The sequence below is a fragment of the Sciurus carolinensis genome, chromosome 11 (assembly GCF_902686445.1).
Source record: "Sciurus carolinensis chromosome 11, mSciCar1.2, whole genome shotgun sequence".
Taxonomy (NCBI): domain Eukaryota; kingdom Metazoa; phylum Chordata; class Mammalia; order Rodentia; family Sciuridae; genus Sciurus; species Sciurus carolinensis.
In genome coordinates, this window is record NC_062223.1 from 74,999,780 (window position 1) to 75,069,015 (window position 69,236).

Below are 69,236 nucleotides of genomic sequence, written 5' to 3' on the forward strand. Positions count from 1 at the left end.
GGTGCATGAAAGCAAATTTTTCATGTAATCTAACAGCTATCTGGGAAATGCAATATGATTGTAGTATAAAAGAGGCCTTGAAGCAGGTGAAGTGGCACACACCTGTAATCCCAGCGATTTGGGAGGCTGAGACAGAGGGATCATGAGTCCAAAGTCAGCCTCAGTTATTTAATGAGGCCCTAAGCAACTTAGTGAGACTCTGTCTCAAAATAAAATATTTCTTAAAAATTGCTGGGGATGTGACTCAGTGGTTAAGCACCCCTGGGTTCAATCCCCAGTACCAAAAAAAAAAAGAGTTCTTGATCATTTTTTTTTGTTTGTCCGTTTATTTATTTTTGGGACAGGGTTTTCCATGCTGGGCAGGCTGGTCTCAAATTCCTAGGTTCAAGTGCTCCTCTCACCTCTGAGTAGTTGAGACTTGAGTCATGTATCACCAAAACTCAGCATGAATTCAGAACTTGATTTGGGAGGACAACAGAAAAAAGTTTTATAAGAGAATGGCCTTAGTCTTGACTGTGTTATTAATAAGAAAAGCATATTTTTACCACAACCTTTTTGTTTGGTTTAGATATGAGGTATCCCCCAAAAACTCATGTGAGAGATAATGCAAGAAAGTTTAAAGGTGAAATGATCAGGTTATGAAAGCCTTAACCTAATAAGTGCCTTAATTTACTTGAATGGTTTAACTGGGTGGTAACTGTAGGCAGATAGAGTATGGCTAGAGGAGGTAGGTAGCTAGGGGTATGTATGCCTTTGGGGTATATAATTGTCATGTCCTGAGCTGCTTTCCTCCTGCATGACCTTCGGCCTTGATGTTCTGCCTCCTCTCAGGCCAAGAGCAATGGAATTGGTTGTCTATGGCCTGAGACCTCAGAAACTGTGAGACTCAAATAAACTTTTCTTTCTCTAAAATTGTTTGTCAGATCTTTGGTCATAATGGCAAAAAAGCTTACTAAAACACTTGTCATTAAGAGTTACAACTTCTCTAAAAGTGAGAAATCTTATTTTTGTAGGTTTGGTGGCTTTTTTTGTTGTTGTTTGGTTTTTTGTGTGTGTGTGTGCTGGGGATGAATCTCAAGCATGCTAAGCATGCTCTAGCCCTCAGCTACATTTCCCGGTGCTAGGGCTTAAACCCAGGGTCTTGTGTATGCTAGGCAAGCACTCTACCACTGAACTACATCCCCAGTCTGGACTGGATGCCTATGGTTTTATGTTAAATAATAATGATCCAAGAGTTTGATGTGAGTCAGCATAAAAGAAAAAAGAGAGAGGAAAAAAAGTAAAAAATAACATGTTTTTTGAGAAGTGAAAGTTCATTTTCAGATTGGGTAAGGAACACTGCTGTCAGGGGAAGAAAACACAGGAAACAAAAAATAACTTTTATTTCTTCATGTTAAGAATAGACTTTAGGGCTGGGGCTGTAGCTCAGTGGCAGAGCCTTGCCTAGCACATGTGAGGTACTGGGTTTGATCCTTAGCACCACATAAAAATAAACAAAATGAAGGCATTCTGTCCATGTACAACTACAAAACAAATAAAAAAGAAAAAAAGAATAGATTTTAGAGTTGGGCATGGTGGTAATGCCTGCAATCCCAGTGACTCAGGAGGCTAAGGCAGGAGGACCATGAGTTTGAGGTCAACCTAGACATTTAGCAAGACCCTTTAATGAAATAAAATTTAAAAGGGGGCTAGGAGCATGGTTCAGTGGTAGAGAGACCCTCTGGGTTTGATCCTGGGTGCCACAAAAAAAAAAAAAATAGACTTTATACTATGAGTGACCAATATTATTTAAAGATTTATACTTCTTAAAATAGAAGTAATCTGAAGCAGCACTTTTAGAAGGACAGAGTAAGGATATCTAAAAATTCATTCCTCCATAAAAGCAACAAAAACACTGACAAAAATGATGAAAATCAACTTTCCCAGAGCTCTTGAAATTAACTGAAGTTTTCAAGAATCTAAAGAATTCAAGAAAAATGAGTGAATCTCAGTAGAAATAGTGAGTTTTGTGGCATTTTTACTTGCTTTTTTTTTTTTTTTTTTTTCATTAACTTCTCTCCAGTTCCACAGTAACCTTGGAAATCAAGTGCCACAACCACAGGAGCTATGAAAATCAGCAGCCCAGCAGCCACTAGAGGGGGCAGAATGGGTTTGGCATGTCCCCAAAAGCCAATCCCTAGAGAATTGTCACTATTGGACCTATCTGGCAGCTCCCTTTAGGAATCTCATTCTGGGCACCGTGGCATGAACCTGTAGTCCCACCTATTCAGTAGGCTGAGGCAGGAGGATCACTTGAGCCCAGGAGTTCAGACCAGCCTCAGCAACATAGTGAGACTTTGCCTCAAAAAAAAAAAAAAAAAAAAAAAAAAGGTCCATTCTCTGGTCTAGTTTTTATTTGGCCTGTCTCAGACCTCACTCAGTGAAAAATGCTCTATAGTATATTTGTCTAAACCATCAGCAGATCAGCAGAAAAAATTGTTTGACATCCCAGATGCTGGAGGTAGGAATATATCATGCCTTGTTGAGGCAAACAAGAGGCTGACCAGAAAAACATAAAATGATTATCAGAAAATGAGATGTCTATAGAGGTCTTGGAAAAGCTCTGACATACTCCTGGGAATCCAGAAATCCATCCACGTTTGCTGAACTGTGCGCATGTCCAGGAAAGATGAGAAGTCTCTACTCTCAACTCTGGTGCCTTTGAGGGCAGAGGAAACTGCCAGAGGATTGAGGACTCGCACACACTAATGTACAGAGCCCCTTGGTGAAGGGTGAGAGACTTTTTATTTTCATTTTTATTTTTTATTTTTGGTACTGGGGATTGAACCACAGGCACTTTACCACTGAGCTATATTCCTAGCCCTTTTTATTTTATTTTATGTTTAAATTTTGAGACAGGGTCTCACTAAGTTGCCCAGGCTAGATTCCAACTTGCAATCCTCCTACTTCTGCCTCCTGAGTCACTGGGATTACAGGTGAACATCAACATGTCCAGCAAAGAGTGAGTTCAAGGAATGTAAGGAAATCTCAATCCAATCATTCACTGATCACTATGCACCAGGCAGAAACTTCAGTGACCATACACATACACACAAAAAAAATAGACTTTGCAGAATTAGTCCATGAAAATTACAAAACAGTCACAACAAAAACTTGATTGACTTGGGGAAATGTCTAATTTATAGAGTTGCCACATTATATCATTTTAAATACCCAGTTTTCAACAGAAAATCATGAGATATGCAAAGAAATAGGGAAAAAAGTTGTTAATAGAAACTATTCCCTGAAGAAGCTCAGATATTGCACTTATTAGACAAAATCTTTAAATCAGTTATTATAATAAGATCTAGAGAAAAATCATGCTTAAAAGATCATGTCTCATCAAAGAGAGGATGTTAATAAAGAGAAAGAAATTACTTTCGAAAACACCAATTAGGGGCTGGGGTTGTGGCTCAGTGGTAGAGCACTTGCCTGGCATGCTTGAGGCACTGAGTTCAATCCTCAGCACCACATAAAGATAAATAAATTAAATAAAGGTATTGTGTCCATCTACAACTAAAAAAATTTTTTTTAAACCCACCAAATTAAAATTCTGGAGTGAGACAGTATAATAATGAAAATTAAGAATGAGACTATAGGGGCTGAGGAGATAGCTCAGTTGGTAGAGTGCTTGCCTCGTAAGCACAAGGCCTTGGGTTCGATCCCCAGGACCCAAAAAAAAAAAAAAAAAAAAAGAATGAGACTATGTCCTTATCTCTCACCCTGAACAAAAGTCAACCAAAAATGGATCAAAAACCTGGGAATTAGACCAGAACCATGGAACTCTTACAAGAAAAGCAGGCCAACACTCCAACATGTATGTACAGGCAATAACTTCCTCAATAGGACCCCTAAACCTCAAGAAATAATACCAAGATTTAATAAATGGGATGGCATCAAATTAAAAAAACTTCTGCACAGCAAAGGAAAAAATTAAGAATGTGAAGAACCAACATAATGAGGGAAAAATATTTGCTAGCTATTTTTCTGATGGAGAATTAATATCCAGAATATACAAAGAAATTTAAAAACTGAACACACACACACACATACACACACACACACACACAAAACCTATAATCCCCCTCAAAACAAATAACCTAATTGATAAATGAAGCTAAACAGACGCTTCTCAAAAGAAGCAATACAAATGACCAAAAATATATGAAAAATGCTTGACATCGCTAGCAATTAGGAAAATGAAAATCAAAATTAGCCTAGGCTGGATGTGGCGGGCCCATACCTGTAATCCCAGTGGCTAGGGAGGCTGAGGCACGGGGATTCCAAATTCAAGGCCAGTCTCAGCAATTTAGCGAGGCCCTAAGTAATTTAGTGAGACCCTGTCTCGAAATAAAGTGTTGATGATGTGGCAGTTTTACACTGTTGGTGGGATTATAAATTAGTACAACCACTGTGGAAATCAGTATGGAGGTTTCTTGAAAGACTAGAAATGAAACCACCACACGACTCAGCTATACCACTCTTCGGTATTTATCCTGAAGAATTAAAGTCAATATATTATAGAGATATATGCATACTCATGTTTATAGCAGCACAATCCACAATAACCAAACTATGGAACCAGTGTAGGTATCCATCAGTGGATGACTGAATAAAGAAAATGTGGTATATGTGCACAATGGAGTTTTATTCAGCCATAAAGAAACATGCAATTATGTCATTTGCAGGAAAATGAATGGAACTTGAGAACATTATGGTAAGTGAAATAACACAAAGCTGAAGGCCAAAGATCATATATTTCTCTCATATGTGGAAGCTAGAAAAGAGAAAGGAAAAGAAAGGAAGGGGAAGGACCTTGTGAAAATTGAAGGAAAGGGATCAGTGGAGGGAGGAGGGAAGAAAAAGGAGAAACACTTGGAAATGATATTGGTCAAATTATATTGTTATGTTGGTGGGGCGCTGTGGTGCACACCTGTAATCCCAGCGACTGGGGAGGCTGAGGAGGAGGAGGTTCTCAAATTCAAAGCCAGCCTCAGTAAAAGCGAGGCACTAAGTAACTCAGTGAGACCCTGTCTCTAAATAAAATACAAAATAGGGGTGGGGATGTGGCTCAATGTTGAGTGCCCCTGAATTTAATCCTAGTACCAAAAAAAATAAAAAATTGTTATATTGTGTGCATGTTCAAATACGTACAACAAATCCCACCATTATGTAAAACTATAACGCATCAATTTAAAACATGGAAAAAATTTAAATGGTTGGAGCTGTGGCATAATTCAATAGTAGAATACTTGCCTAGCATGTGGTAGGCCCCTATCTCCAGTACTGCAAAATAATAACAATAATAATAATAATAAACTAGAAAGGTTCAGTAGCAGATTTGAAGAACCTGATAACTTCTTTTTAAAATACTTTTTAAAGTTGTAGATGGACACAATATCTTTATTATATTTATTTATTTTTATGTGGTGGTGAGGATTGACCCCAGTGCCTCACACGTGCTAGGCAAGTGCTCTAGCACTGAGCTATAACCCCAGCTCCAACACCCTGATAACTTGATAGAAAATAGAAAACTATTTATTTCTGAGGCCCCCTGTAGTGGCACATGCCTGTAATTCCAGGGACTTGGGAGGCTGAGGTGGGAGGATCACAAATTCAAGACCAACCTCAGTAATTTAGGAAGACCCCATCTCAAAATAAAAATAAAAAGAACTGAGGATGTAGCTTAGTGGTAAAGCACCCCTTGGTTCAATCCCTAGTTAAAAAAAAAAAAAGAAAGAAAAGAAGAAGTAAGAAAGAAAGTATCTATTCTAAAGAATAAAAAGAATGACCGGGTGCAGTGGCACATGCCTGTAATCATAGCAACTTGGGAAGCTGAGGCAGAAGGACTGCAGTTTGAGACCAGCCTCAGCAACTTAACAAGGTCCTGAGCAACTTAGTGAGACTCTGTCTCAAAATTAAAATAAATAAATAAATAAATAAATAAATAAATAAATAACAGGTTGGGGATGTAGCTCAGTGGTAAAGTTCCTGTGGGTTCAATCCCCAGTGCCAAAAATAAATGAATAAAAAATAAAAAATAAATAAAAACAATGAAGAAAATCTGAGAGACCTAGGGGAGTACAATCAAGTATACCAAAATGCACATAATTATGAGTACCACAAGGAATGGAGAGAGAGAACCAAGCACTTAAATAATAATGGCTAAAACCTCCCAATTTTATAAAAACCATTAATCTTCACAACCAAGAAAGTCAATGAACTCCAAGTAAGATAAAGAAATTCGTACCTAAACACATCAAACTACTGAAAGACAAAGAACGAATCTTGAAAAGCACCTATAGAAAAATGACTCATCAGTCATAAGGAATTGTCAATAAGATCAAAAGCTCGCGTCTCATCAGAAACTATGCAAGCCCAAAGGCAGTGGGAGGACATATTCAAAATGCTAAAAGAAAAAGACTATTAGCCAGGACTTTTATAGCCAGTAAAACCATCCTTCAGAAAAGAAGAAGAAATTAAGTCATTCACAAGTTAAAATGACAAAATAAAAGAAACTGAACTTGTCACCAGCAGACCTGCCCTATAAGAAATATAATAGTTGTCCTTCAGGTTGGAATGAAAGGATACTAGGCAGTAACTTGAATCCATATGAAGAAATAAAATAGCCCTGGTAAAAGTTACTACAAATATAAATATAAAATATAGCATAAATATATTCATATTGTTGCTTTTTCTATCTAATTGAAAAAGACAATTGCATAACTCATAAGTTGTATTGATGGGTTTAATAACACTGACGTAATTTGCATGACAATAATAGCACAAAGGAGTAGGAAAGGAAGGGAAGCTATACTGGAGCAAAGTTTTGAATACTATTGAAACTTAATTGATATTAATTTGAAATAGTTAAAAATTAAGATGTCAAAATTTAATATTAGCCTAAAACAGTTGTGTTCTAGATAAGCAGAGTGGCTGCTGACCTGTATATAGCACAGACAGGAAGCAATCCTACTTGTGACCCACCCTATGACCAGATACAATCTGTGACCCTCTTGAGTACTCCAAGGTGTGGTTGTGGGAGACCATTGCCTAAGCTGCCAACAGCAGTCCCCACGGCAGCCCTGGACCCTTGTCCCTGGAGCTGCTACAGAAGGACATGGCTGACCTTGGCTCAAAATGCCCCGAGGTCCTTAGAAGCAAACCAGCAGCAGGCACGTACACAGAACCTCAACACGACAAGGTGGTGCTACAGATGGCTTGAGCTGGCATTGCCTCAAGAGGCCCAGCGGATGTATTCTCTTTCCAGACTCAGAAACCTGAGAAATTGCAAGGCGCAGGAAGTCAGAGCATTCTCACAGTGCTGTGCTTCCCCCTGGTTATATGACATAGAAAAGGATGCCCAGAGTGGAGGGGCTATTGGCAGGTCGTCTTTTTCATCTTGTCTTTTTGTTTTCTTTATACAGATGTTTTCCACAATTCAAGATGACTCACTAGCTACCAAATAGGCTACTCCATTTAAATCAGGTTCTTTGGGTTTTTTTTTTCCTTTTCTTTTTGATTAAAACAATTTAATTATAGTTAACAATTAGGCATTTGGGGGTAGTTGTGATATTTTGATTCATGTGTACAATTTATAATAACAAAATCAGAGTAGTTAGCATTTGCTTCAAGTTTATTATTTCTAAGTGTTGGGAACATGTAAAATACATAATGTTAAGTGGAATAAGCCAGAGGTGGAAGAAGAAATAATATTCTCATATATGACATGTTGTCACTCCTATATGAAAGTCAAAAATATTGATCTTATTGAGGAAGAGAGAGTAGGGATTAAAAGAAGCTGGTAAGAGGAGGGAGAGGAGGGGTAGAGCGAAATTGGATAACAGGTACCAAAATACAGGTAAATAACAACAACAGCCAAGGTCAAATGCTGGTGAGGATGCAGAGAAAAGGAACTCCTGTACACTATCGATGGGAGTGCAAATTAGTATTGCTGTTATGGGGAATGGTGTAGAGGATCCTCGAAAAAATTAAATCTACTATAAAATCCAACTATCCCACTTCTGGGTATATATCAAAAGGAAATTATATCAGTATATCCAAGAGACACTGCGTGCCCATGTTCACTGCTGCACTATTTACAATAGCTATATCATGTAATCAGCCTAGGTGCCCATCAATGGATGAATGAGTAATGAAACAATAGAATATTATTCATCCACAAAAAAAGATAGTGCTCTATACTAAACAGCAAAATGGATGGAACTGAAGGACATTGTGTTAAATAAAATAAATCAAGTGCAGAAAGATAAGTATTTCTCATATGTGGATGCTTTTAAGAAAAGTCAATCTGAATATGGAATCATGATTATTAGAGATTGGAAAGGAGATGGGGGAGGGGGACAGAGAAAGGTTGGATAATGGATACCCAAACACAGTTATATAAAAGAAAGAAGTTCTAGTGTTCTATAGGACAGTGAGATGACTACATTTTACAATAACCTATTGTATATTTTGTGAATAATTAGAAAAGAGAAGCTTGAAGTTTCCAAAAACAAAGTAATGATAAGGAGTTGGAAATGTTACTTTGACTTACTCATTATACATTGTATATCAAATTATCATGCTGTATCCCATTAATATGTACAATTACAATAATAATTAGAACTTTATAAATACAGGTAAATAGAAAGAATATTTTCTAGTGTTCTATAGCACAGTAAGGTGGCTGTAATTTACAATAATTTATTATATATTTCAAACAGCAAAAAAAAAATTAATATTAGCAAGGCTGTAAGCAATCTAGTGAGACCGTGTCTCAAAATAAAAAAAATAAAAAGAGCTGGGGATGTGGCTTAGTGGCTAAGCACCCCTTGGTTCAATCCCTGATTAAAATGCTGCTGCTGCTACTACTACTACTACTACTACTATTATTAAAGAAACAACAAGGAGGTTAAAATGATGTACAAGATAATATCTTTAAACACAAAAGAAGGCAGTAATGACTGGATGTGGTGATGCGCACCTGTAATCCAGCTATTTGGGAGTCTGAGGCAGGAGGACAGCAAATTCCAGGCCAGCAGGGTGTCTTAGCAAGACCCTGTCTCAAAATAAAAAATCAAAAGGCTGAGGATAAAGCTTATCAGTAGAGCACCCTTGGGTTTTATCCCCACACTGAGAGGAGAAGGAGGAGGAGGAGGAGGAGGAGATGATGATGACAAAAGTAAGGGAGAAATAGAGCAACAAAAAACATGAAAGATTTATATAAGGTAAATAAAATTGCAGATGTAATTCCTATATCATTAATAATTACAATAAATAAAATTAAATATTAAATATTCCAATATCAATGCAGGAATTGAAAGGTTACAAAACCATTATCAACTATATATTATCTACAATGAATCACACTTTACATTCATAGACACACAAAGGTTGAAATTAAAAGGATGAAGAACATATGAATAATAACCAAATGAGAAATGGAGTGATTATACCATATTAAATTAAGAGAATTTAAGGCCAAAATTGTTAAGAGGTAAGGAAAGATATTTCATAATGATAAAAAAGTCAATTCATTAGCATGATACAATTATAGACATAAATGCACCTAACAACAGAGTCTCTAAAAACTGATCAAATTGAATACACAATTCAACAATAACAGTTGGAGATTCCAATATCCCACTAAACCAGGAGTATATAGAATAACGAGACAGAAGATCAATATGGAATAAACAACACTGTACACCAACTATACCTACCGTATATCTCAGAGCATTCCAACAAACAACTGCAAAATAAACATTTTTCTCAGGTGCATATGGAACACCATATATTAAGCCATTAAAAGCATTAAAAATTTGTAATAATTGAAATAATACCTAGTATGTTCTCCAGTCAGAGTGAAATGAAATTAAATATCAATAAAAGGAGGAAATTTACAAATACATGGAAATTAAATACACTCTTAAAAATCCAGTGAGTCAAGGAATAAATCATAAAGTAAATGGTTTTGCTCCCTGGGCTCAATCCCTGGTTAAAAAAAAAAAAAAAGAAAAAAGGAAGAAAAAAGAAGGAAAGAATAAGAAGTCTCTTCAATTAATAACCTAAACTACCACCTTTAAAAAACATACACACACAGAAAGAAGAGCAAAATATAACTAAAAGTTAGCAGAAATGATAATTAGAGCAAGGAAAACAATGAAAATCAATGAATCAAAAGTTGATTCTTTCATGATTAAACAAACAAAATACTGAATAAATTGGGAATAGAAGAGAAATTCCTCAACCCAAAACCTGACATCTATGAAAAACCCACATAACATCACATTCAACAGTGAAAATCACTGGGTATGGTGGTACAGGCCTGTCACCCCAGCTATTTGGGAGGTTGAGGCAGGAGGATTGCCATTAGAGGTCAGCTTCAGTAACTTAGTGAAAACCTGTCTCAAAATAAAAGAAAAGATAGGGCTGGGGATGCATTTCAGTGGTATAGTCCTAATGTGTGAGACACTGGGTTTAACCCCCAGAACAACCACAACAAAAAACAAAACCAGAAAATAAGTGTTGGTGATGCTGTGAGGAAATGCTTGTGCACTGTTGATAGAAATGTGAAACGGTATAGCCACTGTGGAACACAGCATGGCAGTTCCTCAGAAGTTAAATATAGAGGGCTGGGGATGTAGCTCCGTGGTAGGCATTTGTTAGCATGTGCAAGACCCTGGGTACCATGCCCAGCACCACAAAAATACATAAATAAATATAGAGTTACCATATAATTCAACAGTTCCACTCTGGGTATATATACAAAAGGATTGAAATCAGTCTCAAAATATTTCCACACACATGTTCATAGCAGTATTCTTCACAGTAGTCAACAGATGGAAGTAATGAGAACAGACATCTCTCCAAAGATATACAAATGGCAAACAAGGAAAGAAAAAGATGCTCAACATTACTAATCATTAGGGAAATGCAAATCAATGCCACAATGAGATGACACCTCACACTCATTATGATGGGTACTATGAAAGTAAAAATATGAACAAAGCAAAACAAAAGAAGTGTTGGTGAAGATGTGGAGAAATTCTCTTCACAGGAGAATAAGATAATCACAGTGTGGCATATACATACAAGACAACATTATTCGGCCTTAAAAGGGAAGGAAATTGTGACACATTCTACAACATGGATGAATCTTGAAGGCATTATACTAAGTGAAATCGACCAGTCACAATAAGACAAATACTATGTGATCCCACTTATACAAGGTACCAGAGCAATCAAATTCATTAGAAAATAGAGAATAAGAATGCTGGTTGTTGGAGGATAGGGAAAAGGGAAATTGGGAATTATTTAATGGATTCAGAGACTGAATTTTACCATGAAAAAACTCTGAAGTTTGTTGCAACAGTGTGAATATATTTAATACTACTGAACTGTACATTTAGAAATGGCTTAAGATGATAAATTTTATGTAATATGTACTTTTGCCCCATCTTCAAAAAAGCTGTAAAAATTATTTATTATGTTTTCAATGTGCTAGTTGACGAGATATCGTCATTTATCAGATTTGAGACAATTTTTATTTTTCTGCATCCCAGAGTAAATCCCTTGACTTCCGCACCTTAGCTTCTACCTGTGTCTATCTGGCTGCTCACAAATTAACTTGATAGATATCATTTAATCCTACACAGTGTGTGTCAGGCTTTTCCATATATAATTCTCAAAAGTGTTCTGGTGAACACATTAAAGCTCAGCAAGGTCCAGTGACTTTTCCAAAGCCGTACAAGGAATGGATCTCTCCCTGGGTCCCATTGGCATGACCTTAAAGTCTGGGTTCTTATTTACCAAGTTTATCTCCATCCAGCTATCAGTTCTTATCCTGAGAACCATTTGGGACTCCTAAAAACTTCAGATCTTCCTTGGAGATGAGCAATTGTTTCAGTATTGGTGAATATTGAGTGTGTGGATTCTGAAATAAACAGATTAGCAAGTGAAGAGAGAAATGAAAATAGGAATGACTAAATGGACAGACTTCATGGAGTCGTGGAGAGGGAGGGGTCTGGAAGAAAAGGAAGAACAAAAGAGCTGAATGGGGATATTTCACTCTGTGCTCAGCAGAGCTCTTATCTTCTACCCTGCTGTGGACAGAGTTGTTGAGGACAGCCCAGGGCCTGGGTCCATTGCCAGCCTCGGGAGAGGCCAACTCTGACACACCTGTGTGTACTACCAACACCAAAGGAGGTTCAGGTAAGATCTCCCAAGGAGGGGAGGGTGACAAGAGCAAAGTGGGGAGTTGGCAGGTTTGTGTGAAGGGAAAGGGACTTATCTATTGTTAGCAAGACCATTCTGGTTTGTGTGGGTAAGCCACAGAAAGGGGAAGGAATTGAAGGGAAGAACTGGCCTCAAATCATGACAAGTGAGTTTCAGAAAGGATTTGGAGGGACCCTTGCCAGGGTTTGATGATTAACTGCTTGTGGAAACTGAAGGAAAAGAAGGGGTCTCCATTATTGGCTCTTATGTACTTTAGTGGCAGAGCCCAGAGGAACAAACAAACCGTAGTGGGTCGGGGTGGGTTGAGGGTAGGAATGAACAGAGAGGGGGACTGTCACTTTTTCCAATTGCCTTCCATGACTCCAAGTGCTTATTTGTCGGGCTACTCCAACATGAGGGATTTGTTTGTTGTTCTTCAGGTTTGAGGGTCTTTGCATTTTTATTTTGAGAGGTGGACAGGGGTCTGTTAACATTTGCTCCAAGATAGTTGAGGCCAGGTCAGAATGGGTGGAGCCAGGAATGGCTTTCAGAGAATAGGGAAGGAAAAACCTGAGGAAGCAATGTCCAAAACCACTACTCTTTCCATTTCTGTGTCGTTTAACCAAACACCACCCCGTAAATTAAGTCACTTGATCCTCGTGCCAGTCTGGAGAACTCAGCAGACTGGTGGGGTTGCCACATCCTCAGCGCTAACAGTGTTTATAGACTAGCATGGGAACCCAGGTGACTCACAGTCTAATGCAGAGCACTTGCTGACACTGGGTGAGGACATTGTGTGTACTTGGCCCTTTTCAAAGGAGCAAGGAATGGACTTGAACTATTCAATTACTTGTCCTACATATAAATTTAGAGAAAAGGTGAGGGCACAAGGCGTCTATCTCCTCCAACTTGGGAAGCCTCCCCCACTCCCCACCCACTAGTCCCAGCTCCCCCCACCTCTGAGCCCAGTAAGCCTGGGGTGAGGGAGCCCCCTTGCCAACCTTCTCTGCTCCAGTCTCTGGACTCAGCACTGAAGGAACATGGTCTGACCTCATCTTTCACTGTATTACAAGAACGGGGAGACTGAGGCAGGGGGAGAGGACACCCTGGATGGACCTCTTTCCCCACAGGCCTTGGTCTCTCTAACCATAGCTCCCTCTGTAGGGACAGAAAGACATGGCCTGGAAATTGATGCCACTTCTGCTTTTGGCCTGGATAGCCACCACATGCAGTGCCCGGGACAGAACTGACCTGCTCAATGTCTGTATGGATGCCAAGCACCACAAGACAAAGCCAGGTCCTGAGGACGAGCTGCATAACCAGGTCTGTCTGGAGTGTGGTTCCAGTTGGGGATGGGGCTGGTTCTGACAGGGAGGAGGAAGTCAGGGTGGTGGGGGAATGGGTTGAGAGGTCATATCCCCACACCCTGAGTTATTGCTGCAGCAGAAGATGAAAGTGGAGTAGGGAGAGTGGTTGAGGTGAATTTGGGGTGTCCTCCCCAGGAGAAGGTATCATGTAGGCATTGACTGGGCAATTCTGAGCTCTTATTAGGTTTCACATGCTTTCTGTATATGATTTCCTGTTCCCAGTGGTTCTTTGACATAGGTAGGTGATATTCACGTTACATGAAATAAGGGAAATGAAGGTCCAAAGAAAGACATGGATTCACATAGGAGTTGGGCATGATCAGCCTTTGTGGTGGGGGTAGGGGTAGGGCTGTGATTCGGAGGGCAAGAGACTATGGGAAACATGGTTCTTCTTAACCTCATGGCATGCTAATTGTGTGGAGTGGCAAAGGTAGAAGAAAGGAAGGTCCCTTGTGACAGTGATGCAGGGCATGGTGGCTGTACATTCACACAGTTTATAAAAATTTATGCCAGAGGTTTGCAACCATATTAGACTCAATGTCTACTTTTTATGGCAAATAATTTTGGACCCTCTTTTCTTTTCTGGAATAAAACTCAGGCTAATAGAATTTATTTGTATAAAATTTTATAAGCAAAATAAGCCAAACCCAAAAACCCAAAGGCCAAATGTTTTCTCAGATAATGCGGATGCTAATTCATAATTGGAGGGCGGCACTAGGGAGGAAAGAGTTACTTTATATTAGGTAGAGGGGAGTCAAGGGAGGGGAAGGAGTATGGGGGTAGGAAGGATAGTAGAGTGAAACAGGCATTATTACCTTATGTACATGTATGACTGCATGATTGATGTGATCCTACAACATGTACAATCAGAAAAATGTGAAATTACATTCCATTTATGTATGATCTATCAAAATGTATAAATGCATTCTACTGTTATGTACGACTAATTAGAACAAATAAAAAATTAATAAAAATATCAATATAATGCTCTATCTGTGATACAAAGGAATTGCAAACAGAAAGTAGAGGTGCTCCTTGACTTCCACAGGGTTATGTCCTAATAAGCCCATCATAAGTTAATATGCCTAACCTACTGAACACCACAGCTTAGCAACCCAGTACATTGCAGACCATGTGCTGTTGCTCCTTGTGATCACATGACTGGAAGCTGTGGCTTGCTGCCCCTGCATTATACTATACACCACTAGCCCATGAAATTAAAAATTGAAATATAATTTCTTTTTAAAAATTATTTATTTATTTTTTTATTTATTTTTTTTGTGGTACTGGGGACGGAATCCAGGGCCTCACAAATGCTAGGCAAACACTCTACCCCTGAGCTATATCCCCAACCCTCAAAGTATAGTTTCTACTGAATGCATATCACTTTCACACTATTGTAAAGTAAAAAAAGAAAAATCCAAAGTCAAACCATTGTAAGCTGACAACCATCTGTAATTAAGAATAAAATATTTTCTAACCCTGTCTATTCTCTACTACATTAGAAGACATCAGAAAATAGCACAGGCTTGCTTTCATTTACAAAATCACTATGAATGGGGCAGCACACATGAAGATTGATATATTCATGTTCCATTGGCAACATAAATGCTATAAGATGCTCTAAGCAGGGTTTCCATTAATGACATAATTTCTAAGTCATTACTAGCACTGGAGCTACTCCAGTACAAAAAAACAGATGGGACCACGTTCCATTTTACAACACTTTCAATCCTGGAAAACCCAGTCTATATTAGAAGCATGTGAAAATATGATGTATCCATGTGTAAGATGAAATTAGGTTTAGATTTGGAAATCATGACAGGTCTTTCACTTTTTTCAGCAAATATGTTTATGAGCTTACTATGTGTCTGGCACTGGATTAACCATTGGAGACAGATCTTAATACTTACCAAGAAGAATTAATTTAAGTACATCACTGCATGACTTTGCCTCTTTACTCAAAATGTCACCTTCCAATGAGGCTTTTCCCAACCATGCTATTTAAAATTTTAACAATATCACATACTCCATATTTCCATTCCCTGCTCTAATTTTTTTCCCATATCATTTATCATATCCTGACTTATCTCATTTTTTTCTTTTCATTTCTTACTTATTGTCTGTCTCCCCTACTAAAGTGTAAGGTCCATAGACGCATATATCTATCTCTTTTGTTTTCCGCTGTGTTCCCAGCAATACAACTCTGACTGGCACACAGTAGGTGATCAATACTTAAATTTAAAAATAAACAAATGAGTTGGGTGCAGTGGCACATGACTGCAAACCCAGTGACTCTGGAGGCTGAGGCAGGAGGATTGAAAGCCAGCGTCAGCAATTTAGTGAGATGCTAAGAAACTTAGTGAGACCCTGTCTCAAAATAAAAAATAAAAAAGGGTTGGGGATATAAACCCCCCCTGGGTTTGATCCCCAATACCAAACCAAACCAAACCAAACAAACAAACAAAAAACCAAATAAAAAGACTTTAAATAGAACTGGGGTTGTAGCTCAGTGGTAGAGTTTTTGCCTAGCATGTGTGAGGCACTGGGTTTGATTCTCAGCACTGCATATAAATAAGTAAAATAAAGGTCCATAAACAACTTTAAAAAAAAAAGACTTTATATAGGTGATAGCTATTATCCCCATGATAAGGTTACCCAGGGTTTCCACAGACCCTTGATCACACTGCTGTAATTGTTTCCCCCTTGAGATGGGGGATCCTGAAGGTCAAAGACAGAGAGGTCTTTGCAGTGAGTGTTCCTGAAGAACCTGCCTGGGACAGGGGACAAGAACCAAATGGGGTGAGGATGGAAGTGGCAGGATGGGTGTGGGGTTGAGGGACTCAGTCCAGTGTCTTCCCCACCTAGTGTAGTCCCTGGAGGAGGAATGCCTGCTGTTCTGTCAACACGAGCCAGGAGCTGCACAAGGACACCTCTAGCCTGTACAACTTTAATTGGGATCACTGTGGTAAGATGGAGCCTGCCTGCAAGAGACACTTCATCCAGGACAACTGTCTATATGAGTGCTCACCCAATCTGGGGCCCTGGATCCAAAAGGTACAAATTTATATCACCCGACTCTAGCAGGCTGCCCTCTGGCTCAGTTCCTTCAAGGCTATGGCTATGGCTAACTCCCTGGCTAAGAGGAGCCCTCCTTTCCCACTCAGGTGAACACCAGCTGGCGCAAAGAGAGGTTCCTGGATGTGCCCTTGTGCAAGGAGGACTGTCAGAGCTGGTGGGATGACTGTCGAACTTCCTTCACCTGCAAGAGCAACTGGCACAGGGGCTGGGACTGGTCCTCAGGTGAGGGCCTGTGGGTGGGGAGATGGAGGTAGGGTTTGGAAAAGGATACATTGAGGATTGGGGGTTGGGTAAGGATTTCTGGGATGACAGAAATGAGATTTGGGTCCAGGGTTGGCTGATGGTGTTCACCATGTCTCTGACTGCAGGAGTTAATAAGTGCCCACTTGGGGCTGTCTGCCGTACATTTGAGAGCTACTTTCCCACACCAGCTGCTCTTTGTGAAGGTCTCTGGAGTCACTCATACAAGGTCAGCAACTATAGCCGAGGGAGCGGCCGCTGCATCCAGATGTGGTTTGACCCAGAGCAAGGCAACCCCAATGAGGAGGTGGCTAGGTTCTATGCTGTAGCCATGAATGCTGAAGCCATGCCCCATGGAATGGGTCTTCACCTGCTTGGCCTGGTCCCGATACTGCCGCTCTGGCTCCTCAACTGAGTCCAGTCTTTGCCACACCACCATCAGTCTGCTCCCAGCTTGGATGACCAGGCTGGGCTCTGATCAGCTCCCACAAAAGGGATCCTTCAACCTGCTTCCATCTGCACCCACCCTTCTGCCACTCAGTTCCTCCTACATGGTAGGACTTTGGGTTCTTCCTATAGTCAGTTCTAATAAATCAGTGTTTGTGATGTATTATTTTGGTTGTGAGTTTGTGGGTAGTGGGTGAGGGGCAGATCCCATAGCTTTGGGATTCCTTCAGATTTGGACAACTAGACTATTGGCATCAGATCTGCTATTTTGCTGCCACCATTATTCTGCCTCCCCGACACTACTTTGCAACCCAGACTATTAGTCCAGGAACCTCCTAGTCACTCATTGGTCTAGATTGTTAGCTAGAGAACTTCCTAGTCAGTCATTGGTCCGTTTTTATTAGACAGCGAAATTCCACTACTTAAGAATAGCTCTCCTGCCATTTTTTCTCTCTCTCTCTCTCCTTTGCTCTCTCTCTCTCTCACTCTCTCATTTTCTCTTTCTCACCCTGTGGGCAGACACTGCCTGTCTGCTTAATAAAATCTCTTGTGTGAGTTCTCACATCGGGAGTGGCTTCTGGGTGCTTTCATAGACCTGTATTTGACTTCCAGCTCTGCCATTCACTATGTGAAAGTGAGATGTTTGAAAACCTGTTTCCTCAATGAAATGGGGATAATATTCCATCCCTCAGGCTTGTGAAATGTAAAGGAGTTGTTGCCCAGAAAGCATGCAATCCCAGTGCATGCAATTAATAGCCTTCAGGGATTCTATTGCTCCTGTGGCCCGGAATGAGAGTCAGGTCCAGCCAGGTCTTCTTATTTATACTGGTTCCCAAACATTCCCCTTCCCAGTCCTTGTCTACCTGACTCTGCTCAGCTCTGCAATAGGAAAACTGGGAAAAGTTCACACTAACATGATAAGCACTAACAGTCAGCTGGAGTTTGGGATCCTCAGAGGAGGAAGAAGTGATTGGGAAAGACAGACTGGGAGAAATATTCAAGAGATTGGAACTGGCCCTGTGTTGTGTCCTGGCTTTGGGTCTAGAAGAGGATTAGAAACTCTGAGGGTCTTCCCAGAGGCAGGAGCTAGGCCTCTTCTTAGGTGCTTTGTCCCCTCCCAGGATCGGTAGATATGCTGGGTCTGGAGGGATGTTCCGTCTTTGCACAGCACTCAGGAGCTGGGCGCGAGTTCATTTCTGGGTCTTTCGCCTTTCTGTTCCCCTTGAGAAAGTCTTAATCTACATACCCCTAGCACATTTGTCTCCAAAGAGGTCACAGGTAGCTGTCTGAGAATGCTTGCACGTGGGTGTCCCAATTGGTACTAGAATTCTATTCCAGGTCTCTCTTCCCCTCATTTTCAGACTCACCTTCCCTCCTAAGAAAAGAGGTATGCCTGATTGGGAACTTGGGCATAAATCAGATGAGTTATTGGAGGCCTGGTAGGAGCTGAACCTGGGTAGGTGGGTGGGGGATCACTTAGTTATTGTATTAAGTAGTCTTAAAGTCCTCATAGAGCCACCCCTGCCCCTCATCCAAGGCTTTGTTCAAGTGGGGTTAAGCCAATGCGTATTTGAAATAGAGAAAGTTCCTTAGGACTCACTCCGGATCTGTCAACAGGTTCAATTTAGCAAAGTGAAAGTTCTCTCCCAGGTTAAAGTGATGCTCCGACAGACGTCCAGGAGTTGGCGGCAGAGGACACTGGGCTGGAGGCCTGCGCCTTTAAGGAGCCAGGGGGCCGAGGGGCGGGGCAGGAAGAGGACTCCCGGGAGACGCCGCCACCGGCTAGGTCTTTTTTTGGGAAGGGGCGGTCCAGACCCCAGTATGGGCTCCACCCCCTTTCCGGCGGCTGCGTCTCCCTTCCGCCCGGGGTTGCGGGGGTGTGCGGGTGCTGGGGAGGCCCGAGGGTACCCGGTTTGCGGAGCTCCCTGCTCGGCGTCTTGCCCGCAGAGGCACAAGTTTGTTGACTTGGAGGAGTAGCTGGGGCGGGGGCGGCGCTAATAATACCCATTCGTTCTGCAGCCGCGCTTTGCAGTTTACACAGCTGTCACCTTCGTTACTCTTTAATTAATAATAAAAATAGTCCGGGAGCACCCGCTGGGTGCCAGGCCCTGTGCCGAGTGCTTTACAAGCAGAGTCCCATTGAGTCTGCCTCCTAACATTATCCCCACTTTACAGAGCTGGAAGCATAGGCTCAGAGAGGTGCTGAGACTTGCCCGAGGTCACTCGGCGGGTGAGCGGCTCCGGGACCCGGACGCGGGCCCAGCGAGGCGGGGCGCGGGTGCTACCGCTGCTCCCTGGAGAGCCGCGAGGGCGGAGCGGCGGGCGGGGCTGAAGGCGCGGGGGGGTGTGCGGCGGCGGCGGCGGCGACGGATGGCCATCTTAAGTGGCCGCCTAGAGTCCAGGGCTGCTTCCCGGGGCAAGGAGGCACCCGAGCAGCCCCGGAGGTGGGGGTCTGCATGCGGCGGCTATGGCTCTGGGGAGAGGCAGGAAGCCGGTGGATTGAGGGAACTTTGCCCTAGATGGGCAAGGGGATCCCCCTAGTCTCGGACTGCGGGTCCTCTCAAGACGCCGGCCTGCGGGTGCGGGGAGTGGTGCCAGGGAACTTGGCCGAGACGGGGGAAGGGCTTTGCCGGGCTAGGAGGGCCTGCCCGGGCCCGCGCGTGAGGGGCTAGAGGACGCTGGACTTCGTCCGGGCGTGTGTGGGGATCGGATCTCTATGAAGGGGATTTCCTCCCCGGGATTTTTAGGGGGACAGGTACAGTGGAGTTTGGGGTTCAGCTATAAGGAAGGGCTGGGTTTAATGGGAGTTGGGGGTCTTGCTCACTTGGATGGTGGGCAGAGGATGGGGCGGTAGGCTATCCTGAAGCCTTCTTTTGAGAACCTCGATACTCCTGGATTCTGGGCGCCCAATGGAAAGGATTTGGGTTGAAATCACTTTAATGGGGGTTAAGGGTCATCTCCTTGAGAGGATTGAGAGGGCTGAATTCTTCAGAGGGTTGCCATACTCTTTAATGTCCGGGCGCAGAATGGGGGGACTTGGGAGTTTGGTGGGTATTTGGGGACTGGATCTCCTTGGGGTGGAAGAACAGGATCGTTGTGGGGTTTGGGAGGTGCAAGTTCTGCGGGACGGTGGAGGCATCGTCCCTTCGAGAAGAGGTTGGGGGCAGGGGCGGCCCGGGCTGTGGGCCGAGCGGAGGGGGAGGGGGCCGGCCGCCGGGCTCCCTGCTCCGTTCCTGCCCCTCCCCCGCCGCCTCTGAACAAACTTTTCTTTCTCTTCAAGTTGAGGCCGGCGCTGCAGGCGGCGGCGGCGGCGGCGGCGGCGGCTGCGCGGTGAATCAGGCGCCCTGCGCGGCGGAGCGCGGAGCCCTGATCCCCGGCTCTGTCCGGCCCGCGGATCCTCAGGCCCCGGACCCGGGCGCGGCCCCAGCGTCGGCCCTGAGCTTCCAAGGGCGGATGGCTCGGGGTGGCAGGCGCGGGCAGCCCTGAGCCCAGCGCGGGCTATGGCTTCGGCGTGCGGGGTACCCGGCCCGGGGAGCGCGGGACCCGGGGGCGCGCTGGGCAGCCCAGCTCCTGCCTGGTACCACCGCGACCTGAGCCGTGCTGCAGCGGAGGAGCTGCTGGCCCGGGCGGGCCGAGATGGCAGCTTCCTGGTCCGAGACAGCGAGAGCGTGGCGGGGGCCTTCGCACTCTGCGTCCTGTAAGTGGGGCGGGGAGGGGATCTGGGGCAAGGACCAGTGTGACCTGAGTGGGGAGGGTGTCCAGTGACTGAGTGGTAGGACGCCAGCCCCGCCTCCACCCCCCGAGTGGGGGCCTTGGCTTTATTCTAGGGCTCCTGGGACTGAGGAAGCATACAGGGGGCATTTCCTTCCTGCTTGTGTTGAGTGAACTTTGTTGGGCTTTGAGGTCAGAGTATGTGGGGGTACTGAGGCCAGGGTGATTGGGATGCGGAAAAAGCAGGCAGCCCTTGGCAGCCCTCTTACCCCAAGTAGGAGTGAGGATGCGGGCTCCACCTCTCATGCAGTTCTGTTGGTGGAGGGATTGAGCCTAGGCAGGAGCAGCAGTTTAGGGGCAGAGGGACTGATGAGGGTGTGTGGTGAGGGTGTGCGAGGATGTCTAGCAACTTCCTTAGGGGTCCTTTCTGTGCTCCCTCCAGAGGCACGGCTTGGGGTTTGTCTGACTGTGTATGGTTGGGGGTGGTGGTGTGGCTGGTGTTCAGAAGAAGACCTAATGAGGCAGCCAAATGAGGCTTTATGGGACTGTGCCATTATTTCATGAATCAATGAGTGTGCCCTGGCTCTGGACTTGAGCCCCAGTTATCTGGCAGCTCTAGCCCTAAGCCATGAGTGCTGTGTGTGGAACTAGACTTGGCAGTTCTCTAAGTGGCCTGGTCCTGTGACTGTACCTGTCAGCTCTGTGGGTAGTCAGGTGGGGTGAGTCTGTACTTTTAGTTTTGTAATTTTTTCACTGACCCACAGTCTGACACTAAGTGGCCTTTTGTGAGTCTCTGGAGTGAGAAGTAGTGACTGGGAAACTGTGGGGACCGTTTTGTTTAGATCTAGTTATGTTCTTCATTGACCCCTTTGTCCCTTCTTTCCCTTTTTGTTAAAATGACATCTTTATTGGGGGTTAGGGAGGACACATTGACTTAGACCAGGGGAGACATTTTTGTTTGTCACAGGAGGGATGGTGCTATAGTCATCTAGGGGGACAAAGCCAGAGGTACTGCTAAACGTGTGACAGTGTCCAAAACAGCCCCCCAAGGATTATGTGGTCCAAAATGTCAGTAGTGCAGAGGTTGAGAAACTCTGACCTAGGCAATTGACCTGATGAGGGGTCCTATAGTCTCAGCTTTGCCTCAACTCTGAGGCTTAGTACAGGGAGACTAAAGGACACCCTAGACCCATGAATATCCTCAGTCCTGCCTCCCAGCCCCCTCTGAGGCATACTCCCTAGTAGCAGGGGTGGGGGAGGGGGGGCGGGCAGGTGCTAGGTCAGCTGTTGGGTGGGAGAGGACAGCTGGGGCCTGTGTCTGAGTGAGGAACATTATTGTCCCAGTAAGGGGAAAATCCTGGCTCCATTGCCAGGAGAAGGAATGGGTGGGGTGGGGGTCTTTCTGTGTTTGGGGGCTTTGACTTTGCCAACTGACTGTGACTGTTCTTTGACTCTCAGGAGACTGTGGGTAGGGATCAGAAATGGGCGGTTTCTTAGACTTCCCAAACAAATAACATACTTGCTTACCTATATACACACCACATGTACACGAATAACATTCAAGACACACCCCTGTCCTGATGGCTACAGGCAGTCTGACCAGCAGGCCAGGATACGGGCCCTTCCTTCTGCCCTCATTTTAAATCCCAGTTCTGCCTTTTACTTGTTCTTTGACCTTAGGCAAATCACATTTTCTTTTTGAGCCTTAGTTTCCTCATCCGTTGAGTAATAATATCTGCTTCAAATGTGGGAATTTAAATGAGGTCTGCAGGATGCTGAGTACCTGACACAGCCAGGGTTCAGTTAATGAGATGATATTGTCATAAATATGGGTCCACAGTCTACAAACTAACACATAGCACAAGCAACCAGGAGAGCCCCTGACAGGAGCTAACTTGGGGGAAAGGGATGGCCCTGTGGCATTTGGTTCTCAGCACCAACAGCCCTTTCCTGCCCAGCACATACACAGGCCTGGGTGCCTTCTGAGGTGTGGTGGCAGAAGGGAGACTTCCATCCCCCAGTGAGTATGCGCCTGGTTCAGCTGTCACCTGCTCAGCTGCTGCTGTCACCATCTGTCAGCACCCCTCTTGCCCCTCCTCCCCTTGGGGTTCCTAGAGGCTGGGTCTCTCATAGGGGGCCCCCTTGGGGCATCCCAGTTACCTATTGTCTGGGGAAGAGGTAAAAGCCCTAGGGTGGTGCTCCAATACTCCCCAGAGAAACTGTCCTAGACATACAGACTCCAGCAGAGCCAGACACCAACATAAACACAGACAGGCTCACGTGTATTAGCACATTACCCATGCACACACAGGCTAACCAGGCTTCTGAGGACTCTTACTCTGGCGGGGGGCCCAGACGGGTACCACAGCCGAGAGGGGCTGTTTAGACAGCTGTGGAGGCCACAAGAGAGCTGCCTGTTGCTTCCCAGGCCCTGTGGTGGGTGTGGAGTCTATGTAGGTCTTGGGGGGGAGGGGGACTTGGTCATTCCAGTTCTTGTTGGCAGCACTAGGAGGGTGGAAGTAGACTGGCTCCATCATTAACCCTATGTAGCCTGGGCAAGTGGTTTTAGGGGAAACCACATTGAAGGATCTGGGAGGACAGGGGGAGAGACTAGTAGGGGATGCTTTGGGCTTAGACTCCAACCAGGGGGTACCAGGTTCTGATTTCTGCCTTGCCATCAGGTATCAGAAACATGTACACACATACCGCATCCTGCCTGATGGAGAAGACTTCCTGGCTGTGCAGGTAGGAGCTCGGACCCCTGACTCCTGAGCTTAATTCTTCCTATAGTTTGTGGACCTGCTTGCTGACCCTTCCTCCCATCCTTGTTATCCTGTAGACCTCACAGGGTGTGCCTGTGCGCCGCTTCCAGACCCTGGGCGAGCTCATTGGCCTGTATGCCCAACCCAACCAGGGCCTTGTGTGTGCCCTGCTGCTGCCTGTAGAGGGGGAGAGAGAGCCAGACCCACCTGACGACCGTGATGCCTCAGGTGCAGCCCTATGTGCAGTGTGCAGATCCCTTCCTTGCCTCCTCCCTGACTCTACCTGGTTCTTTCCATTCCTGCTTCACAGCCCTCTCTCTCCTTTCTCATAATCATGTTGCTCTGCCCTTTACTCCATTTCCATGGAAGTCTCTGACAGCCATGGCATTCCCCCTGCTATACACTATTGAGGGACAGAGGCCCAAACTGCTCCTCCGTTGACTTCTGTCCACAGATGGGGAGGATGAGAAGCCCCCACTGCCCCCACGCTCTGGCTCTACCAGCATTTCTGCCCCCACGGGACCCAGCAGCCCCCTGCCAGCCCCCGAGACTCCCACAACTCCTGCTGCTGAGAGGTGAGATTCTCCACTCCCCACAACCCTTTCTGCTGAGCAGAAAACTTCTCTTTCACCAGAGGTGAGAAGACCTTCTGAGCCCCTGGGGCACCCATCTCATCTCAGCCCTGACCTATCCTATTCTGCCACTAGTACCACCTTCTGTAGGAACAAGGTGTAGGGGTGCTAGAACAGTGTCAGCAGGACCTCCACCAACTTTTAACCTCTCTCTGAAGCACTCCCAATGGGCTGAGCACCATTTCTCATGAGTATCTGAAGGGCAGCTACGGGCTGGACCTGGAGGCTGTGCGGGGCGGTGCCAGCAACCTGCCCCACCTCACCCGTACTCTTGCCACCTCCTGCCGGAGACTGCACAGGTACCTGCACTTCTGATCCTCTGTACCACACTCTGACCCTTAACTGCCTCCTGACTTTCTTGCCTGTCCCCTTGTGTCCTCAAGCTGAGGGTGAAAGCACCACCCTCAGCTGCCATGGGTGTGGCTTGGGGTGGGGAATTCTGAAATGGTGTTTCCCCTAGTGAGGTGGACAAGGTCCTATCGGGTCTGGAGATCCTGTCCAAGGTGTTTGACCAGCAGAGCTCGCCCATGGTGACTCGCCTTTTGCAGCAGCAGGTGGGATTGTAGGGAGACCCTGGGAGGTGGGCTCATGTTCTGGAGTTGAGTGGGGCCATCAGCCTAGGGGCCTCACCTACGAGCTTTATTCTTTCTCCCAGCAGAACCCATCACAAACTGGGGAACAGGAACTAGAGAACCTGGTACTGAAGTTGTCAGTGCTAAAGGACTTTCTGTCAGGCATCCAGAAGAAGGTAAACTGATTCCCCTCTAATTCCTGACCTTTGAGTTGCTGAACACTTTCTTTGGTTGAGCCCTGAACTCAGCTTTGAAGCTGTAGCTTAGCACTGATCCCAACATCAGCCATACCCCTCTCTGCCTTTGCCCTGAACATGGTCCCAACCTCACCCTGCCCTTGGCCCCTCCAGGCCCTGAAGGCACTACAGGACATGAGTTCCACGGCACCTCCAGCTCCGCTGCAGCCATCCACACGTAAGGCCAAGACCATACCTGTGCAGGCCTTTGAGGTACATGGCAGGTGGGGGGCCTCATGGGTCAAAGGGCAGTTGAAGGTGAAGGGGGTGCTTCTTGCCCCAATGTCTTATTAGTAGCCTCTTCACTTCCTATCTTGCAGGTGAAGCTGGATGTTACCTTGGGTGATCTGACCAAGATTGGGAAGTCACAGAAGTTCACGCTGAGCGTGGATGTGGAAGGTGGGAGACTGGTGCTACTTCGGAGACAGCGGGACTCCCAGGAGGACTGGACAACCTTCACGCACGACCGCAGTGAGCCAGGGCAAGACCTGGGAGAGATGGGTAGGGTGATGCCCTTGACCTGGAGGGCACAGTCTTGTGTGACCTGTCTTCTATCCCCTAGTCCGCCAGCTCATTAAGTCGCAGCGTGTCCAGAACAAGCTGGGTGTTGTGTTTGAAAAGGAGAAGGACCGAACCCAGCGCAAGGACTTCATCTTCGTCAGTGCTCGGGTGAGGGACAGGCTGGGCCAGTACACTGGGGGATACTGATGTCTCCAGATGGGTGTCTCCCATTGGGTAGGAAAAGAGGGAGCGCGTGGTGTGGGAATGTCGTCCCTCCTGGCAGGGTAGAGAGGTCATAAAGAGTGGGTGGCCTGAGCGTGGATTCAAATATTCAGTGAACGTTTACCTAGCACCTCTTACATTCTTAGCAGTTGGTGTACAATGGGGAAGCAGACAGTCATAGCCTTCTCTCATGGTATTTATCTAGTGGGGTATCCTTATGGGAAGGGGGTTCCTAGCTGTCTACCTGCACTTGACTGACTTTCCCCCAGAAACGGGAGGCCTTCTGCCAGCTGCTGCAGCTCATGAAGAACAAGCACTCCAAGCAGGACGAGCCTGACATGATCTCCGTCTTCATAGGCACCTGGAATATGGGTCAGGCCCGGGCTGGGGCTGCGGTGGGAGAGGGGAATGGCCCCAGGGCAGGGGCCTGACCCTCCCACCTGCTGCCTCATCCCCTCCATCTCCAGGAAGTGTGCCACCTCCAAAAAATGTGACGTCTTGGTTCACATCAAAGGGTCTGGGGAAGACCCTAGATGAGGTCACAGTGACCATACCCCATGACATCTATGTCTTTGGGACCCAGGAGAACTCAGTGGGCGACCGAGAGTGGCTGGACTTGCTGCGTGGGGGCCTCAAGGAGCTTACAGATCTGGATTACCGCCCGGTGAGGGCCCATCTTGTTCAGTCCCCTGTCCTCACAAACCACCCCAGATTTTCCTGCTTGACCTCATGGACATCCTGGGGAATGCAACTCTGGCTTTTCCTTGAGCCCTGGGCATGTCTTTTGGGAGGTCTCGTGTGAATCCTTCATGCCACGGGAGGCCCATTTCTCTCTGGCCCCTCAGGAAAAGGGGTAGGAGGTCTTCCTGTCCTATGACAAGATTCCAGGGCAGGGGAAATGTGGACAGGGACCCCAGCCCAGGACAAGGGTGACTTCACACCCTCTACCTAGATTGCCATGCAGTCGCTGTGGAACATCAAGGTGGCTGTGCTCGTCAAGCCAGAGCATGAGAACCGCATCAGCCATGTCAGTACATCCAGTGTGAAAACTGGCATCGCCAACACCCTGGGTGAGCAGGGCTGGCAGGTTCCTGAAGTGGTGGGGTCCCTCTGTTCATGCTTACTGCCTCCTCTCCAATTCAGGGTCTCCGCCTTTCTGGTAGTCTCAGCTTTCTCATATATAGGGTGTTTTGAACTTTGTAAAGCATATTCATATTTAAAATTTCTTCCAGCCCCACCAGGAAGGCAAGGCCAGGATAATTGTCCCCATTTCATAGATGATAAAATTCAAACTCAGTGTGGTTGAATTCCAAGGTCACACAGCAAAGTAAGTAGGGGAGCCAGGCTTAGTGCTCAGGTCTTCTGATTAGTGGTCCAGGGCTCCTGCAAGATAGATTCTTCTGAGAATCTATAGGGCCTTTCTGGTGTACCTTTGGGATCTCTTGGGATCTCTAGGGGCTCACCTCACACAGACAGAGTAAGGCCATCCGGACAGACTGCAGGTGCTCAGGGAAGGTGTGGGTGTGTGTTCAGGGGCTGCCTGCTTCATAGCACCTGAGAATTGGGGTAGGAAGCATCCTCTCATTGCTGCTTTGAGGAATAGAGAGGAAAGTTGGGAGTTCTCTCTGGGTGACCCAGGCCTTCCTCTTCTGTTTGTCCTCACAGGGAACAAGGGAGCTGTGGGTGTCTCCTTCATGTTCAATGGTACCTCATTTGGCTTTGTGAATTGCCATCTCACCTCGGGAAATGAGAAGACTGCCCGGTAGGGCACCTTCCCCATAGTTTCCTTGCCCACGTGCCCTAGTCACCTGGGACCTGTTCCTTTTCCCACATCTCTGTCCCCCAAAGACCCCCTTCTCCTCCTGTATCCCAGCTTAAGACTGCATGGTCTACTCCTGACCCTGACCTTGTACTTAGCTCTTCCCTCTGTTCTCAGGGAATTGATCCCTGTTCTCTCTGACTACAGAGTCTTCTTGCCTTTATGCCCATTCCTTATTTCTGACCCTGGGGACCTGTTCCTGACCCCCTGCTGTAGGCGGAACCAAAACTACCTGGATATCCTGAGGCTGCTCTCGCTGGGAGATCGGCAGCTCAGTGCATTTGACATCTCTCTGCGTTTCACTCACCTCTTCTGGTTTGGGGACCTCAACTACCGCCTGGACATGGATATCCAGGTTCTAGCAGGAGCTGTGCCTGTGGCTGTAGGGAGGTTAGGGACTGGGAGAGCTGTCACCCCAGCTCTGCTCAGGAGACATATTTCCAGCCTCTGTGTTCCCTACCCCAGGAGATCCTGAACTACATCAGCAGGAAGGAGTTTGAGCCCCTGCTCCGGGTGGACCAGCTCAACTTGGAGCGGGAGAAGCACAAGGTTTTCCTTCGATTCAGTGAGTAGGGAATGCAGCAAGTGGGCCTGGAGGCCTGGGGGCTTGGGGCTTTCCTGGGGAGTCCTGAGCCCCACCTGTGCCCTGCTTCCTTAGGTGAGGAGGAGATCTCCTTTCCACCCACTTATCGCTATGAGCGGGGTTCCCGGGACACATATGCCTGGCACAAGCAAAAGCCAACTGGAGTGAGTGAAAAAAATGGCCTGGGGACTTCCAGGATTGCAGTGAATCAGGAACAGGCGGGAGGTCGAGGGTTTGGGCCTCTGCAGTTACCACTTCAGCTTACGTGCCTTCCTGAGGCCTTTGGAGCGATTCTGGGTGTTGTGGGGATCTAAGGAAGGAGGTGGGGCCCAGTGTAACAGAAGTGGGGGCCTCATCAGCTCTGGGTGGGGCCCATGCTGAGAAACTCCCAGCTGTCATCTCTGACCACACTACTGTCTGCTACCCCAGGTCCGGACCAACGTGCCCTCATGGTGTGACCGGATTCTGTGGAAATCCTACCCTGAAACCCACATCATCTGCAATTCCTATGGTCAGAGCCTCCCGGACAGGGTGATGGGAGATCCTGGGTGGTCATTGTCCTGACTCAGCCCTAGCTTTAGGAGGTGGGAACAGAGAGTAGGGATGTTTCCCCTGATCCCCATTCCTATTCCCCTGCCCAGGTTGCACTGATGACATTGTCACCAGCGACCATTCCCCTGTGTTTGGAACATTTGAGGTTGGAGTTACCTCTCAGTTCATCTCCAAGAAAGGTGACTGTTCTGAATGTGGTTGTACATGTGGCAGTGTCAGGGTGGGCATTGGTGGTGACCTGGGGATGTGCATGGGTGGATTATACACCAGTGTATGTGTGCCTTTGTGTGTAAACGTGAGTGCAGGAGTGCTTCTGAATGTGTGCTATGTGAGGATGTCTTGGTGCCTGGGTCCTCAGGAGAGGCACAAGCCTGAGTGGCTGTGTATACACATACATACAAACATATTTATTTGCATCTGCCTGGGGTCACACATGTGCCTGCAAGTGTGCCTGGAAGTGTGGCATTTTGTTGGCAAGCCAGCCTACAGGCATTCTGGTCCCCAGTCCCCTTTAACATGAGTCTTTCATCCTTTGGTTCTTTCTGTCTTGGTCCAGGGTCTTGGCTTTGGGTGTCTCTACTGGTGGTTTAGGATTGAAAGTCCCCTCTTGGCCTTATCTCTTGCTTCTGCTACTGTTCCTGATTCCCTGTTCCAGAGCTCAGCCTTTCTGTCCCATTCCTTCTGTGATCCTCTTACACCCTCTCTGCCCTTCTGTTTGCAATTCCTTCCTTGCCCCTTAGGGCTCTCGAAGACTTCAGATCAGGCCTACATTGAGTTTGAGAGCATCGAGGCCATTGTGAAGACAGCCAGCCGCACCAAGTTCTTCATTGAGTTCTATTCCACTTGCCTGGAGGGTCAGAGGCAGGGCCCAGGGCCGTGTAGGCCAAGTGGGGTGGGGGTGGGAGGCCAGAGCTGCCCAGACTTGCCTTCAGCTTGAGGGGAAACTGAAAGGTGGTTCTCAATTGGTTTCCTACTCTCACCCAGAGTACAAGAAGAGCTTTGAGAATGACGCCCAGAGCAGTGACAACGTCAACTTCCTCAAAGTGCAGTGGTCCTCGCGCCAGCTGCCCACGGTGAGGCTGCAGGCAGGACCTAGGCCAGTGGAGGAGGGTAGAGAGGAGTGAGGCAGAACCCCGGGGGAGACTGCCTAGGAGGGAGGCTAGGGCTGGCAGTGTGCTTGTGGGATGGGCACAAGAGGATAAGGACATTTGTTTATCTAGGGTTGTAGAACCAATTTGCAGATTGTTCATTCATTTGTTCTATAAATACTTCTTGAGACTCTGCTAAATGTCAGGCCATTGAAGATGCAGAAAATTAATACAGTGATGTTAAGTGCTGTGAAAAGCCCAATACAGATCTGGAAATTTTCCTTAAGAGCCGAGTATGAGTGAGCATGAATGAGCCTGAGGGCAAGGGCCCCGTGGTGTCAAGGCCAGCATGTGGGAGGAGCGCTAGAGGTGGTTGAGACTTTGTTCCATATCGTGCCTTCTGTTCCTCAGCTCAAGCCAATTCTGGCTGACATTGAGTACCTGCAGGACCAGCACCTTCTGCTCACAGTCAAGTCCATGGATGGCTACGAATCCTATGGTGAGGGGTAAGGGGTGCTGAGGGGTATGAGAAACCATGTAGACCCTAGGAAGTTTTGACAATCTGCTGGTCTGTCCCATCTGCCCCTCAGGGGAATGTGTGGTTGCACTCAAATCCATGATTGGCAGCACAGCCCAGCAGTTCTTGACCTTCCTGTCCCACCGCGGCGAGGAGACAGGCAATATCCGTGGCTCCATGAAGGTGCGGGTGCCCACAGAACGCCTGGGCACCCGTGAGCGGCTCTACGGTGGGGGCTCCATTGGGAAGGGTGTGGGGCACAAAATGGAATAGTGTGGGCAGGTGTAGGAGGGGCGGATCCAGGGTGGGCAGCATGGTGGATTTCCAGGATGTTTGAGGTTCTACAGCCATGGGAGTGATCCTGACCTGAGGAATAGTTGGAAGGGGCTATAGGCCTAGAGGGTTTTTCTGGGAACCAGGATCCCAGATCCCCCTCTGAGTCTTCCCTATACCTTCAGAGTGGATCAGCATTGATAAAGATGAGGCTGGAGCAAAGAGCAAAGCCCCCTCTGTGTCCCGAGGCAGCCAGGAGTCCAGGTGAGCTAGGGCTATGTTGGATGTCACATGAGGGGGTATCTGGAGGCTGCTGGAGAGCCCCATTCATCTCTCCCTGGCAGGTCAGGGAGCCGCAAGCCAGCCTCCACAGAGGGCTCCAGCCCACTATCCAAGTTATTTGAAGAGCCAGAGAAACCACCACCAACTGGGAGGCCACCAGCTCCACCCCGAGCAGCTCCCAGGGAGGAGCCCTTGAACCCCAGGTGAGAGGAGGAATCTGTTGTCCACCACCCCCCTCCCCACTCTGTCCATTACTATGGTTGGTTCTCAGGGCTAGTCTGGGCATCCTCTGCTGTTTGGTTGCTCTGCTACTCCATGGTCAGAAGTGCTGTGGTCCACCAGTCCTCCTGAAGATCTGGCTCTGAATCAAAGAGAGCACAGGCCACCTGTCCTCTCAATTTCCCTTAAAAAAGTGACATAGAAATTGTTTTTAGGGCTGGGGAGATAGCTCAGTCGGTAGAGTGCTTGCCTTGCAAGCACAAGGCCTTGAGTTCGAACCCCAGCACCGCAAAAAAAAAAAAAAAAGAAATTGTTTTTAGAAGCGCTCCTTCTGTGTAATCAGACACAGCTCCAGCCTTCAGTTTGGAGAACGCTCAGGGCCCAGCAAGTGATTTCTCAGGGTGTGTCCTATGGAACCCTGTCCTACACGAGACCCTGCTAGAGACAGGTGTGTGGTCAAGTGAGTTTTGGGAAATGCTTCTTGCTAGATTCTTTTTTTAGATGTTTCCAGTGTACATTAGTATTAGCAAGAGCCACAAGCATGCAGACAGGAAGGAAACCTCTTTCCAACTCTGTTTAATATAGTTTCCTAAATTTAATGGGCAAGGATACTTCTTTTCCACATAAGAACTTCTAATATCTGTGGAAGTAGTAGTCTATGTTAGTAGTCTAGAGGTCATACTTTGGGAAAGTCAGCTTGGCTTTTTTCCTTGCCCTTTTTTTTTTTTTTTTTTTTTGGTACTAGGGATTGAATCCAAGGTACTTGACCACTGAGCTACTTCTGCAGCCTTTATTTATTTATTTGTTAATTTATTTTGGAGGGTTATAATAGTTTCTAAAACCTAGTCCTGTAGCTTATTTTTTAAATTTTTTTTATTTTGAGACATGGTCTCACTAAGTTACTTAGGGCCTTTTTTGTATTTTTGCAATGCTAGGGATTGAACCCACGGCCTTGCACATACTGGGCAAGTAGTTTACTCCTGAGCTATAACCCCAGCCCCTTTTTTTCCCTTGTTTTTTATTGGTATATTATAAATATGTATAGTAGTGGAATTCATTGTTACATTCTTATACATGTACCTAATATAACAATAAAATCTGGTCAGTTTTGTTCCCCAGTAGCCAGGCTTGCTTTTTAATGCTATTTAGTTGTTACCTGAAGGTACATAAAACTCTTAGGTTCAGTTTGGTGCTTTTTCTCTCCAGCTATTTTCAGTCACCTTAGTTTTATCCTCTAGCTTGAGCAAAACCAGCCTGAATACCTGAGTGAGATTCCACAGTAGGTGTCTACAGAGGCTTCAGCAGCTCTTTCTAAAGCCTCTCATCAGAGGCTTTTACTGCCTTGCCTTCTGACACCTCTGTGGTCAACCATTTGAGCTCAGGTTCCACAGTCAAAAGGTCAACACCTCCTTTACTCCCAAATCTAGAGATGATGAAACCCAGGGCAGGAGAGGGCAAGTGATATGCTCAAAGTCATGTGCAAGTCTAGGACCTGGGATGCCTGCTTTCTCTTGCCTAGTTAGTTCCCCACTGCACCATTGGGTTTCTGGGTCCTGACTTAGTTATTCTGCTCCCAAACCCAGGTTGAAGCCAGAGGGGGCTCCTGAACTGGAAGGAGTGGTAGCCCCCCCACCCAAGAACAGCTTCAATAACCCTGCCTACTATGTCCTTGAAGGGGTCCCGCACCAGCTGCTGCCCCTGGAGCCACCCTCACCTGCCAGGGCTCCTGTCCCACCTGCCACAAAGAACAAAGTTGCCATCACAGTGCCTGCTCCACAGCTTGGACGCCACCGGCCACCTCGGGTGGGAGAGGGGAGTTCATCAGATGAGGACTCTGGGGGGACACTGCCCCCTCCAGATTTTCCACCTCCACCACTGCCAGACTCAGCCGTCTTCCTGACCCCCAACCTGGATCCTTTGTCAGTACCAGGGGTCAGGGGCCGCAGTGGAGGCGAGGGCCGAGGACCACCACCTCCCAAGGCCCATCCAAGGCCCCCACTACCCCCAGGTCCCTCATCTGCCAGCACTTTCTTGGGGGAGGTAGCAAGTGGGGATGACCGCTCTTGCTCAGTACTGCAGATGGCCAAGACTCTAAGTGAGGTGGATTATGCTCCTGCTGGGCCGGGTCGCTCAGCGCTCCTCCCAAGCCCCCTGGAGTTGCAGTCACCCCGTGGACTGCCCTCCGAATATGGCCGGCCCCTCAGCTTCCCTCCACCCCGCATCCGGGAGAGCATCCAAGAGGACCTGGCAGAAGAGGTGTGTGGACCTGAGCTGGTTATCTGTACCTGAAGTGTGTGCTTGCCCATGACTATGGTGTCCCTTCCGTCCACCATGCAGCCCTCACTGGTGTCCCCTCTGCCCCGAGCTGAGTACTGGGGGTTTGGGGGATACATGAATCAGCCCTAATCTTTGCCTTTCTTCCCCAGTAGAATGTGACTGTCTTGAAGGTTTTTCTGGGGTGGGGCACTGAGTGCTCCCCTTAACTTGCCCTATTCCCTTAGGCTCCGTGCCCGCAGGTCGGGCGGGCCGGCGGCCTGGGTGAGGCAGGTATGGGTGCCTGGCTGCGGGCCATCGGCTTAGAGCGCTATGAGGAAGGCCTGGTGCACAATGGCTGGGACGACCTGGAGTTTCTCAGGTGGGGGCGGGGCTAGAGTCGGATAGGGTGGGTGTCTGACCCCAGGGGTGGAACTGTGGGCCTTTGAGGACCCTCTATCCCATATCCCAGCCTTTCTTGCCCCCGCAGTGACATCACAGAGGAAGACCTGGAGGAGGCTGGGGTGCAGGACCCGGCTCACAAGCGCCTCCTTCTGGACACATTGCAGCTCAGCAAGTGATAGCGGAGGCTCGCCAAAGCTGCATACTCGGCGCATCTCTCCCTCTATGAAGGCTTGGAATAGCTAGCACCTGGCTGGAAAGTTCCGAGGGGGTGGGGCAGTACCTCTCTGCCTATTTATTGGGGAAGCCGCATTCCCTACTGCCCAATCACTTGGAATGTCCTAATTAGGGCATCCTACCCCTCCCCCTTTTAGGCCTGGAGCTGCAGAGGTCACTAGCCTGCGGTAGTTAAGAAGCACGTTGGTTCCTGGGTGCAGTCCTGTTTTTCTAGACCCCTCCTCTCAGCCCCAGGGGTGTAAATGGGGTGCAGTTGGGTACATCTGGGCTCCAACTTCCATCACTGTTTCTGCTGTCCTCCCGCAAGCCTGAACTACAGGGGAAGAGTACCTCTGGGACCTCCCCCTAACTCCTGTAGGGGCATCCGTCCGGAAATGAAGGAAGAGCCCGAGGATCGGGCTGGGGTTTATTTAAACTTTTCTGTGTGGGTTTGGGGAGGGAGGGCACTTTAATATAATGGGGGGGGGGGGCGGGCAGGACCTCGACCATAAAGTGCTTGTTTGCTTAGTTCTCAGTCTCCTGGTCTGTAACACCCTGTGCTGCGAATGTGTGGTGGCCGTGAGGGGAGAGAATCGTTCACTGGTTGAAACCGCAAGGGTTGGGGGAGACAAGGTTCTTGCAAACAGCCTTTCCTTATCCTGCGCACTCATAAGGGTTGGCAGCGTTGACGTCTTCAATAAATTAAGTTTTATTTGGATTGAGCAAAATCACCTCAATAAATTACAAGTTTTTCAAAGAAAAAGAACAACAACAAAAATAAAATCAGGAAAAAGGAAACCCCTTAGTCTCTTTCCCCAGGTAGCCCCGCCCCCGCCCCCTCTCCTCTAACAGGTCCACCCTCCGTCAGACCAGCCAGGGATTGGAGGGGACGCTTACAGGGCGAATTGGCGGTGGGACCCTTCAGGGTGTGAATTATCCCAGCTAAACCAGACTTTGTACTGGAGGGGCCAGTGCGGGCGGGTTCCGAGGATGGGGCAGCAGGCACTCGTGGTCACCAAGGTTAGGAGTGGCCCAGCCAGTTGCAAGGAGCGGGCAGCGCTGGTCCTTAGGAATCCTCATGTGTGGGTACTCTTGTTAGGAGCAGGCGTTATTTGATCTCGGCTCCGGAGAAAACCAAGCTTAGAATGGTTCCCCGGCTCTCCTGGAGGGGGTCCGGGTGAAAAGTACTCCGGTCTGCCTGGTGCGAGTGGGTAAGGATGAGAGTGGCCCAGACTTGGTTTCTAGAGCTGGGGAGGGCACACCTAGGGGTCAGACACTGCAGGGAGTGGGGACGGATGGGAACTTCCAGGTAGGCAGCCAGGATAGGGAGGGTCTCTGTCAGCCCGAAGGGGCAGGGATGTCTCTGGGGCAGGCTTGGAGCCTCCAGAGCCCGGTGGCTAGAAGAGATTGGTCTTCAGGGCGGGGCCGGGCTTCCGGTGAAAGGAGGACAGAACTCCCGAGAAGGGCCCGGGCCCGGGCTCCGCCGGCTGCCAGGCTTTAAGTAGCTCAGCAGCTCCCGCGCCAGGCCCGCCCCCACCACCACCCCCCACTCCCGCCCACAACGCTCCTTTGAGCGGCTGGGGCCCTGGTCCCGGGCCCGGCCCGGAGCCCAACGCAGTGGGCAGCGGGCTGGGACTCAGGCGTGGGCTGGCCAGGCTGGGCGCCGGCGGCTGTGGCAGCGAAGCAGTGCTGTCCGGCGTGGGGCTGCACGTGGATTCCTTGGAGTCGTCGTCCTCCGACGAGCAGCGCGCCTCGCCCTTTTTGGCGCCGGTTGCGCCCGCAGCGCCCTTGGCGCTGGCCGCTCGCTCCTGTTTGCGGAATTTGGCCCGGCGGTTCTGGAACCAGACCTGTGGGCACAGGGGCCAGTCAGCCCGGACGTTGTAGAGCGCATCAGGTCAGCCCCCGACCGCAAAACGCAGGTGAGACATTGGTAGAGAAAGAGACCTCTTCCGAGATAGGGTCTGACCCGTATTATTTATCAAGTGGAGAGATACACAGCCCTCCTAGCGTTGGCCTCTCGACCCTCCACCACTTGGCCTGTCGCCTTCTCCACTTGCCCCTTCCTCCAGATCCTTGGGTTTCTGCCCTTCGGATATGCTCACCCACGGACTCCGCTGCCACCCAGTATTATTGGTCTCCTGGACCCGGCTCTGCCTTCACTCTTCTCACCCCGAGCCCTGCCTCCCAATTCTCTCTTAGGAAGCTGGGGCATTCCGTCTGGAGGGTCCTAGGGCTGTGAAAAGCGGGTTGGGGCTCTAGGGAAACCTTTTGTTTGGGTCGGCCAAAGGAACATCTGCACATAGGATTTGTAAGCCCTGGCCCGACTCTCTTTGGTCATGCACGACCAAAACTTTTGGTCAAGCTCAGTTCACACTAGGGAGGACACCTGGAAGTGCTGATCGGTCTGTCCCCGGCTCCTCCACGGGTTCTCCCTCTACCCCCTCGGTCGCATGCATCCTGGCTTCTAAAAATTCTGAACCTCCAGTCAGAGGACTGAGACTGAGGGGAAAACGAAGGCAAAGCAACATGGGGCTGAACAGCTCCCGACTCTCAAGAGCCTCCAAGTCCTGGCCTCTCTGCTCTCCCTGGATGCCCAACCACACCCAGGCTGTGCCCTGGTCACTGACCCTAGATCCTTGCTTCCGGGCAGCAGCTATCCTTGGCCCTTCCTTAGGTGTCCAACACTAACCTCCCGCACCTCCCTCCACAAGAACGCGCGTGCACACACACGTGCATACACGCACCTGCACGCGAGCCTCAGTAAGATCGATCTTGAGCGCCAGCTCCTCGCGCGTGTAAATGTCGGGATAGTGGGTCTCAGCGAAGACGCGCTCCAGCTCCTTGAGCTGCGCGCTAGTGAACGTGGTGCGAATGCGCCGCTGCTTGCGCTTCTCGTGCAGGCCGGACGGCTCCGGGAAGAACTTGTAGGGCACTGCGGTTGTGTGCAGGAAGGCAAGGGCAACGAGGGGGGAGGGTGTGAGAGGCCAAACTCAGTTCGCTGTGTCCTGCCCTAGAAGGAATCGTGCACAGGCCACCCCCACCCCCGTTCCTAGTCTGTCTCCTGTTTCACCCTTGCAGTCTCGGGCCAAGCGTCCCCATTTGTCGATGGAGCTGACAGGGGTGAAGGGGAACCCAGATCAAGGAGACCTGGGGTTCAAGAGCGGCCTGGAACCAGGAAATCAGAATCCCTTCCTCCAGCCAAGGCCCCTCGACCTGTCGGCTCTGGCACCACTTCCTCCCACCACTGGCCATTCCACTCTCCTCCGACTCTCCCATCCACTTATCAGTGTATCTTCCTCAGCTGGTCGGCTCCCCTGACTTCAAGTTCTGCTCTGTCCACACTAGGCCTGGATGTCTGGCAGGACTCTGCTTCCTGGGACTCTCCACTAGCCAGTCCTGGGCCTTGGCTCTGTCACTAGACTCTCCTGCCAGGTCTACTTCACTCTTACACTGGCTTTCTTCTGTGCACTGATTTGGTTCCTTCTATTCCCCCAACCCATTTCTCCTCTCCCGGGATTCATTTCCTTAGTCCTGCCTCACTCACATCTTTGGTTCCTATTCTCCAGATATCCCCTCTCTTTTTCCTCATCTTCCTCCATGGGAATCTCTCAACTTTCCCTTTGTGTGCCACTCTTCTGTGCCCATTGAAAACGGTTCTTACTTCTTTCAACCCAAGTTCCTCCATCTTCTTTGCCCTTCTTCCTGTTCTTGGTGTCCAATATTCCCTAAATCCTGTCCCACCCTTCTCTTTCACTCTTTCTATACTCCATCCTAGTCTTTACTGCCTGGTAGAATCTCGGCATCCCTGCCTCTAACTTTGGTTTAGTTCTCCATATATTCCTGGGGGTCCTCAATCTCCATTTTGTTCCATTTTCCAGGTCCCCACTTTCCCTAATCCTTATCTCCAGCACCCCATTCCTATCTTCCTCATTTCCGTTTTCAATCCCTTTTGGTCCCTGTCTTCCATAATTACTGATACCATCATCTGGTTCTCATCTCCATCTCCCATCATCCCCAATCTTCCCATTTATGTCCCCATCTCTCTATGCCTAATCTCTATGGTCCCTGTCTCAGATCTTCATCCCTCTGGAGCCCATCTCCCCATTTCCTGTCCCCATCATCCCCATCCTCATCTCCCCATCCCTGTTCCAGTCTGATGGCATCTCCTTGGTTCTCATTTCCCCAAATCCTGGTCCTCATTCACCCCCACTCCAGTCTTCTATTTGGGTCCCTGATGGTCTTCCCAGGAGGCAAGTAAATAAGATTGGGTGGGGCAGGTTGGGACTCTAACTGAAGGGACAGGAATGTCTGAGAAGCTCAGTGAGATTGAGGGTTCCAATAGAGACTTGGATGAAAGGGCTTGGGAGTGCAGGAGAGGCTCCTGGTTCTGTAGGACTCTAGCTGGGAGAGTCCGGGGTCGGGGAGTGGGGAAATAAGTGGCTTAATGACCAGGCACCCCTTTTGTGGCTAACGGAATAGATTTTGGTGGTGCAGAAGGGTTTGGACCAGCGCAGGATGGGTCCAAGAGAGGGTAGGAGGGATCTGATGGTGCTATGGCTCTAGGAAGATTCCTATCTGGACAGCTTTGCTGCTGCAGGAGTCCTTGCTGGGGCGTCGCACAACACCGTGGGGCAGGGACGATAAGGCTGGGAATCTGAGTGTACTGAACTGGGAGCCTCTTACAGGGATACAGCGGATGGAGACGTTTGGTGGTCACCCTTTGCAGGTGGGGAGGGGAGGCCCTGGTATGGGGCACGGAGCTACTTCTCTGATCCGAAGAGATTTGGCAGTGAGCAAGAGGACCGGGAGGGGCGTTAGGGTGGGGTTCATCCCTGCCGAGAGGAACCTCGTACTACTAAGGGTCTCACAGGGCGTTGGAGGGTCTGCCAGGGCAGAGATGGGGAGTCTGTGGGAGGCAGTCGCATTCTCTTGACAAGTAGGTCATGGACTGGGGGTTCCGCAGGATTTGAAGATAGGGTTGGGTCGGGCTGAGCTCACCTGCCGAGTAGGGTGCGGGCTGGTGGTCGCGTAGGGCGCCAAGCGCGCAGTTGGAGGAGCCGAGCGCGGGGCAAGGCGGCCCCGCCGTGGGGAAGGCAGGCCGCAGGGGGCTGTATTGGAAGCCGCCCGGCTGGCTGCAGGCGCCGAAGTCGCCGTAGGCGGACGCCTCCATGGCCGCCACGCACGAGTCGTACGAATTGAGGTAGGAGTAGTCCATGGACCCGGAGGGGGCGGGGGCGGGGGCCGGGCCGGTCGGGGTCGGGGTCCCGGGCCGGGTGGAGGTCGGGATGGAGGTTCGAGCGCCAGACGCCAAGGACTGGAGGCTGGCTCTGGGCAACTCAAAGCCCGCCCGCCCCGTCGCGGCCGCACTCTGCCCGGGTGCAACGCAAGTGCAGCTGGCGGGTCTGCGCGCCTTTTAACGCGCAGGACCCCGTGGAGGGGGCGGGGCGGGGCGAGCTCCGCGAGGGCGGGGCCTGGGCGTCCCAGACCCCGCCCCTATTTAACCCGACCCCCACCCCAAAGAGTCCCTGCAGCCTCTTAGGACTCCAGAGGTGCAGGGTGGGGCTGCATGGGACCCCATTACCAGAGTCCCCATCCTGTCCCAATGAGGCCCAGACCTTCGGTCTCTACATATCATGCCAAGTCAGAGGGTACCGACCTCTTTCCTGGGCCTCCCCACCTGCGGCCCTGCAGAAGAGAGGGGAGGCAGGCCCCACGGCCTCGGTGTGAAGAAGTTAATTCAATTCGCCTAGATAACCGAGTTAGTCAGATCTGGCCGGCCCCTCAGTCCCGCCCCTAGCGCGGTCCCATCCCGGCGGGTACTGCGGAGGCTGCCCTGGAGCGGGGATGGAGTCAAGGACCGGAAAGAGACGGAGCGTGGGCCGTGGACGGGGAGGGGATGAGGGTATAGAGAGTAGGCAGAGACGGAGACTGGGAGAGAAAGGGGAGAGAGAGAGAGAGAAAGAGAGAGGGAGGGAGGGAGGAAGGGAGAGAGGAGAGAGAGAGAGAGAGAGAGAGAGAGAGAGAGAGAGAGAGAGAGAGAGAGAGAGAGAGAGAGAGATACAGGTGGAGATAAAAATGAAACATAAAAGAGAAAGGTAGGACTGGAGATGGGGAAAGGCAGAGACAGAGACGAAGATTAGAATAAGGGAGAAAGAGACAGGAGAGGGAGGAAGAGTGAGATAGGCACAGAGATAGAGAAGGGTTAGGGATAAGACATAGACGGCGATGCGACAGGATTGCAATGGAGAGCGGGAGAGAGATGAGACAAAACAGGGACAATCCTAGTGAGACAGACGCAAACAGAGGGATGGTCTCAGAGCTACAAGGCCAGGGCCAGACTGGCGGAGCAACAGAGACTGAGGGGCGGAGAGAAAGAGCCTCCTGAGAGCTGAGACTTGCGAGCTGGAGCGCGGAGGAGGCCCAAGCATTTTGATGGAGGCGCTGCGGAGCTGAGGAGAGTGAAGGTCGTGGGCCGAGTTCTCTCTACCCTACTTTTTCCCGAAGGCCGCACGAACCTGCACCATCAGGGCTCAACCTGCCTCTCCCTCCTGGTTTCTTCAGCTCGGTTCCCCTTCCCGGCGCTGCGACGCCTGGTGTGACCTCTGGGTTCGGGGTGTGTGTATGATGGATGTCTGGCTGGGGGAGTGACCCAGTGACCCCTTTCCTCTTCTTCAGCCTCTCACCCCTTTCTTCCAAAAGCCCTTTTTTTCTCCAGGAAGACCCAGTAGACTCATTCAGTCCCTGGCCACAGGCATCCTTCCATGGATTGTCACCGGCTCCCGGCTCCCGGTGGGATAACCCACACAGAATCTTTACCAGGAGAATGAACAGAAATCTTTGCTGTCTCTACGGCCCACCTGAGGGATGAATTGAAGTATTTCCCTGTCCAGCCCCCAGCTTTTTACGCCTGAATCTCCGCAGGTGCTGCAGATGGCAGGTCTGAAACCCCGAGAAGACAAAAGAGGGGCATGTCTTGGTTATAGCCAAAGCCTTTGGGAGAAGGACTTCTCCAATTCCTCTCCCCTAATTTGACCAGCACAGTGGGGAGCTCCTCTCTCTTCAGGTCATTCTTTCCCTGGCTACCCATTCTTTGCTTCAGACAAGGACCACCCACCCCAACCCCAGTTTCTGTAAGTACTCTACGTCAGGGGATTTCTTTGAGGGGTTTTCTCAAGTTACTTTTTGTCCGATTTTTTTTCTTTGCTGTTGTGGTGGTGGCGGTGGTAAAATATACCACCTTAACTTTTTTCTTTCTTTTTTCTTTTTCTTACTGGGAATTGACCATGGCTTTGCTTACATTGGCAAGAGCTCTACTGCTAAGCTACATCACAAGCCCTTTTTATTTTATTTTGAGACAGGATCTTGCCAGGTTGCCAAGGCTGACCTCAAACTTGCTATCTTCCTGCCTCAGTCTCCCATCTTAACCATTCTAATTGTATAGTTCAATGTTGTCAAATGCATCCATCAAGTTGTGCTATAATCACCACCATTTGTCTCCATAACTCTTTACATCTTGTTAAATCCAAACTCATTAAACATTAACTCTCTGTTTTCCTTCCCTCAGCTCTTGGCAATTACCATTTTACTTTCTGTCCCTATAATTTTGATTACTCTAAGTATCTCCTATAAAGGGGCATCACACAGTATTTGTCTTTTACTGTGTGGTTTCTTTCACTGAGCATGTCTTTGAAATTCATTCAATTTGTAGCATATGTCAGAATTTCCTTCCTTTTTAAGACTGAATATTCTACTATATGTATATACCCCCTTTTCCTTATCATGCATCCATTGATGGGCACTTAGTTGCTTCCATAGTTCAATGACTTTGAATAATGCTGCTATGTACGCGGTGCACAATATCTTTTGGGAACTCTGCTTTCAATTCTTTTGGGTATATACCTGGAAGTAGAGTTGCTGGATTATGGTAATTCTACAGTTGTCAGTGGAGCTTTATTTTATTTATTTATTTACATGCAGTGCTGAGGATTGAACCCGGGGCCTCATACATGCCAGGCAAGTGCTCTACCACTGAGCCATAACCCCAGCCCCTCTACAGTATTTTTATTTTTATTTTTTTTGAGGAAGCACTATACTGTTTTGCCCCACGTTGCATTTTACATTCCCATTTTACAGTGCACAAGGGTTCCATTTTTTCCACATCCCTGCCAGTGCTTGTTATTTTCTGTTTTTCTCCAATTACTTTTCAGGTCTAAACTTGTAGTAATTGAGCCCTGACAGCTCAACTGCTTCAATGAGTTTACCCCACTGGTGTGAGAGGTGTATCCCTCTCTTTGGCCATTATTTCCAGGGAGCCCAAGGGATCTCAGAGTTTGGAAACTGGACAGGGCCACCACTCTCCTAGACCTTCCCAGGGCTCTTTATTGACCTCATGATCAAATCCAAGCTCTCACTCTGACCCACAATATCCTCAATGCCAGCACTCCAGCCTGCCTTCCCCTTATCTTGACTTTGCAGCATTCATAATTAATCTTTTGTTTTTGTTTTTCAGAGATGTTCTCTCTGGATGGAAAGTTTACCCCACTCTCTGGATCCCCTCAAAGGTACCCAAAATATTTATCCATTGTTTCCACGTGAACATCACTGTTGTTTGGAAGCCTTTCCTCATGTTCCTGGACTAGGTTGAGTATCACTTCTGGATTCCATACTGCCTTTCTCTCTCTAATACCTCTCTTTTATTTATTTATTTTTATGTGGTGCTGAGGATGGAACCCAGTGCCTCACACATGCTAGGCAAGTGCTCTACCACTGAGCTACAACCCCAGTCCCTCCATCCCTTTGGTTACTCAAGTTACCTTGTTGAAGCATTTACAATAAAGTGCAAGTTCTTGGAGCAGAACTGTGTCCTTTTGTTATCATGTTCTCCCCAGCCCATGGTGCCTAGCACACCCTGAATCTTCCCATATTTGTTTGATATGTGTCAGTTAGACTAACCTGAAATCTTTGTGTGGAAGAGTCCTGCCCTTACTTCTCCAGGAGTCCTCATTCCCACACTCTCTAAAGAGGGATTATCCCCCTCTCTTCATTCTCCATTCCCTAGGAACAGGAACTTCCTTTCTCCTTGGTCAACCTCTACCTGGAAGAAAGTTCTCTGTCCCTGGAGAAATTTGCACATAGCCATATTCCTTCCCCAGGGACAATGCTGACCAGCAGTAGGAGCAACTGAAGCTTGCAGGATAAGCAAAGATATGAGGGGGATGCAGAGAGGTTCAGTGTTGCTTAAGGTCCTGGTTCCAGCTGTCTTAGAGACTGCCACCCAGTCCTGTCATTTCTCCAATTTGGTCCTTGAGCCAACAAATTCCCTTCTGTCTGGAAACTGCTTTTACTTGGGCTTCTAACACTTGCAACCAAGAGTTTTGAGCAGTACAATCCCCAAAGGCTTGGCATCTTTACGGATAATCAAACAAATCATACGGATGAGAAGTTTCATTTTAAAATGCCTGTTACATAGTTAGCTGGGCAGGAACTGGCTTCTCATGCCTCAGGACTAGGGGTTGGGGGTTTCTTTCTCTGCAGGCAGCCATTTGCATTGACTGGGTTTGTATGGAGCTAAGGAGCATTCTAAGAAACAGCTTTGTACCATGTCCACTATTGGGTTCAGACCTATATAGACAAGTCTTTTAGATGGTGGAGGTGGGGGGACTTTGAAAGTCAAACTGCATGTACGTGTGTGTGTGTGTGTGTGTGTGTGTGTATGAGAGAGAGAGAGAGAGAGATTGGGACTGGGAGAGTGACTTTGTGAGAATTCACTGTAAAAGGCGACAGGCACAGGGGTATGGGCCCTTCAAGGACTTTACACCATAGAGGCTGGTGGTTGAGAGTCTAATGGGGGCAGTTCATCCTGACTGAGACCCCACCCCACATATATGTGTAGTTCCGGCATGAACTGTGTCACGGCAATCTTACTGAGAAACCTCCTACTGACCACAGTGTCTTCACTGCCATGAGTGGTGCTGGATCCTGGAACCTGACTGCTGGTTCAGCTCCAGCTCTGCACTGATGGGCTGTATGTGTTGGGTTGTGTTACTCAACCCATTTGTCTCTCAGTCTTCTCATCTGTAATGATTAGAAACTTCTACCCCTCCCCACCCACCCTTACCTCCACTCCTCCTCCCTCTTACCAAGTGACAGAGCACCACCAAGTAACTGACAGTCCAGACCAGACTCCAGGCAGACTGTGATGCTTGGAGATGTCCTCCAGACACAGACCCATATCTCTGTACCACAGCAAAGATTTCAGAAGCTACTGGGGCCCTTCGTTTTTGCAGATGAAGAGTCTGAGGCCCACGGTAGAGTTCTGTAGGAAGAGTATGAGTGAGGACAGTGGGGGAGTCCCTCACAGAGGGCACAGCCTGCACAGAGGTGTGTGCACAGTGGGGACCGCCCTATATCTTCTGCTCTGTTCCCAGCCCTGACTAACCTACCCCTGATCCTGGGCAGAGGAAGTGCCACGAGAATGGATGAGGAAGGCTCCATGCCTCTGACAGCTCTTTCTACCTGTGGTCATTTGGAGAGTGGTAGCCAGGGGTTCCCAGGTACCAACACCCACTTCCACAAGCAGAGATCTTCTGACCCTGGAGTGCTACAATTCATTCCTGTCAGTCCTTCTGTCCGGGCTCCTCCCTACCATTGAAATGTATCTTCTCCCTTCTGAAGCACCATAGTTGTACTATTATTATTAGAAACGAAACTGATCGGACATACCAGTCTAGACTCTAATGAGTTAAGGAGTTTATCAGTGCAAAGTTCATGCATGGTCTGGCCTTGTTAGGGACTAGAATTCCTTTCTTTCCATTTATCTACCAACTCCATAGGCAAGCTTCTTCCAAATCCCTATGCTTTCCTGCTATGACTACATGGTCCAAAGAGGTTTGGAGGTAAAGACATTTAATGAACTCTCCCCCAACCTCAGTTTTCTATTTGTCCCTCTGTTATGGGGACAACCCTTGCCTACCATTCTCTTCTCCCACCAGTAACTAAAGCCACTCAGTCATCCACTTATTTTCAGTTTTGTTTTTAGCTTCTAAGCATTAGGTCTTTCTAGGGCCCCAAACAGCCAGCCCTCAGGGATTCCTGAAGAATGAGAAAAGATCTTAATCCTGTTCTACAAATATTTTGTCTGATCCATGATGAACCCACATGGGGCACTGGATACACAAGAATAAGTTAATCTTGGATGCTTTTCTTTAAGGATCTCCCAGTCTGGACTGTGGGCACACACACAGGTCCTTATCTATAGGGGGCAGGATTTTGCCTTAGAATTTTTAAATTGTTTGTGCAAAAGCATGTCATACAGAAAGTTGCTGGACTCTTTTCAAAAGGGGGGAAACAGAGGTTTGATCTAAGCCTGCCATACATTAACAAGCTATTCAGGTTATTGTGCATAGAGACCTACCTAAGGGCAGCCATAGCGGATGTCTATGGTGTGTGCATCCCAACACAACTCTTTCTTCTTGGGAACTCTCCCCTATATCCACATGGCCACCCAGGGGACCACTGCTCTTACATAATTCTGTCCTTATTCATAATTGGCCAGGTGTGGATCCTGTTGGAAGATGAGTCAACAGAACCCTTTCTTGCCATTTTTTTGTTATTTGAACTTAGAAACAAGTCTTTTTTTTTTTTTTTTTCTTTTTCTTTTTTTATGGTGCTGGGGATTGAACCCAGGGTCTTGTGCACGTGAGACAAGTGCTCTACCAACTAAGTTATATCCCCAGCCCCTCTTTTTTTATTTTTAATGATGAAATCTGTACCTGTAAAGATCAGAAATTGTTTGCAACAATGATCTCCTCATAAAGAGAAGGAAGGTGGTCTCCAGTGAAGAAGAAAGAAGTTGAAGCAAAATATATCGAGAATCATGTTAAGAGTTTAAGTCCCCAGCTTCAGTTATTCTTGAGACATCTTTACTCTTTTTTCAAATTAGTTGTTCAGCCCTTTTATTAGATGTTATTACCCAACACATTCTTCTTCATGTTTAATCTAGTTCAAGTTGGATTTCTGTCACTTCCTAACAAAGGAATCCAAATAAAAAATTGATACAAAGTATATAGTGATGCAAATGGCAGAACCTAAAATATGGAACTGGCCCTGTTAATGTGGAGGATGGGATGCAGTGCCAACCCTCCACAGGCTGATAATGAAGCCCCTGGGGAAAACTACTGCATTTTGTCATTTAGAACTTGATGTCCACTTCCTGCTCCCCTCCTGCCCTGTGATTACAGCTTTTGAGGATTAAAGTGGAAAATTGTAAAATATTGGAGTGCATTATCTTTATTTGGCAGCTTCAGGAGGGTGCTTCAGTAGAGGGACAAGCAAATGAGGAGCAGTGGGACAAATTGTAACTCTGGTAAGGAAGCCTCCACCCAGGTTTGTAGTCTGAGGTTGCAGCAGGAGGATAATCACGTGCTATGCAGACTGGCTACAGTCAAAATCTCTGCCACACTCTGGAGGGATTGCATTGATTAGGGAACCGTGATGTCTGCCAAGGAAACTGGGGATACCTGGGAATATCTAGAAGAGGGAAGTGCGACTCTCTCAGGCCCCCCTTGGCTTCCTGGCTTGACAGAAAGAAAGAGCTGACATTTGTTATTTTTTTTAGCATCCGAACCCACTTCAGATGGTAGCAGGGATTGAACCCGGGGCGCTTAACCACTGAGTCACATCCCCAGCCCTCTTTTTTTAAAAAAATACTTTTATTAGTTGTTGATGAACCTTTATTTATTTATTTGTATGCGATGCTGAGACTTGAACCCAGTGCCTCACACATGCTAGGCAAGCTCTCTACCACTGAGCTACAATCCCAGCTCCTCCGTTGCCCTTTTTTAGTTTTTATTTTGAGACAGTTTCTCTTTAAGTTACTCAGGGCCTCCGCTAAATTGCTGACACTGGCTTTGAACTCATGATCCTCCTGCCTCAGCCTCTTGAACTGCCGGGATTACAGGCATGTGCCACCATGCCTGACTGGCTATTGCATTTCTGATACTGATTCCGGGGCAGAACCCACTTCTAAGTTAGGGAAATTCCCCACCTAACAGAAGCCAGATACTTGCTTTCTGAATTTCCCTCACAACCAGGTGCATTTGGTTGTGATCATGTACATGATGGCAGATGGAGCTAAGGGAAGAGGACTCAGGGACTGTAAGAACTCTCTCTGGGGACAATGGTGTTGAGCAGGGGCCCTACTGAGCTTGTTCCTGGCAGCATCAAGGGCTCAGTGGCAGCCAGGTCAGCTGTGCAGGGGGCAGAGGTGGCAGTGCTGTCCTAGTGAAGACAATACTGCAGCTTCATTTAGTTGCTCTGGTTTCATGTGAGGCTCTATATTTGGCTCTCCAGTCCTTCCAGTAATTCTGAGATATATCTTTTATAAATTTAATACAAATTTTTTTGTTTAAATAGATGGAGATGGTTTCTGTTGCTTGTAATTAATGACTCTAATATAGAAATTGGTACCAGACTGGCTGAGGCCATTGAACTCTCAGAGAAATGGCTGGAATCAGGTTTTGTGGCCTGGCTGGGACTAAAGTCAGTGACAATCCAGAGTTGAAGTGGTATTCAGGGGCAAGGTCGTTCATCACCAGTGGCCACCTAGAATGAAGGCTCCAGTGACAGAATGGACTTGGAAATCAGCACGAAAGAATGAAAAAGTGAAAAAATCAGACTAAAAGTTTGCTCATATAAGATAGTTGGAGCATTATATAGAAGAGAAACATGCTGGGATGGTTATACAAGAGAGGATGGTTGAGAACTCTGAACCCTGTGCAAGTCAGCGTTAGGCTGGGAAAGTCCAAGATTACAATGGTATAAACAAAATAATAGATTATTTTTTCTTCACTTAAAACAGCTCTGGAAGTAGGGAGTCCAGTGCTAGTGTGGCTGCCCTGTGGCATCAGGGACTCATGCTTCTTCCTGTTTTACCTTACTGGAGTGTGATTTCTATCCTCACACTTACTTTATGTTCTAAGATGACTGCTGGAGTTCCAATCATCACATCTACATTCTGAGCAGCAAGAAAGATGAAGAAAGAAAACAAAAGTGCATCCCTCAGTGAAACATCTTCCTATGAGGAACCTTCCTAGAAGTTCCGTGCAAAACTTGTTTTCATTTACCTGAATTTAGCCATATAGTCAAACTGAAAGAGAGACTAGAAAAAGGTAAGATTTCAACTGGGTACATTCATATTCCAAATAAAACAGGACCTTCGTTACTGAGGAATAAGGAGAGAATGGAGTTTCTGTGGGTCAGGAATCTGGCATAGTTTCTCTGAGTTCTGTTTCAGGGTCTCTCACAAGGTCACATTCAAGGTGTCAGACAGCCCTGCAGTCTCAAATGAAGGATCTGCTTCCAAGTTCACTCCTGTGGTTCTTGTCAAGACTCAGTGCCTGGCTGGGGATATGGCTCAGTTGGTAGAGTGCCTGCCTTACAAGTGCAAGGCCCTGGGTTCAATCCACGAGGAAAAAAAAAAAAAAAAAAAGACTCAGTGGCTTGAGGACTGTTGAACTGGAAGGGCTCAGTTCCTTATTGGATTTTTTTTTTTTTTTTTTTTTTTTTTTTTTGAGTACCAGGGATTGAACTCTGGGGCACTTGAGCACTGAGCCACATCCCCAGCCCTATTTTGTGTTTTATTTAGAGACAGGGTCTCACTGAGTTGCTTAGTGCCTTGCTTTTGCTGAGGCTGGCTTTGAACTTGTGATCCTCCTGCCTCAGCCTCCCAGGTCACTGGGATTACAGGCATGCACCACCAGGTCCGGTTCCTTATTGGATATTGACCAGAGGTCACCCTCAGCTTCTTGCCACATGGGCCTCTCCATTAGTACAGGCACTAAGAACTAGAGAGATTGCTAGAAAGACAGAAGTCAGTCTCAGAACTTAATCTGAGAAATGGTTCTGCTCATTCTCAAGGAGAGGAGATTACACCAGAACATGAGCCCCAGGAGGGATCACTCTAGGAATCTTCAGAACCAGCAGAACAGTCTACACAGCAGGTGACCAGCAATTTGTCACAATTTATACCTCCCCGTGAACATACAACATTCTTCTCCAGATGTGATTCTCTTCTCTTGTTTGAAGATGAACACCACTTCCCCACAGGGGTTATCAGGCAAGAAACCAAGTCTCCCCATACCCTAGCCCCCAGACCTCATAGTCTCCACACTTCAAATTAGAACCAAACCTTGACATGCCTCAGGGTCAAATAGGAAGTCAGATTCACAAGAAGGCCTTCCCACTAATAGAACTAAAAGATCTTTCAATCAATATCAATACAATCTGGCAAGTACATGTGGGAATGGATTCTGAGGGTGCTGGACCGGGGAGGAGGAACATAATGTAAAATTAGCCTTGAATTTATCAATATGAGTGCACTAACCAAAGAGTCTGAATTCCATGTTATCAGTTCTAAGTGCCTTTTTTTAGATGAGTTAATATTTTTTCCCAGAGTCTAAGATAGCATTTTACTACATTTACTTTATCACATATCCATCCACTTATTCTTCTATCAATCCATTATATTTTTCGATGCATTTCAAAGTTTCATGCATTCATGCACTTGGTCCCTAGACACTTCAGAGTGTATATCACTAAGTAGAGAAATAATATTTGATATTTTTTTAGGTAAAGAGGATTGTGAGTTCAAAGCCTGCATCAGCAACTTAGCAAGGCCCTAAGCAACTTAGCAAGACCCTGTCTCAAAATGAAAAATAAAAAGGGCTGGGGATGTGACTTAGTGTTTAAATGCCCCTGGGTTCAATCCCCAGTACTGTGACCCCCAATTTCATACAATGAAATGCATAAATTTCCTTCTGTTTTTAAGGAGATGAGATCTCAACCATGTTGCCCAGGCTGCCCCCAAATTTCTAGGCTCAATCCTCTTGCCTCAGCTTTCCAAATAGGTGGGATTACAGGCATCCACACCACAACACCCATCTTAAAATGCATGTCTTAAGTGTCCTGTTCAAGAGTTTCACACATAAATACACCTTACTATCCTTCTAGAAAGATTTCTCCAGCTTCTTCTGGATCACTTCTCAACCCCATTTTCTCAGCAGTAACCATTTTTCTGATTCTGCCTACTACAGGTTAGTGTCACCAGTTCTTAAATTCTTTTTTTTTTTTTTTTGCGGTACTGGGGTTCGAACTCAGGGCCTTGTGCTTGTGAGGCAAGCACTCTACCAGCTGAGCTATCTCCCCAGCCCACTCTTAAATTCTTTTGTGTACTCTTTACAGAAGCCTTCTTCTACTCAGCTTCATATTTTTGAGATTCATCCATGTTGTATGTATCAGTACTTCATTACTGTTTAAAAAGATTTTTTTAACCTTTATTTAATTTATTTATTTGTATGTGGTGCTTAGAATCGAACCCAGTGCCTCATACATGCCAGGCAAGCACTCTACCACTGAGCCACGACTCCAGCCCAGTTCATTACTTTTTTTTTTTTTTAAATTATGGATTAGGATATCACTGAATGAATACCTGTATAGGCAGAATTCTTTAAAATTTTTTTTGCTTTTATTGGTACATTATAGTTATACATAGTAGTTGGGTTTATTTTGACATAATCATACATTCATGGAGTTTAATTTACTCCATTTTAGTCCTTGGTGCCTAGCCTTTCCTTCCCCTTCTCCTTCTCCCTATTCTCCTTCCTTTCACTCATTTATTTATTTATTTTTAATTGTTGCTTTATAGATATATATAAGGGTGGAAATCACTGTGATATACATACACATAGCAGAATTTTCTCAGATTCATTCTGCATTTCCTCCCCTTTCCTGTCCCTCCTCTCTCCTTCTCAATCTCCTCCTTCTACTCCACTGATCCTCCCTGTATCTTTACTGTGCCCTAGCTTCTGCATATGACAGAAACATTTGACCCTTGATTTCCTGAGTCTGGCTTATTTCACTTAGCACGATATTCTCCATTTCCCTCCATTTACCAGCAAATGCCATAATTTCATTCTTCCTTATGGCTGAGTAAAACTCCATTGTGTGTATATATACCACAGTTTCTTAATCCATTCATGTATTGATAGGTGTCTGGGCTGTTTTCCTATCTTGGCTATGGTGAGTTGTGCTGCTATAAACACTGATGTTGCTGTATCATTATGTTATGCTGCTTTTGGATAAACACTGAGGAGTGAGATAGCTGGGTCACATGGTGGTTCCATTCCTAGTCTTTTGAGGAATCTCCACACTGCTTTCCAGAGTGGTTGTACTAATATGTGGTCCCAGCAACAATGTATAACTATGCCTTTTCCTTCACATTCTCACCAGCATTTATTATTTGTAGTTTTAATAACTGCCATTCTGATTGGAGTGAGATGAAATCTCAGTTAGTTTTGATTCATATTTCTCTGATTGCTAGGGATGTTGAACATTTTTTCATATATTTGTTAGTCATTTGTGTTTCTTCTTTTGAGAAGTGTCTGTTTAGTTCTGCCCATTTATTGGGTGGGTTATTTGTTTTCTTCGTGTTAAACTTTATGAGTTATTTTTATTTTCTAAATATTAATCTCTGGTCAGAGGAGTAACTGGCAAAGATTTTCTCTGATTCGGTAGGTTCTCTCTTCATGCTTCTTATCATTTCCTTTGCTGTGAAGAAGCTGTTTAATTTGATACCATCTCACTTACTGATTCTTGGTTTTATTTCTTGATCTTTAGGAGTCATGTTAAGGAAGTCTGTGCCTGTACCTGTATGATGGAGTGTTGATTTATGTTTTTTTCTAGCAAGCAAAGTTTCTGGTATTCCTAAGTCTTTGGTCCACTTTGAGTTGACTTTTGTTCAGGGTAAGGGATAGGGATCTAGTTTTGATTCTTGTACAAATGGATATTCAGTTTTTCCAGCACCATTTGTTAAAAATTTTCCTCCAACATATATTTTTGTCAGCTGTCTCAAGTATCACATGATTGTAACTATGGGTTTTTTTCTCAATGTCTTCTATTCTGTTCCATTGGTCATGTATGTTTTGATGCCAATACCATGCTGTTTTTGTTACCATAACTCTAGTATATTTGAGATCAGGTATTATGATGCCTCCTGTTTCACTCTCCTTGCTCAGGATTGCTTTGGCTATTCAGGATCTTTTATTCTTCCAAATGAATTTAAGAATTGTTTTTTCTAATTCTGAAGACTGTGCTAGGTGTTTTGATGGGGATTGTGTCAAATTTGCATATTGCTTTTGGTAATATGTCCATTTTGACACTATTAATTCTGCCTATTCAAGATGGAGGTTTTTCCATCTTCTAGGGTGTTCAGTTTCTTTCTTCAGTGTTCTATGATTTTCATTGTAGAGACCTTTCACCTCCTTAGATTAATCCCCAAGTATTTTATTGAGGCGATTATAAATGGGGAAATTTTCCTGATCTTTTTCTCTGCAGAATAACTATTGGAGCATAGGAAAGTTATGGATTTATGAATGTTGATCTTGTATCCTGCTACTTTGTTGAATTCATTTATCAGTTATAGAAGTCTTAATATGGAGTTTTTTGAGTCTTCTGAATATAGGACCATGTCATTAGCAAACAGAGATATGTTGACTTCTTTGTTTCCTGTTTGTATTCTTTTAGTTTCCTTTTCTTGCTTAATTGCTGTGACTAGAGTGAGAGTGGACATCCCTTGTCTTGTTCCTAATTTTAGAGGAAGTCCTTTCAGTTTTTCTTCATTCAGTATGATGCTGGCTTTGGGTTTGTCATATATAGCCTTTATGATGTTGAGGTAAGTTCCTTCTATCTGTAGTCAGAATTCTAAATGCCCTGATTCCTGCCTCCTACAGTACATGCCTGGACAATCCCCAGTACTATGCACCCGATGGCATATCATTCCTATGATTAGCTTATGTCATATAGCACAACTTATTAGGGCAGACCTGACCTAATGACATGAGCCCTTTACTTTGGGGTCTAGAGGTAAGAAACAATGAAGTCACAGAGAGCTAAAACATGAGAAGACTCTATATGAGGAAGATTCTTCATAGCTGGATGGATGGGACATACCACAAAGAATGTGGCTGACCTCTAGGAGCAGAGGGTAACCTCTGACTGAGAACAGCTAAGAAAATGGCACCTCAATCTTGCAACTATGAGGAACTGAATTCAGCCAAGAACCTCAATGAACTTGGGAACAATTCTTTCTTGGATTCCCCAGAAAGGAACATGGCTCTGCTGATGCTTTAAGATTCTGAATAGAAGAGAACCCAGCCATGCCATGCCATGCCAGACTTCTGACTTAAGAATTATGAGCTAAAAAGAAAACAATCAAGAACGTGAAGAGGGAACCTACAGAATGGGAGAAAATCTTTACCACCTGCACCTGAGATAGAGCATTAATCTCCAGGATACATGAAGAACTCAAAAAAACAACACCAAAAAGAACAAATAACCCAATCAATAAATGGGCAAAGGAACTGAATAGACACTTCACAGAAGAAGTATGAATGGTCAACAAATATATGAAAAATATTCAACATCACCAGCAATTAGAAAAATGCAAATTAAAATGACACTGAAATTTTATCTCACTATAGTCAGAAAGGCAATTATCAAGAATATAAGTAACAATAAATGTTGGCGAGGATGTGGGGTGAAAATATGCACTCATACATTGCTGGTGGGACTGCAAATTGGTGCAACCACTCCGGAAAGCAGTATGGAGATTCCTCAGAAAATTGGAATTAAACCTCCATTTGACCCAGTTATCCCACTGCTCTGGATACACCCAAAGGACTTAAAATCAGCATACTATCATGACATAGCCACATCAATGTTCAATTCACAATAGCTAAGCTATGGAACCAACCTAGGTGCCCTTCAACAGATGACTGGATAAAAAACATATGGTACATATATACAATGGAATATTACTCAGCCATAAATAAGAATGAAATTATGGCATTTGCTGGTAAACAGATGGAACTGGAAACTATCATGCTAAGTGAAATAAGCCAATCCTAAAAAAACCAAAGGCTCAATGTTGTCTCTGATATGCAGATGCTAATACGCAATAAGGGTGGAGATAGGGAAGAATAGAAGTTCACTGGATTAGACAAAGTGGAATGAAGGGAATGAAGGGAGGATGGGAATAGGAAAGACAGTAGACTGAATCAGACATAACTTTCCTATGTTATATGAATACACGACCAGTATAACTGCATGTTTTAGTCAGTTTTTTCATTGCTGTGATTAAAAGACCTCATCACCACAACTATAGAGGAGGAAAGGTTTATTTGGGGGTTCACGGTTTCAGAGGTCTAAGTCCATGGACTTAGAGCTGACTCCACTCCTTGGAGCTCAAGGTGAGGCGGGACATCATGGCAGAAGAGTGTGGCAGAGGGAAGCAGCTCACATGGTGATCAGGAAGCAGAGAGAGAGAGAGACTCCACTTGCCAGATACAAATATGTACCCCATAGCCAAGCCCCCAATGAATACCCTCCAGTCACATTCCCCTGCCTCCAAGGTTCCACTTAGTCAATCCCATCAGGGATCAACTCACTGATTAGGTTAGGATATAGCCAAATAATTTCTCCTCCAAACCTTGCATTGTCTCTCACGTGAGCTTTCTGGGGACACTACCTCTAAACCATAAAATTCCACATCAATTCAACCACAAAAATGGAAAGTGATACTCCATGTATGTATGATATATCAAAATACATTCTACTGTCATATAAAACAAAAAAGAACAAATAAAAAAGAATTATGAGCTAAAAAATGGATGTTTTTTAAACTGCTAAGTTTGGGGTTCTTTGTTGCACAGCAATAGAAAACTAATATAATACTATGGTTTGTTTAGTCATTCTCCTTTGATGGACATTGGGTTGTTTTCTACTTCGGGACTATCATGAAAATGGTGCTATGAACATTCATGTGTAATGAATATGAATGTTTTCATTTTTCTTGAAATGGAGTTGCTGGGCCATAGGGTAGGTATATGCTTAGTTTTTTTTTTTTTTTTAAGAAATTGCCAGAACTTTTTCCTAAAGGTTCCTGTCATTTTACACCCCCACCAATAATCTATGTGAATGCTGGTTGTTCCACATTCTCAATATTAAACAGTGGTAGTCTTTGTAATTTCACCCATTCTGGTGGATATATAGTGAATTTTTTTTCAGTTGGTTGAAACCAGTATTCCATGATGAATTTAAATAAAATTGAGATGCCAAGGATCTTTTGATTATATAGAAGAAAGAACACAAGAATAAGGGAGAGGGAAATGTGGGTGTCGACTCAGAGGTGTGACTTGCTGACCCCTAGCTCCATCCCCTGAGAGGACCCAAAGGACTCTCTTCCCTCAAGGCTTTGAGAACTCTTATTTGTAAGGGACTCGTGAGTCATTGAAGGCTGTTGTAATATGTTTCTATGGGTCAGGTGTGTTGGGGAAGACACTACAGATGAAATGAGTTCCCTGATTTCAGCAAGCATGTGGGACCACTACGTTGTTAAGGTAGGGCAGTAGTACTTACCTGCCAGGGACAAACTGGGCATGGTTACCATGCTTTGGCAGCTGTTCTGAGTGCTCTGATCGGCAGGGCTCTTTTGTAGTTGACAATTGAGGTTCTTGGGTTCTTAGGACTAAAGGACATGAGCAGTTCATCCAATCCCAATTGATTTATGAAACTGGAAATCCTCTGGAACTGTTGGAAGCGTGGCTGACTGAAGACAGTGAGATGGAATTGTGTCCTTGCCCAATTTCCCAGCCTTGTTAGTTCATAGCCTTACAACCCTTTGAATGAAGCGAAAGCAAGTATGTTCCAGTCAGTGATTAAAAACCTGTTGTCTATTCCTGTAGGCTTCCCTGTGAGACCTGTAGTAGACCTGGGGTAACTGTTGTGGGTTGAATTGTGTCCCTGCAATAGATATATTGAAGTCCTTGCCCCTGGTATCTGTGACCTTATTTGGAGATAGGTTCTTTGCAGATGTAATCAAGTTAAGATGTGGTTATACTGGATTAGCATGGTCCCTAATCTGAATTTATTAAAAAAGAGGGAAAATTTGATACACAGAGAAAACACTGTGTGAGGACGAAGGACATACTTATGTTGCTTTAAGATACCTGGTTTGTAGCAATTTGTTATAGTAGCCCTAGGAAACTATTTAGCACACCCTTGGGGATTGGACATTGGCTGCCATGCTGATCTCTAGAGTTATGGTTGGTACAGTGTCTACCACTCAGAGTGGAAGATATTGAATCAAGAGAATGACTTTTGGAGCTTGGAATGGAACCACCATTTGACCCAGCTATCCCACTCCTTGGCCTATACCCAAAGGACTTAAGATCAGCATATTACAGAGATACAGCCACATCAATGTTCATAGCTGCTCAATTCACAATAGTCAGATTGTGGAACCAACCTAGATGACCTTCAATTGATGAATGGATAAAGAAACTGTGGTATATATATATAATGGAATATTACTGAGCTATAAAGAATAATAAAATTATGGCATTTGCAGGCAAATGGATGAAATTGGAGAATATCATGTTAAGTGAGATAAGCCAATCTCAAAAATCCAAAAGGCAAATGATCTCACTGATAAGTGAATGATGACATATAATGGGGGGTGGGAGAGGGGCAAGAATGGAGGAAGGAGGGACTGTATAGAGGGAAAAGAGTGGTGGGAGGGGTGGGGGGAAGGAAAAAAATAACAAAATGAATCAAACATTTACCCTATGTAGATGTATGATTACACAAATGGTATGCCTTTACTTCATGTATGAACAGAAACATGTATACCATTTGTTTACAATAAAAATAAATTAAAAAAAAAGAGAATGACTTTCTGTTCTGTCCTACCTCACTGTCAGTCCAATCATTAAAGCCATCTTCCCATGATTTCTGGAGTTCCTGGATGTAACATGAGAATAGGCACAGTAGACAAATGGCAGAAATCCCATGTGTCTCTCCAATCCATGAAATATGAAAATTATAGTTGAAAGGGCCACATGAGAGCCCGAAGGCTTTCCCTTATCAAATTCATAAACAGAGCAAAAATGAATTGCTGAGGTAAAGGAAAATGAGCGCAAATATCAAAGACCTGAAAATCCACAGGTGAAAGTTCCTGTTACCCATTTGACTCACCTGCTCAACTCAGAAGGGCCTTAGAGATTGACAGTGGATTATTGAAAAGATAAGACAGGTGAGACTCCACTGGTACTTTGCTTCCCAATGTGGTTTCTTTACTAGAGCAAATCAACAAAGCCTCTGTTGCCCGATTCCTGTACTAAAGGTGTTAACTTGCAGGTTTTTTTTTTTTTTTTTTTCCTTTGTCTTTCTCTATTCCAACAAGCAAAGAAGACCTGAGATGGTTTTGTTTATTCTGGCAGGACAGAAAGAATACTTTCACTATTTTGCTTCAGGACCATGTGGACTCTTCCTTTGTGCTACAGTTTAGTTCTTGAGGACTTTAATCATCTTAGCATCCCATAAGAGCCCACACTGGTTCACTATGATTATGATGAAATGCTGATGAAACCTAAAAGGTAGAAAATACCAGGTACTGCTATGGTTTGGAGGTTGTCTATCTCCACCACAATTCACATTGAAACCTGGTGGCCAATAGTGGTGTTGGGAAGTGGACCTTTAGGATCTAATTAAGGGGGTGAGGTCTTGCCCTCACAGGAATGGCTTAGTTTTCCAGCAGGCTGTTATAAAGTGAGCCTGGCACCTCTCCTTGGTCTCGCTCACCACATGATCTCTCTTCCACACACCCCTTCTGCCCCAACCTGCTTCCCTTCCGTTTTATGCCATGAAGCCTTTGCAAGAAGGCAAGCAGATGCTGGAGCCACACTTTTGGAACTCTAGAACTATAAGCCTGTAAGCCAAATTAAGTCTCTTTTATTTACCTACCCTCAGGTATTTTCTTAAGACAACAGAGTAAGACAAGTACCCTGGATGCCTTAGTGAGTTGGTAGCAATCTGGGTGTTGGACTTTAACCACTCTAGAAGGTGGGTAGTACTCACTCGCTATTCTTTTAATTTGTCCTTCCCTCATGACATATGATGAGCATCTTTGTTGAACATCTTTTCATGTGCTTCTTTTCTATTTTTTTTTGAGCTAAGCAGATTATGCTACTTCATTTTTTAAAATTGATAACAGGTTACTTTATGCAACTATAAAACATCAAATACATGAATAAATATCAACCAAATTTGTTATTTCTCCAAAATCTAGGACTTTTGCTACACACAATTTTGGTTTGGAGTACACCAGCTTAGCAGTGCTCTCCTAAGTTTTACATTTAACTGAGTTTAACTTTCAAAGAACAACTTTTAGAATCCAGAGTGTATGGTAACAATAATCATAGGTCTGCACGGGTTAAAAAAAAAAGTCAAAGGACAACCTTACATCTAACTTTTAAAGTACAATTTAAAATCCAGAGTGTATGGTAACAAAATGACAGGTCTGCATGGTTAACAAAAATCAAAGGGTAGCCTTAAATCTCTTATACATTTAGGAAACAGTGTTCAAGATCAGAAATTGACTTAGTCTGAGCAAACCAGAATAAGACAGGTCTTGGAATGATAGTGTGGCCTTTCTATATCAGATACAATGTATAAAAGAGAGCACTTATGCATTATCTTGCCAGTAAACTTACATAAACTTTCATTTTATAAAATTTACATAACACTTAGACAAGGTTTAGATATAGTTCTCAGATGCGTACATATACATAGTTACATATATTTTGGGTGCCAACAATACTGTTATAACCTAAATAATAGTTGTTTGTTTAACCAGTTACAAAGTAATCATTTATGACTTTTAAAACAGGTACAAACCTTAACTTCTTTAAGACTTAGATTTCCCCAAGTAATATAACCTAACAGATAAAAGAAAATTATCTTGATATAAGAGCAGATCAGTGTTTCAGACTTGGCTTCATATCAGTACATTACAGTTCAAATAACTTTAACTGTATTAATTATAACCAATTTAACCACAAACATAAACTTTTTGAGATTTTCCTTCCACAAACATTCTGTGACTTAATTAAACATTCACAACTTTATATCCTTTGTCCTTTTTTAAAAATGTGGTATTGAAAAAATTTTTTCATTATCTTTTTTTTGACAGTGATAAATATATAAAAAAACCCTTTTTTCATACATGTATATAGGGGTAATAATGTCTGTCTCATTCTAATGTCCATCCCATCCCCACTTCTCTCCCTCAATCCCCTCTGCACAATCCAAAATTCCTTCATTCTTCCCTACCCACCCCCCACTATGGATCAGCATCTGCTTATCAGAGAAAACATTCAGTCTTTGTTTTTTTTGGGATTGGCTTATTTCACTTAGCATATTCTCCAGTACCATCCATTTACCTGCAAATGCCATAACTTCATTCTTCTTTAAGGCTGAGTTTATTCCATTGTGTATATGTGTCACACTTTCTTTATCCATTCATCTGTTGAAGGGCACCTAGGTTTGTTCCATAGCTTAGCTACAGTGAATTGAGCTGTTGTAAACATTGATGTGGCTACGTCACTATTGTATGCTGACTTTAAGTCCTTTGGGTATAAACTGTGGAGTGGATAGCTGGGTCAAATGGAGGTTTAATTCCAAGTTTTCTTAGGAATCTCCATACTGCTTTCGAAAGTGATTACACCAATCTGCTGTCCCACAAACAATGTATGAGTGTACCTTTTCCCCCACATCCTCGCCAACATTTATTATTGCTTGTATTCTTGATAATTGCCAATCTGACTGGAGTGAGATGGAATCTCAGTGCGGTTTTGATTTGCATTTCTCTAATTGCAAGAGAAGATGAACATTTTTTCATATGTTTGTTGATCAATTGTATTTCTTCTGTGAAGCATCTGTTCAGTTTCTTAGCCCATTGTTGATTGGGTTATTTGTTTTTTGGTGTTTTTTTAGTTCTTTATATATCCTGGAGATTAGTGCTCTGAGGTGCATGTGGTAAAGATTTTTTTCCCATTCTGTAGGCTCTCTCTTCAAATTGTTGATTGTTTGCTGAGAAGAAGCATTTTAGTTTAAATCCATCGCATTTATTGATTCTTAATTTTACTTCTTATGCTTTAGGAGTCATGTTAAGGAAGTCAGGTCCTAAGATAACATGATGAAGATTTGGGCCTACTTTTTCTTCTATTAGGCGCAGGGTCTCTGTTCTAGTGCCTAAGTATTTGATCCACTTTGAATTGATTTTTGTGCAGGGTGAGAGATAGAGGTTTAATTTCATTTTGTTACATATGGATTTCCAGATTTCCCAGCACAATTTGTTGAATAGGCTATCTATTCTCCAATGTATATTTTTGGCACCTTTGCCTAGTATGAGATAACTGTATTTATGTGGTATATCTCTGTGTCTTCTGTTTTGTACCATTGGTCTACATGTCTATTTTGGTGCCAATACCATGTCATTTTTGTTATTGTTGCTCTGTAGTATAGTTTAAAGTCTGGGAGTGTGATACCTCCTACTTCACTCTTCTTGCTAAGGATTGCCTTGGCTCTTCTGGATCTCTTATTTTTCCAAATGAATTTCATGATCAACTTTTCTATTTCTATGAAGAATGTCATTGGGATTTTAATAGGAATTGCATTGAATCTGTATAACATTTTTGGCAGTATGACCGTTTTGACAATATTAATTCTGCCCATCCAAGAGCATGGGAGATCTTTCCATCTTCTAAGGTCTTTTCAATTTCTTTCTTTAGTGTTCTATATTAATTGTAGAGGTCTTTCACCTGTTTTATTAGATTGGTTCCCAAGTATTTTATTTTTGTTGAGGTTATTGTGAATGGGGCTGTTTTCCTAATTTCTCTTACAGTGGATTTGTCGTTTACATATAGAAATACATTTGATTTATGGGTATTAATTTTATATCCTGCTACTTTGTTGAATTCATTAGTAAGTTCTAGAAGTTTTCTGGTAGAATTTTTTGGATCCTCTAATATAGAATCGTGTCATTGGCAAATAGTGATAGTTTGAATTCTTCTTTTCCTATTTGTATCCCTTTAATTTCTTTCGTCTGTCTGATAGCTCTGGTAAGAGTTTCAAGGATGATGTTGAATAGAAGTGGTGAAAGAGGACATCCCTGTCTTGTTCCAGTTCTTAGAGGGAATTCTTTCAATTTTCTCCCATTTAGAATGATGTTGACCATGGGCTTAGCATAGATAGCTTTTAGAATGTTGAGGTATGTTCCTACTATCCCTAGATTTTCTAGTGTTTTGAACATGAAGTGGTTTTGTATTCTGTCAAATGCTTTCTCTGCATCTATTGAGATAATCATATGATTCTTACCTTTAAGTCTATGATGTGATGTATTACGTTTATTGATTTCTGTATGTTGAACCAACCTTACATTCCAGGGATGAACCCACTTGATCATGGTGCATTATCTTTTTAATATGTTTTTGTATGTGACTTGCCAGAATTTTATTGATAATTTTTGCATCTATGTTCATGAAAGATATTGGTCTGAAGTTTTCTTTCCTTGATGTGTCTTTATCTGGTTTTGGTATAAGAGTGATACCAGCCTCACAGAATGAGTTGGAAGGGTTCCTTCTTTTCTATTCATGGAATAATATGAGGATTATTGGTGTTAATTTTTCTTTAAAGGTCCTTGTAGAACTCGGCTGAGAATACATCTGGTCCTGGGCTTTTCCTAGCTCGTAGGCTTTTGGTGGCTTCTTCTATTTCATTGCTTGAAATTGATCTGTTTAAATTGTGTATGTCCTCCTGTGTCAGTTTGGGTAGATCATATGTGTCTAGTAATTTGTCAAGGTCTTCAAGTTTTGTCTATTTTATTTGAGTATAAATTTTCAAAATAATTTCTAATTATCTCCTGTATTTTGGTAGTATCCTTTTTCATCACGAATTTTAATAATTTGAGTTTTATCTCTCTTTCTCTTTGTTAGTGTGGCTAAGGGTTTATCAATTTTATTTATTTTTTTGAAGAACCACCTTTTCGTTCTGTCAATTTTTGAATTGTTTCTTTTGTTTCCATTTCATTGATTTCAGCTCTGACTTTAATTATTTCCTGTCTTCTGCTGGTTTTGGTATTGATTTGTTCTTCTTTTTGTAGGTCTTTGATATGTAATGTTAGGTCATTTATTTGTTGACTTTTTATTCTTTTAATGTATGAACTCAGTGCAATGAACTTTCCTCTTAGCACTGCCTTCATAGTGTCCCAGAGATTTTGATATGTTGTATCAGTGTTCTCATTTACCCTAAATATTTTTTATTTCCTCCTTGATTTCTTCTTTTACTTGTTCATCATTTAATAGCATGCTATTTAGTCTCCAGGTGTTGGAGTAGCTTCTATTATTTATTTTATCATTGATTTCTAGTTTCATTCCATTATGATGTGATAGAATGCAGGGTAGTATTTCTATTTTTTTCATATTGTTGAGAGTTACTTTGTGGCATAACATATTGTCTATTTTAGAGAAGGATCCATGTGCTGCTGAGAAGAAAGTGTATTCGCTTGATGATGGATGAAATACTCTATATGTGTCCATTAAGTCTAAGTCATTGATTGTATCACTTAATTCTATAGTTTCTTTATTTAGTTTTTGTTTGTAAGATCTATCCAGTGGTGAGAGAGGTGTGTTAGTCACCCAGTATTATTGATGTGGTCTATTTGATTCTTGAAATTGAGAAGGGTTTGTTTGATGTACATAGATGCTCCATTATTTGGTACATATATACCTAAAATTGTTATGTCTTGTTGATGTATGAGTCCCTTAAGCAGTATGAAATGTCCTTCTTTATCCCTCCTGACTAACTTTGATTTGAAGTTCACTTTAGCTGATATGAAGATGGAAACCCCTACTTGTTTACATAGTCCATATGAGTGATATGTATTTTCCCAACATTTTACCTTCAGTCCGTGGATGTCTTTTCCTAGGAGGTGAGTCTCTTGATGCAGCATATTGTTGGGTCTTTTTAAAAAATCAAATCTGCCAGTCTGTGTCTTTTGATTGGTGAGTTTAGGGTATCGTGATATGATTTGTATTCCCAGTCATTTTGGTTTTTTTTGGTTTTTAACTTGACTTAGTTTCTCCTTTGATTGACCTTTCCTTTAGTGTAGTTCCTCCCTTTGCTGGTTTTCATTTTTTTTTTTTTCATTTCCTCCTCGTGGAATATTTTGCTGAGAATGTTCTGTAGTACAGGTTTTCTAGTATGAATTCTTTTAACTTTGATTATCATGGAAGGTTTTTATTTCATCTTCAAATCTGAAGCTTAATTTGCTGGATATAAAATTCTCGGATGGCATCCATTTTCTTTTGGAACTTGATATATGTTGTTCCAGGACTTCCTAGCATTGAGGGTCTGGGTTGAGAAATCAGCTGAGATGTGAATTGGTTTTCTTCCTATATGTAATTTGATTTTCTTTCCTCTTGCAGCCTTAAATTCTATCCTTATTCTGTATGTCAGTCATTCTCATTATAATGTGTCTTGGTGTGTGGGTCTGCTGTAATTTGTTACATTTCGGCAATCGGTAAGTCTCTGGCAGATAATTTTTTCATTTCATCCTTTTTAAAAATATTTTTATTAGTTGTTGTTGGATCTTTATTTTATTTACTTATTTATATGCAGTGCTAAGAATTGAACTCGGTGCCTCAGATATGCTAGGTAAGTGCTCTACCACGGAACCACAACCCCAGCTCTCCATTCATTCTTTAGATTGGGAATTTTTCTGATATTATGTCAGTGAAAAGATCATCTATATCTTTGGTTTGTTTCTCCATGCCTTTGTCTATTTCAATAATCTTAAATTTGGGTTTCTCATGTTATCCCATATTTTTTCTTTTTAAAAATATTCTGTTTTAGTTGTAGGTGGATACAATACCTTTATTTTATTTTTATGTGTTGCTAAGGATTGAATCCAGGACCTCATGAATGCTAGGTGAGCACACTACCACTGAACTACAACCCCAGCTCTTATCCCATATTTCTTGGAAGTTCTGTTTATGGTTTCTTAGCATCTTCTCTGTGTGGTTGACTTTATTTTCAAGAGTATATATTTTGTCATCATTGTCTGAGGTTCTGTCTTCCAAGTGGTCTAGTCTGTTGGTGATACTTTCCATTGAACTTTTAATTTGGTTTATTGTTTCCTTCATTTCAAGAATTTCTGCTTGACTCCTTTTTATAATCTCTGCCTCTTTATTGAACTTTCACTTCCTGTATTTTCTCTCCAATACCATCCTTTATTTTGAAGATCCATCTAACTATGCATTTCTAAACTCCATCTCTGACATTTCTTCTACTGGGTTGTCTATGGATTCTATTGTCGAAACATCTTGATTTGTTTGAGGCACTTTGTTCCCTTGTTTTTTCATGTTGTTTGTGTGTCTCCTCACCTAGTGGTATGGTGCTGAGGCAGTACAGATTCTACCCTGTAGTCTTATAGTGTCCCTGAAGGCTTCCAGTACCTTACTTTTAAGGGACCAATGCTAACAGCACCCAATTCAAATGATATACCACCTTAAATCAAATGACTCCTATTAAGGTGTTTACAGTTTTATCACAATAGACAAAAATGAAGTGTTCAATTATTGTCTACAATATAAACAGTAAGTTTGCAAAAAGGGTTTACTGTTTCAAATGATGGACAATGAGGGAAGAGAAGTAGTGTAAGATGTGATGTTTATGAGGGAGAGGGAGAGAAGATAGAGGTAAAAATTTATAGTAAGAGTGAGGGAGGAATTAATAGAAGTTTGCTGTTAGTATGAAAGAAGTGAGAAAGAGAATCCAGGGAGACAGGTAGGTGAGAGATAAAATATGTACAGATTAAAAAAAAAGTAAAAATATAAGAATACACAACAAAACTGTCATATACTAGACATCCCATTCCTCAATAAATCGATGCATGAAAAATATTTGGATTCGAAGATGGTAGAAGTGTGAGAAAGAAAGGGTGAAAAAAGAAAACAAAAAAAGGAAGAAAGTCTCAATGGAAAGTTGAATGATTACTTCTGTTGACTTTCAAAGTTTCTCAGCTTCCCTTCTCCACTGATAGGTGGGGTTGTGTGAAGTTTGACATTAGCTCCAGTCCGGTGGGTGCCAGACTGGTTGGGTGGGCCAGATGATAGCAAGGTGCCCTCACGCCCTCTTAAGTCTTCCCACCTGTTGTAGCCAGCCCCTACCATCCCTGCACACTTCAGGACTCACTGAGCTGGAGAGAGCCCAGTTTTCTCCGGTTTCTTCAAACTGTGCTCTCCCCAGGGAACTGCCCATAGTCTCCAGCTTTCCACAGGTTTGCCAGACCCAGACTGTCCCACGCAAACCCAGCTGCAATCTGATGGAACTGGGCTTCAGCTTCCTCAGGCCCTGTCTTGCTGCAGTTCCAAGATCTCAATGCCCTTTCAACTTGCAGAGGAGACCTCCAGGCATGTGCTTACTTACACAAAGGAGTGACCCTGCAAAGAGGCAACCAGATGGCAGCCACTACCACACCGCAGGAGAAGACCTCAGGTGCCAACCAGACCTGCAGGTACCCCAATATATCTTCAGTCCCTGACCTGAGTCCCCAGACTGAGGTGGCCACATCCCAGAATGGCGGCAAATCTACAGGCCCTGGCTGTTGTCTCAGGATGTTGGCAGTCACCTGAACCAAACCTGTGGGTACTGTGACAATGGACTTCCAGGCAACAGTGGGCAGCAGGTGATCCACTGGTGGTCTGCAGGCAACAGCAGACGATCAGTGGGTGGACATCTGGTGGTGAGTGATAAGTAGGTGAAAGGCAAGCGATGGGCAGGCAAAGAGACAGGCATACAGACAAATGGTGGATGATAGGCAGCAGTCAGTGAGCAATCTGCACTCAAAAGGCAGCAATGTGCTGGCAGAGGGCAGGTGATTGCAGTGGATGAATTGGGTAACCAGTAGGGATGGGTGGGTAGAGAAGACTGCCTCACAGAGAAACAGTATTTCCTCTGCTTGGAGTTACAGAGAAATAAGGAATGCAGCCTCCTTCTAGTCTGCCATCTTGGATCTTTCATGTGCTTCTTTACCATCCTCTTTGGTGAGATATTTGTTCAGCTCTTTTGACAGTTTTTAAGCCAGGGTGGTTGTTTTCTTACTATTAAAATTTAAAGGTTTTTTTGTACATTTTGGATACCAGTCCTTTATCAGATAAGTGTTTTGCCAAGATTTTCCCCTAGTCTATGTCTTCTGCTGAAAGAAGTTTGTAATGTTAATGAAGTTCAATTGTTTGTTTTTCTTCATAGATTGTGTTTTGGTGATTTTCAAAGATGTCATCACCAAACTCAAGGTCACATAGATTTTCTCCTATGTTATCTTCTAGGAGTTTTATAGTTTCATATTTTAGAGTTAGGGCTATAATCCACACATGTACTATGCATGTGTGTGTGTATACATGTACATATATATATATATATATTCTTTATGTGTGTGTATGATACTGGGCATTGAATCCACAGGTTCTCTACCATTGAGCCACACACACCGCCTCCTTTTATTTTATTTTGAGACAGGATCTCACTAACTTGCCCAGGTTGGTCCTGAATCTGTCAGCCTCTTGCCTCAGACTCCTGAGTGACTGAAATTATTATTGTGCCTAGCTTTATTATTATTTTTTAAGTATCTACATATGAGAGAAAATAAGGTGACCTCCAATTTCATCCATCTTTCTGCAAATTATATGATTTAATTCTCCTTTATGGTTGAATAATATTCCTGTGTGTGTGTGTGTGTGTGTGGGTTTTCTTTATCTATTAATCTATTGACAGATACATAGGTACAGCATTTTATTTTTATTTTTTGTTTGTTTGGGATTGAACCTAGGGCATTCTAGGGCATTGAGCTATATCTACAGTCCTTTTTTACTTTTTATTTTGAGTTGGGGTTCTCACTAAGTCTCTGAGGCTGGCCTTATGCTTGCAAATCTTCTGCCTCATCCTCCCAGGTACCTGTGGTTGTAAGCGTGCACCACCACCCCTGGCTTGTATGGCATTTTTAAAAAGAGGGATTCACAGTTACAAATAGAGTTCTCTGCCAAACCACTGATTTGCTTTCAGCAAGTTTTGATATTGACAGTCCTTGCTTTATACATGAAAGTTTTTAGACACAACCAGGACTCATATTCTTTCCTTAAATGGCCCTAAATTTCCTGAAATGCCATGAGTGCCAGCCATCCAGTCACGCCTTCAGGAACACAGTCATGTGCCCATGGCAATGGCATCTCTGTTATGACGGATCTCAACTTTTGTTTTCAATTTCAGGTTTGTTAACACATGTGTCTTGGATCCATGAAAAAAGGTAGTTGTATACAAATTTTAGTTGTATCAACATTTAGTTGTACTTTATTTGAGTCATGCATGTATCATATAGTGTACATCCTATGATTAACTTCCTTGTACCATTCTTTGTTTTTTCTAGAATTAATAATTGCCTTTTAAAATATCTGATTACTTTCCAAATCTCTATCATTATTGCTCTCCTAAGGAACTGTAAAAACCCTAGAGATAACTCTTTTCCATATGGTCAGACACATCAGATCTTCTATCAGTCTCATTATTTTTTTCCAGAAGAAATCTCTTTTGGATCTTTCTGCATTAGGTTGAATCATTGCCATTTCTCCACTTTCTGTGACAGAATTATACTTCCATGCTTTTATCCAGGTGCCTGTGCAGTACCTCCTACCAGTCCATTTCTCTGCCCCATTGATGTTGACCTTGGCCCTTTGACTTGCTTTGTCTCAAGGATGTTAATAGACATGAAAGGAACAGAGGATTTAAACATGCTTGTGTAATTTGGCTTGCCTCTTGAGCTTTTGGGATCCACTGTGACAGAATCAGGCTTGGATAACTGTTGGTTCAAGGAGATTGAGAAAACATGGGGAGAAGATTTCAACCCAAATCTCAGTCTAGAGCTGAGCCTAGCTGAGCCCAGTTGTATTGATTAAACTGAGCCAGTATGCAAACCCAAGAACATGAAAAGTATTGTTGTTATAAGCCACTGATACTTTGAGTTTTTAAAAAAAAAATATATTATATATATATATTTATATATATATATATATAAATTATATTTATATATATATATATATATAACTGACTAATATGCCTTCTGTCCTCCTGCACTGATCTGTACTAGTATCTGCTCTGTAGAACTGTTGTTCTGGCATGGCCCTTGCTTAATCTCTTGGACAAACACCTCCATTACTGAATTCTATAGCCTCAGTTTTCTGGGTTTTATTTCCTTGTTTTAATGAGGCACATTCTCCAGCAGTTTTCTAAATGGTGGGACAATTTTTTGAGATCCCAAATATCTGAAAATGCATTTATTGTGCCATCTTATTTGATTAACAATTTGTCTAGGTATGGATTTCTAGACTGAGAGTAATCTTCTTTTTTTTTTTTTTTTTTTTTTTTTTTTAGTGCTGGGGATTGAACCCAGGGCCCTGTGCTTGTAAGGCAAGCACTCTACCAACTGAGCTATCTCCCTAGCCCGAGAGTAATCTTCTATTTGAAAAAGAATTTTTTTTTTTTTTGGTGGTACTGGGGATTGAACCCAGGGGTGTTCTACACTGTGCAACATCCTCAGTCTATTTTTATTTATTTATTTTTTTATGTTGACATAGAGTTTCACTAAGTTTCTGAGACTGTCCTTGAACTCATGATCCTCCTACTTCAGCCTCCCAAGTCACTGAGATTACAGGCATGCATCACCAATGCTGGGCTAATTTCTATCTAAATTTTGAAGGCATTTCTTCATTGCCTTCTAGCTTCCAGCTTTCTTTTGTTGTCATTGTTTGTTTTGGGTACTTGAGTTTGAATCCAGGAGTACTTTACTCCTGAGGCACATTCCCAGTACTTTTTATTTATTTAGAAAAAAATTTCAGATAGGGTCTCCCTAAATTGAGGAGACTGACCAGAAATTTTTTAAAAATATATTTTTTAGTTGAGATGGACACAATACCTTTATTTTATTTATTTTTTATGGGGTGCTGAGGATCGAACCCAGTGCCTCACATATGCTAGGCAAGTGCTCTACCACTGAGCCACAA

At 44.8% G+C, this 69,236-nt stretch overlaps 3 protein-coding genes across 6 annotated transcripts; 2 read left to right on the forward strand and 1 right to left on the reverse strand.

The window, feature by feature from the left end:
• Positions 1-12,117: 12,117 nt before the first annotated feature.
• Positions 12,118-17,556, forward strand: Folr2 (folate receptor beta). Of its 2 annotated transcripts, none has more exons than XM_047517637.1 (5): positions 12,118-12,255; positions 13,423-13,581; positions 16,494-16,682; positions 16,793-16,928; positions 17,075-17,556. In XM_047517637.1, the coding sequence occupies exons 2-5, from the start codon at positions 13,435-13,437 to the stop codon at positions 17,359-17,361; spliced, it is 759 nt and encodes a 252-aa protein (XP_047373593.1). In that variant the 5' UTR covers positions 12,118-12,255; positions 13,423-13,434; the 3' UTR covers positions 17,362-17,556. The 2 variants fall into 2 exon arrangements, with proteins under 2 accessions (XP_047373593.1, XP_047373594.1); XM_047517638.1 differs by having other exon boundaries at positions 12,126-12,255; positions 13,411-13,581.
• A 2,201-nt stretch (positions 17,557-19,757) lies between these two features.
• Inppl1 (inositol polyphosphate phosphatase like 1) lies at positions 19,758-34,688 on the forward strand. 3 transcript variants are annotated; one of them, XM_047518505.1, is made up of 29 exons: positions 19,758-19,837; positions 20,674-21,090; positions 23,786-23,849; positions 23,944-24,094; positions 24,321-24,441; positions 24,657-24,797; positions 24,959-25,052; positions 25,154-25,246; positions 25,421-25,519; positions 25,627-25,777; positions 25,869-25,975; positions 26,299-26,401; positions 26,497-26,693; positions 26,982-27,099; positions 27,695-27,791; positions 28,065-28,203; positions 28,314-28,413; positions 28,507-28,595; positions 28,861-28,942; positions 29,073-29,162; positions 29,724-29,837; positions 29,968-30,056; positions 30,483-30,570; positions 30,662-30,817; positions 31,047-31,125; positions 31,206-31,346; positions 32,946-33,618; positions 33,864-33,997; positions 34,106-34,688. In XM_047518505.1, exons 2-29 carry the CDS (start codon positions 20,894-20,896, stop codon positions 34,194-34,196), a joined length of 3,798 nt encoding a protein of 1,265 aa, XP_047374461.1. In that variant the 5' UTR covers positions 19,758-19,837; positions 20,674-20,893; the 3' UTR covers positions 34,197-34,688. The 3 variants fall into 3 exon arrangements, with proteins under 3 accessions (XP_047374461.1, XP_047374463.1, XP_047374462.1); XM_047518507.1 differs by having other exon boundaries at positions 25,157-25,246; XM_047518506.1 differs by lacking the exon at positions 19,758-19,837 and adding an exon at positions 19,966-20,148.
• Positions 34,689-35,630: 942 nt separating this feature from the next.
• On the reverse strand, positions 35,631-39,448 carry Phox2a (paired like homeobox 2A). Its single transcript, XM_047519667.1, has 3 exons — positions 39,232-39,448; positions 36,978-37,165; positions 35,631-36,080 (listed from the first exon to the last, which is right to left on the reverse strand). Exons 1-3 carry the CDS (start codon positions 39,446-39,448, stop codon positions 35,631-35,633), a joined length of 855 nt encoding a protein of 284 aa, XP_047375623.1.
• Between the last annotated feature and the right edge of the window lie 29,788 nt (positions 39,449-69,236).

Coding starts and splice junctions, on each gene's coding strand:
- Folr2 (XM_047517637.1), top strand. CDS start 13,435: ATGGCCTGGAAATTGATGCCACTTCTGCTTTTGGCCTGGATAGCCACC. Junction 16,683..16,792: donor TGGGGCCCTGGATCCAAAAG/GTACAAATTTAT, acceptor TTTCCCACTCAG/GTGAACACCAGCTGGCGCAA. Junction 16,929..17,074: donor GGGCTGGGACTGGTCCTCAG/GTGAGGGCCTGT, acceptor CTCTGACTGCAG/GAGTTAATAAGTGCCCACTT.
- Inppl1 (XM_047518505.1), top strand. CDS start 20,894: ATGGCTTCGGCGTGCGGGGTACCCGGCCCGGGGAGCGCGGGACCCGGG. Junction 28,943..29,072: donor CATCATCTGCAATTCCTATG/GTCAGAGCCTCC, acceptor TCCCCTGCCCAG/GTTGCACTGATGACATTGTC. Junction 29,163..29,723: donor TCAGTTCATCTCCAAGAAAG/GTGACTGTTCTG, acceptor CTTGCCCCTTAG/GGCTCTCGAAGACTTCAGAT.
- Phox2a (XM_047519667.1), bottom strand. CDS start 39,448: ATGGACTACTCCTACCTCAATTCGTACGACTCGTGCGTGGCGGCCATG. Junction 37,166..39,231: donor GCCCGCACCCTACTCGGCAG/GTGAGCTCAGCC, acceptor ACACAACCGCAG/TGCCCTACAAGTTCTTCCCG. Junction 36,081..36,977: donor TTACTGAGGCTCGCGTGCAG/GTGCGTGTATGC, acceptor CTGTGCCCACAG/GTCTGGTTCCAGAACCGCCG.